The following is a 60948-nucleotide window of genomic DNA, read 5'->3' as shown; positions in this document are numbered from 1 at the left end:
GTTGGTCTGGATCACTCTTAGCTATACCTTATCATTATTGACAGTTCATTCCACTGGTGGCCACCACTGTGCAAAAAGCTTCTTTACATGTCAGTCCATATGAATATAATTCTGAAGTTGTAATATACTGTACACCCAGCGTTCAATTAGGCTAATTGAATTGTTTTTTTTTATGCAAGGATTAAAATTGTCATTACACTAATGGTTGTTAGCTTTTTAATTATATTATCCAAAGGTTCATCAGCTGGCAAACCATTATGGAGTCTATTTAAAGGGAATGATTGTGGAGGGGAGTTTGGTCAAACTATGGCAGCGATACAGCGAATATTTGTGCTAAATCAAAGACGGCACCGTCCGCGGAGCCATTTCTATGTGCACTATTTCATCCGTGAAAACTTTAGTCCCCTGGCTACCCTGTCCAAAGCTGCAATTCAAAATTAATTTTGACTGCCACGACAGCAAATTCAGCAGCTTTTAGATCTTGTTGGTCCGACTTTTTCAAGACAAACTCAACGGAGCAGCCCCGAAATTCAGCTGCCGCCACTCTTCTCTTTCTTTCTTTTTTCTCCGCTATAGCTGTTGATTATGTTTCGCGTGTGGCGCCTTTATTGAGTAGGTCATCCAATAACCGAAATTAGTGATTTACACCAATAATGTTATGCGGGCAATCAACTCTGCTTGTGGAGTAAATGAAGACTATGGTAAAATATATTATGATAATATAAATGGCATACTGCCCGTTAGTGGGTTGATGCATGATACCTTTGGGCATAAGAGGTTGCAGGTTCGCACAATCATTTCAAAATTATATAAATTATCCACGGTTTTGAATTTAGTTTGCAATTTGGATTATATTTATAAGATCTCACGAGTCCTGATAAATGCAATTTCAACAATTTCTGAAGTGCTTCTATTATAAAGAACACCGCTGTCTCACATAACGCAGTTAAACAGCCCCTGCATAGAGTGATTCATCTATTTTTGAGTCATTGATAAACTAATTCAGCACCTGCTGACGCCGCATTTAAGAAGGTAAACCTTAAGCAACCTCCTAAGATATAGTTCGGGGCACGCCTAGAAATGGGATACCTTTAGTTAAGTTATACCTTTAGAGTCTTCGTAGCCCGCTAAGAGACAACGTTATCGGGAAATGCAGCCCTGCGCTCTGTCCCAGTGTTTTTTCCCCTTTGGTCTATTGAGGTACAAACTACGTGTTTTGCTACTCTGGAATAGCAGATCTCTGGCCCATTGGGCTCTGGTTTCAGCTGGCGCTGCGTGTTCAGCTCCTCCAGCGTCTACACAGCTTCACAGAGCGCAGCAGACACTGATCTATATTTATGACAAATACAGTGTGTCTATATTTGTGTAGATCAGTGGGAGCAGAGGATGTAAACTGTAGTTGATGGTCCACTTCTGTAGGTGATCAGGAAGCTCTCTGCAGTTCCGGTGTCACTCCTGCTCACCCTAAACACATAATCAAAACCGTTTATCTACACTATCCTAACAATACAATCCAAGCCATGAATGCTGTGATTCAGATAAGTGTAATGTCACTGGTCACCTGTTCACTGCAACCAGGGATGGACCTCAATGTCGTCTAAAGTGGGACGGTCTGCCGCCGCGTCCCTGAGACACCAGCTGATCAACTGATGGCACTCTGTTACACACAACACAGTCTTCAGAAACACAAACCAACAAACTCATCCTGGGTTTCTACCTCTGAATGTTTGCTATCTCTTGCCTGTAGACAGCTCTCTAGGGAAGATCAGTCTGCTTCTAAAGGAGATCCTGTCTGCGGCTATGAAGGGGAAGCACAGGATGTTATAGAGCGTCACCCCCACAGACCAAACAGTAGCCGGTCCTGCATGATAGCGGCGCTGATTAAACCACTCAGGAGGGGCGTATTCGAGAGTACCTGAGAGACACAAGAAGACCAGAAACATCCACTGAATAAACTCCGGTCCAAACTAATTCTCTCACCAAAAGTTCACAAACATCCACAGAGCGTTTCCTCCTGTAACGCAAACCCACCTGCAAAAGACGTGTAGGCCGAGTCCTTCATCAGCGCTCCACAACCGAAGTCCAGCAGCTTGATGTGGTGTGAAGCTGTGGAGATGAGCAGGTTCTCTGGCTTGACGTCCCGGTGCAGGACTCCGCGGCTCTCGCAGTGCTTCAGAGCGGAGATCAGCTGCACCAGCACTTTCTTGGCCAAGCTCTCATCCAGACAGCCGTTCTCCTCGCAGAAACTCTGCAGATCTTGGCAGGGAACTGGCCGTTCCAGGATCAGGCTGTAGCGGGTGTCACGCTCAAACCACTCCACGAGCTGCAGGACGTTGGGGCAGGCGGGAGCCGAATTGACCCGGGCCATCAATGCCACCTCCAGAGGCAGCAGACCCTGACCTTCCTGCAGGGACAAATGCTCCATTATATCCAGCGCTGAGCGAAACGGAGGAAACAGAACAACAGATTCACGCTGGAACTTACATCTTTCAGCATCTTTAGGGCCCTGTCCTTAGAGACGTACTTGATGGCCACCTGTAGACGATAAGCCACAGTAAATCACACCTGAATTTACTGATATCAACATTTATAAAGGCTGTCTGAACAAAGGAGGGAAGAAAATGTCTTACTGGCAGTCCGTCAGACCTGCGTATCCCAGCATACACGGCGCCGAATCCGCCCTTTCCCAGCAAACGGCCCTTTGCATATGCTGCTGCAAAACATACGATCAAAGAAACGTCTTAAGAGAAAACATGTTGCAGTCTCTAAAGCTGTACAAAGACATAACTTTAATGCAGTCCTTACATCAAACAGCTGAGGAATATTTTTTAATGACAAATCATTTAATAATTGAGCCATAACTTTTTAATATAAGTCTATTCTGACCTTTGCGAGAACGTTTCGCAGGTGTTTTAAATGAAGTGGATGGACTTCCATCGTCTGGTTCCTCCCGGCTCCCGCTCTGCCCCTTCCTCTTCCTGTCAGCCGGACCTGTGGACACAGACACAGCCAAATCAGAAGGCAGGGGGGCAAAATATCCTGGTAGTTCCTGGCCCAGTGTCGGGGTGGGGTCTGGCAGCGGCTCCTCGTGGTCTTCCGAACTGATGATCCAAACCTCCTGACTGGAAGCAGCTCTGCTGGATCTGCAGCGGCCTGGAGCTGGAATATTTCAAACATTAGAAACTGTTTTTTAATATTATGAATAATTAATGTCAGTGGTTACAACAAATTGTTACTTTATTTTTTCAACTTTCTATGTTAATGACAAATAATTGATTAACTGAGCCATACATTTTTTAATATAAGTCTATTCTGACCTTTGCGAGAGCGTTTCGCAGGTGTTTTAAATGAAGTGGATGGACTTCCATCGTCTGGTTCCTCCCGGCTCCCGCTCTGCCCCTTCCTCTTCCTGTCAGCCGGACCTGTGGACACAGACACAGCCAAATCAGAAGGCAGGGGGGCAAAATATCCTACTAGTTCCTGGCTCAGAGTCGGGTGTAGCAGCGGATCCTCGTGGTCATCCGAACTGAGGATCCAAACCTCCTGACCAGCCGACTGACTGGAAGCAGCTCTGCTGGATCTGCAGCGGCCTGGAGCTGGAATATTTCACATCAAATAATTAGTCATATTTTAATAATAATCAATTACAAATTGTTCTTAGAGTAACTCAAGTTTATTTCATTATGCAAGGAATCAAATACATGTGATCACTTAGCCCGGGAAATTTAGGGATCACATGTGGTTACCTCGCACAAGTTTCTTCACATTAATTTAGTCAATTATTGTACAACATCACACCAAAGAGTACAGAAGCCCAAGAGGCAAAACTCAATAGCACGCTCCATAGCAACCGTTGCCCCATGACGGCCGCCATTATGGACTGAAAACTGAAGGAAAACGCCGAAAAATAATGGAAGTCAATGGCACTGAACCAACTTAACATAACAAAAACTTAACATAACTTAATTTTTTCTGGCCGTCATATCTAAATATGAAAACAATTTCAAATACATTAATGAGGATGACCGACGTTAAATGACAGAAAATGTTACGTCTATATGCTGGTTATGAATGGCCTAATTATCCTTCGGAAAATAGTATTTTGGGACAAAATATTACTATAGTACTATAAGACTACTATAGAAATACTATAGCGGCTCTAGGATATTAGAGGCATTACAGAACATAACATACTTCTGTGATGTTCTGTAATACCTCTATAATATTTTAAAGCTGCTATAGTAGTCTTATCGTACTTCTATAGTATGTCCCAAATTACTACAGTATTCCTATAAGATTACTATAATATTTTGTCCCAAAATACTATAAGATTCCTGTAGTACTTTTTCGTAAGGGTATGCCCCACCGATTCGGCTTCATTAGCCTACCACTTACGGTTTGCAAAGATACAATTATAAAATTACTGCAAACCTTTTATCTATCAATATTTATGTTCTATTATGCATTTTCCTTGTTTTATGAATAACAGAAATTCATGAAATCATATATAGGCAGACACACAGTAATAAGATATTTATTCAAATGTTGATTTTGATAATAGTGAACATCACCATATATATGATTTGGAAAAATAAATTAATTCATAAAATAATAAATGAACATTTCTAAAGAAATTTCTTTTACATAGAATATCCCAAAAATATTAACAACTTGTTTTTCAACATCTTCAGTAAAAGTGCACACAGTGAACGTTTCAATGGCAAGAACAAAAACAAAATCAATCTGTGAATGTCCTATTACAGGCGGAAAGGTACAAACAAGATGTGCAATCTAGCAAGTGCACACATGAACTATAAACAGGACTAAAATGGAAGTGGTGTCATAAGATCTCAGTAATTAATTAGACACCACCATCTATTGTGTGTGCATTTGTGTATAATTTTTGCAATTTATTGCAGAACACTGCTTGCGTTTTGAAAAAACTTATATTCATCTTCACAGTTGTGACTGGCGCGCTAACGATTTCAGCAGCTTTCAGTCAATAATGGCGGCCGCGCCTCAGCAGCGCCATCTACAGACTGTTACCCATAACACAACAGAGTTTCGCCTCTTGGGCTTCTCTACTCTTCGATCATACCATAACCCATACCAATCAACAAATACAGAAACAAAAATAAACACTCACCTCTTCTTTCACCCATGAGAGCCATCGACATCGACATCGTCCTCCAACCTGTAATAGAAACAATACAAAATACAATACAAAAAAAGAGAATATAATACAACCTTCTTCAGAAATACCCCTCCCCCAAAAAATAATCAAATCAAATAAAAAAACGAAATAAAACTCCAAACTCCGTCGAAAATTACAATAAAATAAAATTGTAATCAGAAATAATATGAACTCTTTCAAAAAATAAAAGTCGATGGAAAGAAAATATCTTCCGATCTCCTTCTAGAATAAAAGCCTCCTCAAAATTCTTTCAAACAGCCTCAAAATCTCGAGATTTGCACAGGAAACAATCTGCAACCGTGTCGGTGTCTCGCCTCCGCTCAACCAACAAACAGCGACGGATTCCACTGTTTATATTTAAAGTTCATATTCACAGGACGCGTCGCTATAGCAACTCATATGAGCACGCTCATATGCACGCACGCAAAAACACAAATAACGTCGCGTGCGTGAGTGCAGTTACGCTCTCGGTTTTGTACTTGTTTTATAATTCCTGGAATTTATCATTTTCAAAGCCTTAATTGTTCATCATAAGAAAATTGAGTACAATTAATGAATTCACAGTTGCAAATGACACCCCTTCAATTCAAAATATAGACATTTGATTTAAATGTAGCCTATTTCTTTGATTGGGACTCTATTTAATTTACCTAAAATTTAGAAATGTATGTATTTAAAATAGCGGGGCAAACTACATACTTGTTTGCCGTCCATTGAAGTCAAACTTTGAAGTTTTATTTTATTCATAAAGTTTAGGCCTATTTTATTTCGATGTATGATTTTGTTTTATTACCATACATTATTCCTAACCGTAATATTTAAGTCCGAATCGTCACATGACATCGCAGATACATTTAACTCTTAATAAACTTAAATGATATGTGTTCATAAACACTGAGAGATGGTGCTTATGATCATTATACATCATGAACGTCATCACCCGTTCCTTCATTAGTAAAATCATATAATGGGCTTTTTCGTTTTGTTTTGGGCTCGTTTATTAATTTTAATTTCTTCACCCCTCGACCAAAATGTCACTGATGTGTGAGAGCAATTCCAAAATAAATGTAAATCTAGAGTTTATAATAAGATGATGTCCGATTTATTCTCCCTTGAGCATTTTTGGACGCATTTTGGACAGAAGCAGTGACTATGGGTTAGACTGGAAGTGCCTTGCGAGGTTTTGCTCCATTAACGTTTATGAGCTATAATGATGAAGATTTTGGACACGAAGCATTCACGGATTATAATAATAATATTTACGTTAACTGTTGTGTGTATAAATATTGTAACTGTTCAATAAATGTGTTGACATTGGATGTGCTCTCGCTCACGCGACCTCATGTGTGTTTTTGCATATCAGTGACTTTAATCTGATAACCAACAAAATGAGATAAATTACTGTTAAATTAATAGGTTTTATCCAGATAAGTGCTCTCTCAAAAGACTTAAAATGACATTAATACCCTCAGTTCTTTCTGTTTAGAGAAACTTTAATCTACTTTACATTTATTTTGGAATTGCTCTCACACATCAGTGACATTTTGGTTTGATATTTGTGATTTTATCAAAGATTGATCCTAATATTAATTAATTCATAAAAATGTAATTTTTGGTTTTGATTAAGGTGAAAAATTATATTTATTTTGTCAATCTTATTTTCCTGTTAGCCAAATACCACATTAATAAATGTATTTTTTTTTTTTAAAGATTTAAACTTGAGATGTATTTTGTATCCATTGAGTTTTCTAAAAGCGTAAAAGCTACGAGAACAGTGTCTGTGTTTCAGGACTTGGAACTTAATCTTGACTGAAAGACTGAAGGACATTTGTGTATTATTCCTTTAGCGTGGTATGACAATGATGAAAATTGATGTTATTATTCACGGCAGTTCGTGACATAGTCACGAAATTTAATCTATTGATTCGTGTTCATTGACACGAATTTCCCCATTTTTTCGTGTCACTCAGCACGACTTTCAATCTAATGTATTTCAACGGGACGTATTTTTCGTGCCTGCACCATGTCTTTCTTCCGAGAGCACACTATTTTTTTTACAATTGTTATTCATTTTGTAAACTTTAAGGGCTACATTACTCAACATTTAATCAGGAGATTTTAATCCTTGTTGTATTGCTTTATATTCGGTAGGCTACTCAACACGAATTGGTTCGTGTCCTCTGGCACGAATTTTCTTCTTTTTTTCGTGTCACTCGGCACGACTTTCAATCTAATGTATTTCAAAGGGACGTATTTTCCGTGCCTGCACCACGTCTTTCTTTGCAACACGGTCTCAGCCCTATTCGTCACTTGACAACGGAGAGGGTCGTCCGATAGATTTGAGTGCAAATCCCTCATCTTTGAATTTTGAACTTTGATTATTTTTCTAGCACTAACTCTTTTTCCTCTCTTTTTTATTTAATTTTATACATTAAATTTACATAATTTCAGGACGGTATATTTTCTGTATGCTTAAAACATTCATCATTATATTTGATAATTTTCGATCACATATTGTGGTAATTTCCCCCTGACGTCCATAAGCCGACGTTGAGGGTAGGTAGCTGAAACCCTTTTCTCATTCGGTAATATCACGATTTTTCCTCTCTTTTTAATATAATTTCGGAATACATTAAAACGACATAATTGCAGGACTGCACATCTGCTGTAGGCTTAAAACATGCCTTAATTTATTGTGGGATATTTTATAATTGTCGATGGTATTTCAATTTGCAATAGTGAGCCTACTTTGTTTTTTTTTTTGCGCCAAAAAAAGAAAAGAAAAAAATAATAGCCTACTTTTATATAACTTTCATCTCAATACTGATTATGAAGTTGTAATAAATTAATTATATAGCCTACTGCAGAAATGTTTATTACTTTATATGGACATATCCTTTGGCAAAGAGATGGATGCATTCTGGGAAGTGATATGTGTTTAAATGTAATGGCTACATACTCGTTTTTCCTTCACTTGGACATTTATGCTGACCCCTTTAAAATTGAGCACGGATATAAAATATTAAGACTGTACTTTTTAATTATGATTGATATTTTGGCGCAATTTTGTGCAACACGTCACTGTGTGCGACCATCGCAGAAGCCCAGCGCGATTCCACCACGGTAAGTCGCTTACAACAGTCTAATAAGCAAGATGAATTCATGAGCATTATTTACACGTCCAAAATTAATACAATTACGAGTTTATAAAAAAAAATGTTCTAGGCCTAGATATAGGTTCTAGATATATATGTAGGCCTATATATATTAATAAAAATTAATTTAAAAAAATGTTACGTGACTTTTAACAGTAGCACAGGAAATAGGAAGAACGTGATCTGTATTTATTTATCCTAAGCATTTATAAGAAAATGGGAATCACTCACTATTAGGGTACACTTTTTAAATCTTATATCAACATAACACTACATAATTAACATTTTCTTTTGTTCTCCCTGCAGATCCTGTCAAACATGGTCTGTCAAACATATCTGAACCTGCTTTTTAAAACCCAAAGGCACTTTTAAGAGCCATCTCTTCATTATTTTCTATATCTTACATCCTCTCTGTTCTCACTATCTATATTTCTGTCCATCTCTTCAATCTTTATCTATCTCACGGTCTTTATCTATTGCTCTTTCTTTCCTCCCTGTCTGTCTTTTGTCTACTTGTCTGTCTTACCCATCTTTTGTCAGCCTGTCTGTTTGTATCTGACTGTGTCTGTCTGTCTGTATCTGACTGTCTGTCTGTATCTGACTGTCTGTCTGTCTGTCTGTCTGTCTGTCTGTCTTTTGTTATAATGCCAGGGGGGTCTACAAAAAAGATCTGCCCCTTTTGTCAGGGGATAATATTTTGCGCTCAAAAAATCTGCTCGCATTGTAAAAAGGAGCAGCCCCTGAAGCAGCGCCTCAAGAAGAAGCTTCAGAGGTTTGATGAGAAGCGAGAGGAATGGGTGGCTGGTCGTAAGAAAAACACAACACTGCATCCATCAATGATGAAGCCAATATCATGGTACGTACAATTTCATACATGACAGTAAACTGTCCAGATCATCTAGGAAGTACATTCAGTGGTACCATTTGTTATTGAGCATGCCAGTCTGAAGGTCAGAAAAGCATTATTTTTTGCCAATATAGATACATTTGATTTTTTTTTTTCCAATGATACTTTGTCCTCCCTGTGTCATCAGAATCTATTTAAAAGTATAATTTAACTATCAACTTTGAAGGCACACGTAATTGTGATTTGTAGTTTTTATTTTAGTGGTGGTAATACAACCATAAAGTTATCACATCTTCACCGTAATACATCACATACCTAAATTATCTACCAGAGCAAAATTTGAACACACAGCAAATATAATTGAAACTCAGGAATTCTTGAGTTCATAACAAATACAGGCATGCATTATGACGGAATTACAGATGCAATTTAATAATCAAACTTTCTTATCGAGTGGATGAGAAATAACACATGAACTGCATTCATATTGTACTACTCAAAGCACTTTAAAATGTGAATGCGTCAACTGTAAATATGTGCAGCATTCACCCATTTGGTCAAGTAATCACTAAGGTTCTGCCTTTATTTTTAATAAATCTTTAGATTGTCATTGTCCAGTTGCACAATGGTTACATAATCTTATCAATGTATATGCAAAACCCGAGCTACTAATGTTACGAAAATAAATATTTATATAAAGTTATATAAAGGGTACCCTCATGGTGTCAGGTTCATCTTTTTACTGTTTTTCTATATAGAGTTATTTTTTGCTTCTATTGTATGAGCCTTTCCTGTTTGCACATAAAGCTAAACTCACCATTAGGTTAAAAATCCTGAATGGCAGTAACCTGGATGCTGTCATTAATAATGTTATATATTTTTTAATTAATATTCTTAGTTATTTTTTATGTTGTTTTTCTATTACTTTAAACAGCAAACACACAATTTTGTCATTGCAGCTTGAGAAACTCCATGCCATTGGCTACAAACCTGTTCTGCTACTAGGAAAGGAGAACAAAAAAAAAGAAATCAAGTGCGAAATATTAACGCCTCGCTGCACACTATCCACCTTTGCCCAGGACTACCTACAGAAGATAGGTTCATTTTATGAATACCTTTGTGAAGGTGAGATGCATGCACTGTATCTTAAAGTCACTGTTCACAACTTGTGTTGAGAACGCAAAATATTTTATTAATGTTTAAATCTTAAAGGAATGGCTCACCTCTAAAACTTAAATTCAGTCATTCTTTTTTTCTGCTGCTGAATGCTTGTATGATCATAGTCTACTCTATGTGACGTCTCTACCAACACATGTAATGTAGACGCAAATGGGTAGAAAAACAAAAATTCACACTTGGTAATTGATTATGGGAATTGAAGTAAACTGTTTTAAAACAACTGCAACTGCAGATGTAGACATGTAGATTCTAAGTGTATTGAGCCCTGTTTGTATTAATAGCATGCAGCACACTGGTCTACAATGGGATTTGGCACCCAGAGTTAAGTGCATTCAAGCATATGTGTGGTATGTTTTTGTAGGAGCCATATTTCATTTCTGTTTTCAGCCCACATACAATAATATTTTTAATGTTTAGGCACACTGAGTGACCACAGCATTTTTTGTAGTGACATACTAATTGAATACATTACATTTGCAAAGACCCGTTTTGGTCACTGGGTCAATGAATCAAATGATGATGAATCTATATATACTCATTGAAACAATATCGAGGACAGTGCTAAAATGTAGATCATTAACGGAAATTACACAGAGAAAAAGAAAACCATCAAATTTTTGCTGGATACACCACAAACTTAGCCTGGATGCCAGCCGAATTTAGCCCCGCCCACAAAAATGTTTGCTCGGGCAATTCGGTCTGGACTCGCTCCATAGAGGAGTAATTATGCCCGAACAGAAACTGTTCGGACCAATGAAATTGTCAGGGCGGGCTTTAGACGATGATGGACAGATGATCAACAGTAACGTAATCATCCACGTCATCGAAGGCTCTTGGGTTCAATTTGCTCTCATCCTAAACGGAGAACTTGTTCGTATATGCATTCACCTTCACTATTTCTCTCAGAAACGATGATCGAACTTTCCGGGGGGTTCTCCGGACAAAAATGGCGTTTGGTTGGCAAAATATGTTATTTTGGCAAGGTTGCCTGCTAAAATTCGCATTCCTGGGTTTATATAATCAGATAATTGGGGTCGCTTCAACCCGCGGACATGGAGAAAAACACGGACTTGGTAACAGTGCAGTTGAGTTCTGTTGACATTTGACAACTAACGTTACGCGTCGCTCCGTTGCTCTGATTGGTTGTGGGTCTATCCAATTGAGGTCTTTCCTGGCTCGGTTGAAACACGCCCCATAATCAAAACTCAATGGAGCGGTACCAGACTCATATTCTGACTAGAATTGAGTATGGCCACGCCAGGCTACCACAAACTTACACTGCTACTAACTTTGAGGCATAAAGCCCAAAGTTTTTTAGCACACACAGTCTAGTCTTAACTGAATAGTTTGACCCAGACTGTAAACAAACATTATACTTGTCATTTTTTCAAATGATATTATGAGCACTCTGGGTTTTATTTTCCTGACTTAAAAATATATTGTATTGGTTATCGTCATAGAAAATCAATCAAATATATTACAGATATCTAATACATCCAGTTGACTCTCAATAGTTCTCCTGCAATCAAAAGTGCCTTCAAATCTGGTTGGGGAAAATTTGGTATATATTATTCAAACACATTTACCTAACAGTTAAAACAGGTACAGATCAAGCTTATGGTTAACCTCTATGTTTTAAATAAGCAAAACACAACACTTGTTAACTTGCACAGGATGGACCCAGGATTCCAGTGGCAATGAGGATCAGCTGATTACTCTGCAGCTCACACCCTGCGAGGCGAGCCCCACAGAGGGGCAAGTGGAGCAGGCGGAATCCACAGAGGGGCAAGTGGAGCAGCCAGAATCCACGGAGGGACAAGTGGAGCAGGCGGAATCCACAGAGGGGCAAGTGGAGCAGGCGGAATCCACAGAGGGGCAAGTGGAGCAGGCGGAATCCACGGAGGGGCAAGTGGAGCAGGCGGAATCCACGGAGGGGCAAGTGGAGCAGGCGGAATCCACAGAGGGACAAGTGGAGCAGGCGGAATCCACGGAGGGGCAAGTGGAGCAGGCGGAATCCACAGAGGGGCAAGTGGAGCAGGCGGAATCCACAGAGGGGCAAGTGGAGCAGGCGGAATCCACGGAGGGGCAAGTGGAGCAGGCGGAATCCACGGAGGGGCAAGTGGAGCAGCCAGAATCCACGGAGGGGCAAGTGGAGCAGGCGGAATCCACGGAGGGGCAAGTGGAGCAGCCAGAATCCACGGAGGGGCAAGTGGAGCAGGCGGAATCCACGGAGGGGCAAGTGGAGCAGGCGGAATCCACAGAGGGGCAAGTGGAGCAGGCGGAATCCACGGAGGGGCAAGGTAATAAGAACAAATTTAAAGAGTTACAGTTTATATTTGTAAAGGCCAAAAGTGTTTGACCCATGGGTTACCTTAACTTTACTTGACTTCCAGTGTTTTTCCCCCATAGAGCTTGATGCAGCTTAGGGCTCTTTTCAATGAAATGAACTCAAACACACCATGCTATAACTTTTTTGCTGCTAGATAAAGTAAAACTCACTAGGTGATGATACACAGGGCAACTTTTTGAGCAATTTTGCTGGGCAATCTTGCCGAGCGATTGTTCCATGGGCACTTTCACATTGAAAATGGGCAACACATTTCTATCTGGATAATTTAGATGGGTTGTGGGCCCTGTGTCTCATCTGGTTGCCCGTTGACGGCAACATTGCCCAGCAACATTGCTCAAAAAGTTGCCCTGTGTATCATCACCTACAGGGTTCTCATTTTCAATGGATAATCAACAAAGTTGATCTGATATTACATAATTAGATAGATGATAGGTCTATCTGATTCTGTACTAGGGCTGTTGGAAGAAATTTTGTGAGTCTATTATAAATCTAAAAGTAAAATAAGTACTACTAATCAAATGCTGAAATTACTAGGCCAAATTTTATTATTAAAGATATTAGGATTATTCAAATATTCCAAATAATTGGCAATGTCAGTGTCCCATGAACACTTAACTTAACCATTCTCCCACCCCTTGCGTTCCCTGAACAAGTCAGCGCAGGATCGGCGCTTGTTGAAACAAATTAGGATAATCACAAACAGGATGGACATAAATGAGAAAATGAAACACGTAGAGTTAATGGAGCAACCTTAATTCAATCGCAATAAGAATGCATGTACTTTACACCTATTAATACATGTACTGCCACACTTGAGCGATGTTGTGATCTTCAAGAATTTTAAATAATAAGTTAAAGATTTATTTGGTATATGAGTAATTTTCTTTCTCCAAACCCGCAGCTGTCTTCACAGGGTCAGCAAGGGGCACAGTCGCAAGTCGGAAAAAAAAGAAGTCAGGTATGTAAATAATGTTTGTCCGTCCTTCGGATGAGACGTTAAATTGAGGTCCTGACTCTCTGTGGTCATTAAAAATCCCAGGGTGTCCTTCGAAAAAGTAGGGTGCGGTGGGGTGTAGGGGTGTAACCCCAGCATCCTGGCCAAATTTGCCCATTGGCCCCTGTCCATCATGGCCTCCTAATCACCCCCATATACTGATTGGCTTCATCACTGTCTCCTCTTCACCAGTAAGCTGGTGTATGGTGGGCGTTCTGGCGCAATATGTCTGCCGTCACATCATCCAGGTGGATGCTGCACATTGTTGGGGGTTGAGGAGATCCCCCCCTTCAATGTAAAGCGCTTTGAGTACCCAGAAAAGCGCTATATAAATGTAATGAATTATTATTATTATTATTATTAGGGTAATTATTGGTGGTTCTGATAACTGTTACCATAGCTTGGTAACTATGAAACTCATTAGTCAAGCAGATTCTCTAATAAGTAAATTAATTACTTAAATAGAATTTAAAGGGGACCTATTATGCTAATTTCTAGTTCTATATTTTTATTCTGATACTCCACTAGAGTAGCTTTGCATGATCCTAAAAAAGTCCTTATTTATCTTAAACTGGTCCTTTATGCAGACCCTGTCTGAAACAGGTCCTTTTAGATGGAGTATTCTAAAAGCCTACAATGATTACTATTTTCCAATGAGCCTGCATGTGATGTAAAATCTGGAGCCAAATTAAACAGCGTGTTTGCACACACATTAACTGAGAAGATGGTCTTTTCTCATATTTCAGGGGTGTCTAGACACACCAGGGACACATATTTATGTTGAAAAGACATTACAAAGTGCATTTTGTCTAATTATTGTAAATGTGATTTGTTTTGTTTTGTTTTCTGAGTGGATATATGACTGGACTGTAATCTTATATCCCACAGGGGGACCAAGGCATATGCCTGAAAGGAAAAGGCCACAAAAGAGTAAGTGCATGTAAATGCAATGATTCATACTTTGCTAAACATTGCAACTTAACCCCTGTTAATTCGCTTTAGTTCAATTGCTTATTTTTTTTAACTACTACAACAGACAATTTCCGGTAGTCACAATTTTATTTATTTAAAGGGTTAGTTCACCCAAAAATGAAAATTCTGTCATTAATTACTCACCCTTATGTCGTTGGACACCCTTAAGACCTCCGTTCATATTCGGAACACAAATGAAGATATTTTTGTTGAAAGCTGATGGCTGAGAAAGGCTTCAGATAGTCCTCCATTGGCATTCAGTACATTTACACTCCCAAGACCCATAAAAGGCACTTAAAACGTCGTTACAAAGTCCATCTCACAACAGTGACTCTATAATAATTTTACGATGCGACGACAATAGTTTTTGTGCGCAAAAAAAATCAAAATAACACCTTTATCCAACTTGTTCTTGTCTTCCGTGTGTGCCTCCACGACGCATGCGCGAGAATATGACGTAGCGCCAGCGTTCGGGAATCAATGAAATGCACACTTAAGCCCCATTTTGAGAACTACGCCGAGACCTAAAGCACGATCAATGTAGAATTCAACAGCTTAGACACGTGCGTCTTCCTCTGCTTGTCAACAAATCGCTTCTGGGTCATGTGTCCGAACGCCGGATCTGCGTCATATTCTCGCACATGCGTCGTGGAGGCACACACGGAAGACAAGAACAAGTTGGATAAAGGTGTTATTTTGATTTTTTTTGCGCACAAAAACTATTGTCGTCGCATCGTAAAATTATTGTAGAGCCACTGTTGTGAGATGGACTTTGTAACGACGTTTTAAGTGCCTTTTATGCGTCTTGGGAGTGTAAATGTACTGAATGCCAATGGAGGCCAATCAGAAGCCTTTCTCAGCCATCAGCTTTCAACAAAAATATCTTCATTTGTGTTCCGAATATGAACGGAGGTCTTACGGGTGTCGAACGACATGAGGGTGAGTAATTAATGACAGAATTTTCATTTTTGGGTGAACTAACCTTTTAATGAATTATTTAGCAAACGCTTTTATCCAAAGTGACTTACAAATAAATACAATATTTACAATACATGCAGTCAAATCAACAACAGGGCAACAATACTGTATGTAAATGTCGTGACCAGTCCATCTAGTCCAGCGTAGCACACGTAACCATGATTATTCATAATAGATAGCCTATAGAATAGGAATTAGTGTTATTGAGATTATTACAATTGACAAGCTATAAAATCCAACAGGCTTAATTTGTCAAATTTGACCAAAATGCATTGCCAAGTAGTAGAAGTAGCAGCAGTGTTCTTAGTTGTGAGCTGTGGCTTAGCAGTAGTATGGTTATTCAAGCAAGCATACCACATTGGAACCGAGAGTAATTTGGTTCCATGATACATGTTTTGATTAGTGATAAACATCACTGGTCATCCTTGCAAGTCTGGTCACTACTTAAGTATTCATAGTTGTGTTTATTTTGTTTCTAATCTAACTATCTAAAAAATATTTGAAATGTGTTTTTGATGTTCACAGATTGCTCCTACCACACTCGCCTAGAGGCTTTCCCTATCAGGAGGGTATTAAGAGAAAGAGTGAGAAAGGTTAGACAGTCATAAAGAAACTGCAGAGTGTAGGCAGTATGCAGAGTGTAATATAAGATTTAGAAACTTCCGTGTGTTTTGGCAAATACATATATTATACATGCCATAATTGTTAGGTAGATACTTTTTATGTATTTAGTCTTTTTGAATTACAGTTTATGAAGGAGTGTCTTCTGAAAATCAGTGAAACTCAATGCCTATAATCAGACATAATAGCCTTATGCTAAGAATGGATTTTATTTTTTGTCTTTTCTTACATTAGGGCAAAGCAGAAATGCTGGTTGACTGGGAGCCCTGTCCAGTATGGTATGTATTATTCTGTTCTTCTGCTTTATGAATTAATGCATTCATTATTTATTTAATTAAACTTTTTTTTTTTTGCTAACATTTTTTTATTAATCTGTTCTGTTTCAGCTTAAACAAGCCTTTTAAACAAGTGTAAAGCACACATCATTACCGAACATGTCTTTTATAAGTATAAGTTTCATTTTCTATCTATGAAGGACCACCACCATTAATGCATGCATGAAGGTGGTGGTCCTTCATAGACGGAAAATGAAACTTATACTTATAAAAGACATGTTCGGTAATATTTTAAGTTTATTGGAAACCCCAACCAGTAACATAAAAAAAATCCCTTCTGTTTTTAGTGGTGAGCAGTGGGCCCATTCCTGGCAGCCAAAGGATTCACTCCAAAATAATGAAAATAAATAAAATGTATGTTTTGAACCCCATTTTGGTTTCAGCCTATTTATTAAATTGTTTCTGTGCTGCATTTGAAGTCATATCTCATCTTTCTGTAGTAATGAAAAGGGGAACATCTCCAAGAATATGACCTGGAGTTTAATCTCGAAAGGGAATGTACTAGAAATGTACTTAATCCAACTGAATTTTCTTTTTCAGATGTTATTCAAAAGCATGTTTCATATTTCATGATCATAAATTGCTCTGTTATTTTTTTTACAGTTGACGTGTAATTTGATTTCATGTTCTGTTTTCTGTGCTTTTCAAGTTCACTTAACCTCACAGTCCACTGTTAAGAAATACAACCTTATGGCTTGTTTGACATGAAGCTAAAATATGAAGTTCAAAAAAATAAGACTGTCCTTCTTTATACTCTCACATTATATCATATCTTTTACATTGTCTCTCTCACTCTCTTCTACTCCAAACTCATCAGCTGACTGGGTGTTTTATGTCTTAAACCAAATGTATTTTCATCTCAACCCTCTTGAGCCAATCGTGTCATACAGTAGGTCCCTCCACTGTGGTCATCAGGAGAAGAGCTCCACATTCATCTAGATCTCAGCATTGCTACTCACCCCTTCACCACCACCAGTGTCTCCATGTAGGGGATATCCCTTTTCATATCATGCATTTCTCTTAAAAGAATGAAGTCTTGATGTGGTCCAATTGCCTATGAAACTATATAGTTTCAATTTGTTATGCACCTTGTCAATAAATTTGTTTGATCATTCTTTAAGCCTCTAGTGAGTAATTAAGCAATAAATAAGCATTTGGAATATTTTCACTTATATTTTTGTGAAAGAACACAAATACACTACAATAACACTTGCAAAAGATGATAATTTTTGTTTTTACTTTTCCATACATAAATTTAATTCAAAACAATATGAGGATGAAGTGGTTGAGACAAAAGGAACAGACTACATTGAGCATATTTATATGTGAAACTTGTGGATTCTTTTTTAATTAAAATTTAGATTTTCGAATTATCCATATATAATTTAATCAGGGCTCTCAAGTTTTTATAAAAAAATTGGAGTGTGGTTACATTTGTTAAGGTGGATGATTCTGGATATATACTGGATGATTCAACAAGGTGCTGAAAGCATTCTTTAGAAATGTTGGCCCATATTGATAGGATAGCATCTTGCAGTTGATGGAGATTTGTGGGATGCACATCCAGGGCACGAAGCTCCCGTTCCACCACATCCCAAAGATGCTCCATTGGGTTGAGATCTGGTGACTGTGGGGGCCATTTTAGTACAGTGAACTCATTGTCATGTTCAAGAAACCAATTTGAAATGATTCAAGCTTTGTGACATGGTGCATTATCCTGCTGGAAGTAGCCATCAGAGGATGGGTACATGGTGGTCATAAAGGGATGGACATGGTCAGAAACAATGCTCAGGTAGGCCGTGGCATTTAAACGTTGCCCAATTGGCACTAAGGGGCCTAAAGTGTGCCAAGAAAACATCCCCCACACCATTACACCACCAGCCTGCACATTGGTAACAAGGCATGATGGATCCATGTTCTCATTCTGTTTACGCCAAATTCTGACTCTACCATCTGAATGTCTCAACAGAAATCGAGACTCATCAGACCAGGCAACATTTTTCCAGTCTTCAACTGTCCAATTTTGGTGAGCTTGTGCAAATTGTAGCCTCTTTTTCCTATTTGTAGTGGAGATGAGTGGTACCCGGTGGGGTCTTCTGCTGTTGTAGCCCATCCGCCTCAAGGTTACGGTGTAGTGGCTTCACAAATGTTTTGCTGCATACCTCGGTTGTAACGAGTGGTTATTTCAGTCAAAGTTGCTCTTCTATCAGCTTGAATCAGTCGGCCCATTCTCCTCTGACCTCTAGCATCAACAAGGCATTTTCGCCCACAGGACTGCCGCATACTGGATGTTTTTCCCTTTTCACACCATTCTTTGTAAACCCTAGAAATGGTTGTGCGTGAAAATCCCAGTAACTGAGCAGATTGTGAAATACTCAGACCGGCCCGTCTGGCACCAACAACCATGCCACACTCAAAATTGCTTAAATCACCTTTCTTTCCCATTCTGACATTCAGTTTGGAGTTCAGGAGATTGTCTTGACCAGGACCACACCCCTAAATGCATTGAAGCAACTGCCATGTGATTGGTTGATTAGATAATTGCATTAATGAGAAATTGAACAGGTGTTCCTAATAATCCTTTAGGTGAGTGTATAGTAGTGCTGTCAGTTAAACGCGTTATTAACGACGTTAACGCAAACCTATTTTAACGGCGTCAATTTTTTTATTGCGAGATTAACGTTCTTTTTGGTCTAACAAACTTTGTAGTTTTTTCACATGCTGTTGCAGCAACTAGTAACGTTAGAAAAACTACAACACCACTCCGGATGTAGCTAGACCGGAAACAAAACATCAGGCACGCTGCGGCTGCCCGCACTCGTTTGGGCCATTAAAAGAGTAGACGTGGATGGCAAGCGTGAGACGCCGAAATGAGAAACGTATTATGCCATGGTTTAACTCAGGGGTCTTCAACTAAAAGTGCTTGTCTTGAGCGCTGCTTCCTGCTCTGATGGTGCATTCACACCGGACGCGAATGAAGTGTTTTGCGCGAGTGATTTAAGTCAATGCAAAGACGCAAATAGACATTCTGCGGCGCGAATTAAGCGGCGTGCATGTCGCGTCATTCGCGTCCGGTGTGCACCTGCATGCTTGACCGCGCGTCTGGGTCTGAACGCAACAGTGAGCATTGCAACGTTAACTGTTTCATTAGCCTACGTCAAAAGGCTTCGCGGTCCGGATTTGGACCGGAGTCCGCTAGTTGGCGACCCCTGGTTTAACTGCACTATAGGCGGAGTCCTAGTTTACCTTGCATGTGCACTTTGTAATTTTATTTTGTATCACCCTGTTTTGATCCCTTAGAAAGGGCTGTTGAAGGGGCTGTTTGTGCAACAAAGTATTTTTTTTCACCCTTTTATTGATGGACAGTGTTACATTGTGTGAGCGATTATTTGTGAGTGTGAATGACTGCTTCAAGTGAGAATGTTGGTGTGAAATCGAACACTACAGTATGCCAATGTTGTTTTCAATAAAACAAACATTTGAACAAAGCAAGCCGATCCACTTTTCTATGTTGATAAGAGCATTAAAATAAGAAAAAATAATGGGACAAAAAGAAATCAAGGGACATTTAGAATAAATAAAAATGTGCGATTAATTGTGAGTTAACTATGGCATTAATGCGATTAATCGCGATTAAATATTTTAATCGTTTGACAGCACTAGTGTATAGTAAAGCTACAATTTTATAACCCTAAAACCAACCCTACTCTGGAAACTGGAAGAACTTCAAGTATGGACGCTGATTTGTACGCTTGGTAACAAGTTCAATGGCACGTCTCTACAGGGGGGAGCGTGCCTATGTTCCCACAGCCCTGTGTTTCCACAGCCCTAAGTGCCCACAGCTCTTCGTTCCCACAGAGGGTTAGGGTTACCCTGACCCTAACCCTAACTAGCTGTAGCATAACATGTAGCTGTAAAAGCACAAATCTAATCTGAGACTGCTTGTCTCTTTTCCCTTTCCCTTTCTCCTCCCCCTCTCATCTTATCCGTTTCATCGATCTGTTGAAGGTTCTGATTGCTGTGTGATCAGTTTTGACTCTTTGTGTAGTGCTTTCTAAATTACAACATTGTGTAGGCAATGATAAATGGATAATGTGTGTAAAGTTTTTTTTCAGTGAAAGTTTAACAAATCTGACTCATGTGTCAAAACTGGGGCGTTGTGTTTATAGTTTGGGGGAAAGGGTGTGCTTTTTGATAAACAGTGTTGTGTTTTTGAAATTTGAGTTCAAATCCAGTTATAGTGTTTCAGTAATCGAGAAAACTGTAACATATACACCTAACAGATACACATTACTTATTATGATAGATCTTGTTTAATTACAAACAAGGTTGATTGTTTGAAAATAAGTAAAAAGACATGCATTAAAGTAATTAATAATGCAGTTTTATGTTAAACAGAGTTTAAACTGTTAAACAGTTTATCTGTAAACAAGATTCCACAGTGTGATGTTTTTTATCAACTATAAAAACATAAAATATTGTTTTTCAATAAAGTATGAAAAAGTAAAAACAAAATATTCATCTTTGGATATACTTTATTTCTTGTCTTTCACAACAATACCAGTGAAAATACACCAAATGCATATTTGTCAAACAAGCCATAAGGCTATATTTTAAAACATTGGACTGTGAGGTTAAGTTCACTTGCAAAAAGCTCCAGCAGAACAAAGTCATCTGTCAACTGTAATAATATACAATATAAATTATAATCGTAAAATAAAAAACGGTGTATTTTTCTGTTACACACTATAATGCATCTTTGCAGTGATATAAAGTTACACAACAGTTATATAAACTCAATCAAGTAGTGATCCATAGGCAGCCTCCTCTGGGGAAAAACTAAATATCATAGACTGACACAGACACTGCTGCTGCACCACAGAATAAGTGAATATTGAGAAATGCAATAAAGAATGAGTTTTTACATTAAGGCCTAAATGTGATGATAGAGGAATTGTCATGAGGTCACCAAAGTCATCATGTGCTTACAAGATTTCATGGCAATCTGCCCAATTAGACAATATTCAATTTTACATTCTGGTCTAATGATTGTGCTACAGGGAATGTCATAAGGTCAACATGACATGATTCATTGCTGAGCAAATTACAGAAATCGGTTCATAACATTTGTTGTATGCAAGTCAAAAGTTTGGCCTAACGTTGGTGCAAAAGAAAAGGTCACAGGGTCACCACAATTAATGGGAGTCTCTCTTAAAAGAGTATACACTACCCTAATATCATTTGAGCCCAGTAATTACATCTGGTAATATCATACATGCAAAGTTGACATTTTTGGATAAGATTGGTGCACCTATACTGAGAGGTTTGTGCATTTTCAATGAACTGCAATGTGCTTACTAAATTGCTTGGAAAATCTAAAGATACAGTTTGAATTTTCAACAAGATTTTGATGTAGTTAATCAATAAGCATAATAATAATACACAGATTTAGGGCAAGTCCATTTCCTTCAACATAGTCCTTCCTGCAGCTTCCATCTGGGGAAATACAGAAAAACAAAAAAGCAAGAATTAGGATCAGAGGGTGATTTTCAGCTGTTTTAGAATAAGTAAGGTGTGTAAAGCATTAATAAAATACACAAATAAATTAATAAGAATATCAGTAAAGGTCTTTGCACACATGCAAAAAACCTAGAAAATCGAACCTGTTTCAAATTTTTTTTATGACGGACGAAAGCTTCGTAGGCAGTGTGCAAGCGTGATTGACATAACGTGAGGTCGTATTTATTTTTTAACGTGCGAAAATTTCGGACTCAGTGTGCAATGGCCTTAACAGGGGATTATTCCAAAAAACAAACAAACAAACATACATAATAATAAATAAATTACCTAAATTGTGTTTTCCTCTTCATCCTCACTGGTGTCTGGACTACTGAGGCCACTTTGATCTTCCTCTTCAACATGTAGAAGGACAGAGGCCTCAGGACCTAAGGCAGTCTTGTACTGTTGGAGGACCACTTGGAACCTTTCTGACACCTCTGACAGTCTTCTTCTTAAGAGACAGCAAAGTCCCTCATTTCCCTGGTCTACGTCTCAAAATACAAACAAGATTACATTAAAGACAAACTATATTAAAGGTTGTATCAGTGATTTCAGGCCCAAACATAAATGATCACATTCATCTAATCTTTCCTAATGATCCGCTAGCTGCCCGCCCCATAAGCAAGCCGTCAAAAAAACGCGTCTCTGTAGGCAGCCTAGGCTCTGCACACAAAAACAATTGCGCTTACCACCACTCAAAACCAAAATAAATAGTGTTCCAACCAATCACCGACAGGGGTGGGTATTGTGAGGTTTTCGCATGCAGCCGTCATAGGCAGCCGTGCACGAGCGCAAAACCTCACAACACCCGCTGTGATTGGTTGGAACATTATTTATTTTGGTTTTGAGTGGTTGGTGAACCCAATTGTTTTTGTGTGCAGATCTCAGAGCCTAGGCTGCCTACAGAGACACGTTTTTTTGACGGCTTGCTTATGGGGCGGGCAGCTAGCGGATCGTTAGGAAAGATTAGATGAATGTGATCATTTATGTTTGGGCCTGAAATCACTGATACAACCTTTAAGATTGTTTCATAAGGCCAAATAACTTAAATGGAGTAAAAAGATATCACCAATTCAAATCTACATAGCAGGATGATTGGCATTTTTATGTGTATCGCTGACATGGGACCAGGCTAGCTTCTGTATAAAACAACTTAAAGCAACATGGCTCACTGAGGTGACTTTATGGAGGGAGGCCCAAAGCAGCATATATATGTCTGATAGCTGTTTTAAGTTAACAGTTTTCTTCTTCACTACAGTTTTGCTGAAGTAACACATTTTGTTACTTGCTGACCAGCAAGGTTTTCTATGTTGACTGGGGGAGATAATAATAAGATTAATCTTGATGTTATGCTAACCCCATGTAACACATCAGGACAAAAATTATTTTGTTCATTTCCGCTTTCCAGTAACAGACATAGTACAACAAATCTGCACATCTTTCAAGCAAATGTGAATCTTTATAGCCTTACTGACTTGTTACCATAGCTACAGTAACAACTTTAATCCCCATTTTATGTATATCCCAAAGGACTACGGCAAAGAGAGCCATAACCGTTCTACTCCATCCAAGTTCTGTGACTGACGTGTTTTGTTGTATGTTTTTTTAAAACACATTATATGGACAGGGTTTTAATTAAACTTACCCTCCTCAGCCAACTTGTTCTTGAGAACCATTGCCAGGCTCTGCAACCACGTGCAGTGTTGTTCCATCTCCAAAACCAAAACTCTTGTTTCCTCATGTAGTCGCCTTGTTAACATCACTTGTTCGTGCACTCGTTTCTTGATTGAAATGTTTGCTAAGAATCAATAACAGTTATATGTATACATGAGACAATCTTGGATAATCACTACAAACATTGACTTTTTTTATCAAATTGATACATAAGAAAACTGAAAATACACCATTAAACTAAATTAATATTACAACACTCAATATGTAACATGCATGCCTTAGTTCAGTATACTCTATAAAGCAGAACTGTAAATAAATTCCTGTGAAGCATCTAAAAACAGACATACCACTGCCATGAACCTCCCACGGCCATATTTGAGACACAGTGCTATCTCCAGTAAGGGAATGCTCCACCACAGCTACATCAATGGTTGTTGCAGAGTCTAGTACAAGATCATTGTATTTCTGTATCTCCTGAAGAAGGAGTTTTTTGTCTTCTGCCAGCTTCCTTCGAAGGCGATGGCGAAACTTGCTGCTGTCTAGAAAGACATTAAGTACAGAGGTAGAGGTTTTTGACAGAACTCTTCAACAAGAAAAAAATTATAGCACCAAAAATTTTAAAAGCAAAGCTGCAGTTATTGAAGTATGTGAAAATTATAATGTAGACTGACATGGGAAACAAATTGTCCAGTGTTTAACATTTTGGGGGGAATCTATTTGCAGGAATAACCAACACACACACACACTTTTCATGATTGCCTGAAAATAATAATTGTGCATTAATTAATTTAGAATGGGCAGTTTTTTATCTAAATATGTTCCCTTTCCACGGAGGCCGCTATGTTGCACCTCCATGTTCCTACAGTAGCCCACAACGGACACACAAACACTGGGTTTAGATTGTACCTCTCACATTTTCTCGTCGGCTACCGTAGCTTGGAAAGATAGAGGCGAGGGAAGCTGGTTGCAATCGTCAAACCTCACTGATAGATACGACTAAATCCTACAGACTGGTCATTTAAAGAACAGAATTCAATGATTGAGCTGAACTGTGCTACTACATTATTAGCTAATTCCATGTTGGTGGAGTAGGATGCATACAGTAGCCTGAATTTATCAACCTATTATATTATATAGTTATACCATTCTGACGGTAGAGGGTTCGCTTCCGGTGCCTCACACTAAGGTAGAGCCCCTCAATTGATTGCTGCATTCCTCTGTGTGTTGTGCCTTGACTGGCACGAGATGTATCAGGTGTCTCTGTAGAAGATATAGTGAAAGCAAATTCACTGTTAAAACAACACAGAACCGTTTCTCTGTTTGAATTTTATGTAAAACCTTTTAATCCAACTTATTTAAACTTTGTATGTGCACTTCCTGCAGGGAACTGGAATATACTAATAAACCTGAGAAAAATGTGGCATCACATTAGATGATGATCCGCCTACTATTTTCTGCTGCTCTTTAATATCAAACATAAAATTTAGACTGTAGAAAGGGATGTTTGTTGTTTCTTTTATCTGGTCATGCTTACCACCAGCTGCCCATTCCTTTACATCAGATAGCCACTGTGTCACCACTTCATCTGTGCAATCTAGCTCTGTTTTTAGGTCAGCTAGCCTTGCAGTCTCATCATTGAGTCTCTGACAAGTCTGATGAACAGTGTTATACAATAATCAGGATTAAAACTTTGTATGATTAACAACAGGCCAAGTAAACACAACAAAAGGACACACAAAACAATTAATATGAGACTTACCTTCACATATCTCGTGGAAAGTGCCTGATGTAAAGAGAGATTTTTTTTCTCATTCCACCCTATTGCATGCAATGTAAGCATGTCCACCCGTGCTGTTGAAAGCAAATAATGAGGTTATGATGATCAATCTAAAAAAAAGTATACACGAATATTGCAAACTCTGATCACCTGCTTTGGACATATATTTGGTCGTCAGGGCACAACGTGAGAGGTAGCTGTTCACTTGCTCCACCTCCTCACCAGCGGTTGTCCCTGCTCCTTCCTGGTTCCTGCCACTCCAATTAATCTGTTAGTAAAGGGTGGAAGAAATTCAATTTAATTTTATTTATATAGCCCAATATCACAAACCAAAATTTGCATCAAAGGGCATTACATTCCATGCAAGAAATGGTTATGCAAAAAGACAAGATAATATAGTGTAGCTTAACTTATATTTCATATTATTAATGTGCTTGTAAATATTACAAATGTACATATGATGCCAAAATATTATACACACCTCACACTTAGTAGCATGGGCTCGAGCATGCATTACACTGAGAAAGGGTTTCATAGTGGTCAGTTCCTGAAGAGCAGGAAGGACACTAGCAACTTTCTCCAGTATTTGCATGCCACGTCCATTGCGAAGAATTGTGCCTTGGCTGACATGAGCTCCCTTTGAAGGTACAGAGGGTAGGCAAATATCTCCCCCCTGTACATATTAAGGGCTTTCAAAAGGAACCCATGGCGACACACAGCAACCTCCATCCCCTCTTCATCCAATTTTGAAGCCCTCCTTGAAGTTTCCCTTGCTGCTGTCCACTGGGAGTCCCCACATGTGCCTCTTCCCTGTGTCTATGACACACAAAACAAACACGACAAATCAAATTTCAATACAATGGCGTCATTCAATATATGGCATTTATTCTCTCAATTTGATTTTGTAATTGGTAGTCAACAGTAATTGAAGTGGGGGTTTCGTTTATTATTGTAACAACTATTTTGTCAACTTGCATTTTTCACTGCTTTCTGTATGGTGTCGACAAATCTAGACACACGCACTGTCTTCAGCCACAAAGAGCCCCTCAGAAAAGCCAGGATCATCAGAGCTGAGGAAGAAAGAAAAATAGAAACTCCATTCATGAAATATATGAAGTAAGAAAATAAATCAATAAAAAGACTGGAAGAAAGATCACCTTCCGTTTCGGCGAAAGCGATATAGCTTTCTGTTTCCATCTGCTGAAACAGCCAACATTTCCGGCGTGCAGGCTGGGCAAGTGAAAGGAGCACTACAGCAGAGCTGGTCTTCCTCAAATGATGCATACGAAAGCTCTAAGAAGCTTTGCTGCAGTGCATCGCCGTTGATAGGTCCAGACTGGACAATATATAGAATGAAATTATATTTTGATATTGTCTGCTTATGGATTTTTTTTTAATATAAAATGGTAATAACATTTACACTTACTCTTCCTCCACACTTAGTGCGATGTTCCAGCAGCTTTGCGAAGGCTTGTCTGGAGAATCCCGGAGAGATGATCTTGAGTTCCTGAAGGGAGCTCAAGAGGTCCAATGTATAAAGTGTGGAATTGGTGACGGAGGCTGGCCAATATCCACTTCTTAGGAGGTCTTTAAAGTCAGGGGTCCACTGCTGCTGGCATGTTTGACATTCATACAGTGGCTGATGCAAGTCAAAACGCCCTTGGAACAAAAAAAAATTATTAAAAATATAATACACATTTACCAAATACTTAATTTTACAACACTTAGTTCATTATGCACATTGTGAATGGTTGAGAGACATTGCACAAGTTCCTATAATCCCACATTTATATTTTCTAATTCACTAAATTCCACACTGCTGTGTTGATTGGACATCATGCTGGAAAGATGCTAATAATTTTTTTTCTTTGCGGAGGACAAAAACAAACAAACATCTGTCTTTGTTTCAGTTAATAACAATACCATGTGCTATTCCATATGTTCTGTCACTTCTGCAATTATAAGCACAATGCCACAGCACACTATATATATATATATATATATATATATATATATATATATATATATATATATATATATATATATATATATATATATATATATATATATATATATATATATATATATATATATATATTTTTTTTTTTTTTTACCATTGATGGTAATTAAAATCACTGGTTTGCCTGGTAACACAGTAAAGTTTGTGCCTCCACAGGAGCAGTCTGGCACCTTCACAGTTGGCAAAATGCAAGCTAGCAAAAAGAAGGAAAACCAATTATTTAGATTATCTATAACTGTCTGCTAACACACATTGAACAGCAAAATTAAAGCTTTCGTGAGAACGTACCTTGCTCATGGGTGCAATATCCATCTTCCCCTTTAATGATGCATGTGTGGTGGTCGGAGGAATGGCTTCAAAAAAACCACGAATCACGCATTCCCTGTTGTGGAGTGGCTGTTTTTTGTGATGCAATACATCACAGTCCCAACAGAACCACTCCTCAGGAAGACACTCTCTGCACCTAAGGAGAAAATAAAACAATATTATAATATAATACATTATTACAGGTTAATAACTCATATAAAGTACTGTACACTCTATTTAAGCTATTTCACTTTTACTAGGTTTGATTTTATTGTATAGGATTGCATAGTGGCTCAGTGTTTAGCACTGTCACCTCACAGCAAGATTTACTTTTCTCATTAATGTGTTTTTCATCTGGGTATCTAAGTCTTCTCCCATCCCAAAAGACATGCATCTTAGCCTATAAAGCAGGGCACTCAGCAAACCTACCCTGGGTAATTGAAGTTTGGTATTAATGAAAACCAACCTAATAACAGCAGGCTCGTTGCAAAGGCAACACAGGGGATGACCAACAGCCTCTTTTGAAATAAGGCATTTTAGGTGGTATGGTCTTGCTTCTTTCCAGCGCTCGGAGGCTTTCTGCTGCCGAAAAGACCATGATGATGCAGAGCTACTTTGAGGCTGAGCAGCAGAAGAACATGACGCCAAAATATCAGAGAGCCTCTCCATATTTTTTTCTGTAAAGAAAATCCAAAAATAAAGCGGTAAGGGATAATTTACTGTAGATAAGGAACAATTAAAAGTCAACTGATCAGTATTAGAATGAACACTTTTTTTATACTGTACATGCATAAATTCATCACTGTGAATTACCAAATTCCTCTTGAGGATTTAGTTTTGTTGAGGTTGCAGCAAGTGGAGCAATCAACCGTGGGGTATGTGGCTGTAAAACAGTAATAGAAGAATAAGAACAAGTTAGGCTATCACACTCTATTCTTGTTCTTCTTTTCAAACTATATACTAAACAATTTATGAAATCAGACATATGTTTGTTAAGTACTTGGTAGTGTCTTCTACAATAATGTCACTGAAAGGTTTATCTACTTTTTAATGTCTTTTTATATATTTGAATATTTTAAACTCTCAATAAACAATTACATTGTTCTAATTTGAGTTGGTCCAACATTGTCATAGTAAATTCCTACAAATATCAAATAATCCAGATATAACCTGTAGCGGAGGCTTGGCGTCCCCCTCGGCTTACCACGTCCTACAGAGTCCCTTTTAGAGGTGTGTGGAGGGTCTCGTACACGTTTCCTCTCATCAGCTGCTCTCTGTGTATTGGAGTGAATATTTCTTGTAAGACTGATGTTGATAAAAATATGGTAACCAAAAGGCAGGTAACTTGTGAAAGGAAAACACAACATAGTGTGTTAGTAAGGTGTTGAACAGCTTAAATGAGCCTTGGAATAGATTCTCCAAGTCTCTGTAACTCAGAGGAATGGAACTGCATATACTATTATTATTATTATATTCCCTTATTAACACGTCACAGAGCATGGCAGGATGCATCATGCAATATACCTGAATTAAATCTTCTGCACTCATCATTCTTACATATTCCTCATCATGTTTTACTTTAATTTGTTATGTTTGTTATAAAATGATTGAGGTGTACAAAAACTCTAACCTTGGCTTCAGCTAGAATGTGTTCATGTTTCAGCTCCAGAGCCATGCGTCTCCCCTCTTGGTAGTGGGGATCCTTTGAATCAAGTTTATGCTTGGTGGCCATTGCAATGCAGTCAGATACAGACAGACAGACAGACAGATACAGACAGACAGTCAGAGTGAGATACAGACAGACAGTCAGATACAGACAGACAGTCAGATACAGACAGACAGTCAGATACAGACAGACAGTCAGAGTGAGATACAAACAGACAGGCTGACAAAAGATGGGTAAGACAGACAAGTAGACAAAGACAGACAGGGAGGAAAGAAAGAGCAATAGATAAAGACCGTGAGATAGATAAAGATTGAAGAGATGGACAGAAATATAGATAGTGAGAACAGAGAGGATGTAAGATATAGAAAATAATGAAGAGATGGCTCTTAAAAGTGCCTTTGGGTTTTAAAAAGCAGGTTCAGATATGTTCGACAGGTGATATGTTTGACAGGATCTGCAGGGAGAACAAAATAAAATGTTAATTATGTAGTGTTATGTTGATATAAGATTTAAAAAGTGTACCCTAATAGTGAGTGATTCCCATTTTCTTATAAATGCTTAGGATAAATAAATACAGATCACGTTCTTATTTCCTGTGCTACTGTTAAAAGTCACGTAACATTTTTTTATTATTAATTTTTATTAATATATATAGGCCTACATATATATCTAGAACCTATATAGGCCCAGAACATTTTCTTTTATAAACTCGTAATTGTATTAATTTTGGACGTGTAAATAATGCTTATGAATTCATCTTGCTTATTAGACTGTTGTAAGCGACTTACCGTGGTGGAATCGCGCTGGGCAATGGTTTCTGCGATGGTCGCACACAGTGACGTGTTGCACAAAATTGCGCCAAAATATCAATCATAATTAAAAAGTACAGTCTTAATATTTTATATCCGTGCTCAATTTTAAAGGGGTCAGCATAAATGTCCAAGTGAAGGAAACACGAGTATGTAGCCATTACATTTAAACACATATCACTTCCCAGAATGCATCCATCTCTTTGCCAAAGGATATGTCCATAGAAAGTAATATAAACATTTCTGCAGTAGGTTATATAATTATTTTTTTACAACTTAATAATCAGTATTGAGATGAAAGTTATATAAAAGTAGGCTATTCTTTTTGTCTTTTCTTTTTTTGGCGCAAAAAAAGCAAAGTAGGCTCACTATTGCAAATTTAAATACCATCGACAATTATAAAATATCCCACAATAAATTAAGGCATGTTTTAAGCCTACAGCAGATGTTATATTAAATTATATTAAAAAGAGAGGAAAAATCGTGATATTACCGAATGAGAAAAGGGTTTCAGCTAGCTACCCTCAAAGTCGGCTTATGGACGTGAGGGGGAAATTACCACAATATGTGATCGAAAATTATCAAATATAATGATGAATGTTTTAAGCATATAGAAAATATACCGTCCTGAAATTATGTAATTTTAATGTATAAAATTAAATAAAAAAGAGAGGAAAAAGAGTTAGTGTTAGAAAAATAATCAAAGTTCAAAATTCAAAGATGAGGGATTTGCACTCAAATCTATCGGACGACCCTCTCCGTTGTCAAGTGACGAATAGGGCTGAGACCGTGTTGCAAAGAAAGACGTGGTGCAGGCACGGAAAATACGTCCCTTTGAAATACATTAGATTGAAAGTCGTGCTGAGTGACACGAAAAAAAGAAGAAAATTCGTGCCAGAGGACACGAACCAATTCGTGTTGAGTAGCCTACCGAATACCTATAAAGCAATACAACAAGGGTTAAAATCTCCTGATTAAATGTTGAGTAATGTAGCCCTTAAAGTTTACAAAATGAATAACAATTGTAAAAAAAATAGTGTGCTCTCGGAAGAAAGACATGGTGCAGGCACGAAAAATACGTCCCATTGAAATACATTGAAAGTCGTGAGTGACACGAAAAAAAAAAGAAGGATATCTGTGCCCTTGGACACGAATAAATAGATTAATGTTGAGTATAGCCTACCGAATATAAAGCAATAAAAACGAGGATTAAAATCTCTTGATTAAATGTTGAGTAATGTAGCTCTTAAAGTTTGCAAAATGAATAACAATTGAGAAAAAAACAATACTGTGCTCTCGAAAGAAAAACGTGGTGCAGGCACGAAAAATACGTCCCATTGAAATACATTAGATTGAAAGTCGTGCTGCATTTAATAATTATTAAAAAAAAAAAAAAATGAGTGATTTTAAATTTAGTCCTGTGAATTAAACCGGTTAGTAGTCGAGGGGTGAAGAAATTAAAATTAATAAACGAGCCCAAAACAAAACGAAAAAGCCCATTATATGATTTTACTAATGAAGGAACGGGTGATGACGTTCATGATGTATAATGATCATTAGCACCATCTCTCAGTGTTTATGAACACATATCATTTAAGTTTATTAAGAGTTAAATGTATCTGCGATGTCATGTGACGATTCGGACTTAAATATTACGGTTAGGAATAATGTATGGTAATAAAACAAAATCATACATCGAAATAAAATAGGCCTAAACTTTATGAATAAAATAAAACTTCAAAGCTTGACTTCAATGGACGGCAAACAAGTATGTAGTTTGCCCCGCTATTTTAAATACATACATTTCTAAATTTTAGGTAAATTAAATAGAGTCCCAATCAAAGAAATAGGCTACATTTAAATCAAATGTCTATATTTTGAATTGAAGGGGTGTCATTTGCAACTGTGAATTCATTAATTGTACTCAATTTTCTTATGATGAACAATTAAGGCTTTGAAAATGATAAATTCCAGGAATTATAAAACAAGTACAAAACCGAGAGCGTAACTGCACTCACGCACGCGACGTTATTTGTGTTTTTGCGTGCGTGCATATGAGCGTGCTCATGTGAGTTGCTATAGCGACGCGTCCTGTGAATATGAACTTTAAATATAAACAGTGGAATCCGTCGCTGTTTGTTGGTTGAGCGGAGGCGAGACACCGACACGGTTGCAGATTGTTTCCTGTGCAAATCTCGAGATTTTGAGGCTGTTTGAAAGAGTTTTGAGGAGGCTTTTATTCTAGAAGGAGATCGGAAGATATTTTCTTTCCATCGACTTTTATTTTTTGAAAGAGTTCATATTATTTCTGATTACAATTTTATTTTATTGTAATTTTCGACGGAGTTTGGAGTTTTATTTCGTTTTTTTATTTGATTTGATTATTTTTTGGGGGAGGGGTATTTCTGAAGAAGGTTGTATTATATTCTCTTTTTTTGTATTGTATTTTGTATTGTTTCTATTACAGGTTGGAGGACGATGTCGATGTCGATGGCTCTCATGGGTGAAAGAAGAGGTGAGTGTTTATTTTTGTTTCTGTATTTGTTGATTGGTATGGGTTATGGTATGATCGAAGAGTAGAGAAGCCCAAGAGGCGAAACTCTGTTGTGTTATGGGTAACAGTCTGTAGATGGCGCTGCTGAGGCGCGGCCGCCATTATTGACTGAAAGCTGCTGAAATCGTTAGCGCGCCAGTCACAACTGTGAAGATGAATATAAGTTTTGTCAAAACGCAAGCAGTGTTCTGCAATAAATTGCAAAAATTATACACAAATGCACACACAATAGATGGTGGTGTCTAATAAATTACTGAGATCTTATGACACCACTTCCATTTTAGTCCTGTTTATAGTTCATGTGTGCACTTGCTAGATTGCACATCTTTTTTTGTACCTTTCCGCCTGTAATAGGACATTCACAGATTGATTTTGTTTTTGTTCTTGCCATTGAAACGTTCACTGTGTGCACTTTTACTGAAGATGTTGAAAAACAAGTTGTTAATATTTTTGGGATATTCTATGTAAAAGATTAACTGTCTTTAGAAATGTTCATTTATTATTTTATTTATTTATTTATTTATTTTTCCAAATCATATATATGGTGATGTTCACTAATTTCAAAATCAACATTTGAATAAATATCTTATTACTGTGTGTCTGCCTATATATGATTTCATGAATTTCTGTTATTCATAAAACAAGGAAAATGCATAATAGAACATAAATATTGATAGATAAAAGGTTTGCAGTAATTTTATAATTGTATCTTTGCAAACCGTAAGTGGTAGGCTAATGAAGCCGAATCGGTGGGGCATACCCTTACGAAAAAGTATACTATAGGAATCTTATAGTATTTTGGGACAAAATATTATAGTAATCTTATAGGAATACTGTAGTAATTTGGGACATACTATAGAAGTACTTCTATAGCAGCTTTAAAATATTATAGAGGTATTACAGAACATCACAGAAGTATGTTATGTTCTGTAATGCCTCTAATATCCTAGAGCCGCTATAGTATTTCTATAGTAGTCTTATAGTACTATAGTAATATTTTGTCCCAAAATACTATTTTCCGAAGGATAATTAGGCCATTCATAACCAGCACATAGACGTAACATTTTCTGTCATTTAACGTCGGTCATCCTCATTAATGTATTTGAAATTGTTTTCATATTTAGATATGACGGCCAGAAAAAATTAAGTTATGTTAAGTTTTTGTTATGTTAAGTTGGTTCAGTGCCATTGACTTCCATTATTTTTCGGCGTTTTCCTTCAGTTTTCAGTCCATAATGGCAGCCGTCATGGGGCAACGGTTGCAATGGAGCGTTCTATTGAGTTTCGCCTCTTGGGCTTCTGTACTCTTTGGTGTGATGTTGTACAATAATTGACTAAATTAATGTGAAGAAACTTGTGCGAGGTAACCACATGTGATCCCTAAATTTCCCGGGCTAAGTGATCACATGTATTTGATTCCTTGCATATGAAATAAACTTGAGTTACTCTAAGAACAATTTGTAATTGATTATTATTAAAATATGACTAATTATTTGATGTGAAATATTCCAGCTCCAGGCCGCTGCAGATCCAGCAGAGCTGCTTCCAGTCAGTCGGCTGGTCAGGAGGTTTGGATCCTCAGTTCGGATGACCACGAGGATCCACTGCTACACCCGATACTGAGCCAGGAACTACCAGGATATTTTGCCCCCCTGCCTTCTGATTTGGCTGTGTCTGTGTCCACAGGTCCGGCTGACAGGAAGAGGAAGGGGCAGAGCGGGAGCCGGGAGGAACCAGACGATGGAAGTCCATCCACTTCATTTAAAACACCTGCGAAACGCTCTCGCAAAGGTCAGAATAGACTTATATTAAAAAATGTATGGCTCAGTTAATCAATTATTTGTCATTAACATAGAAAGTTGAAAAAATAAAGTAACAATTTGTTGTAACCACTGACATTAATTATTCATAATATTAAAAAACAGTTTCTGGGTCATTCCACGAAATCGGTGCCTTTTGTGTCCCTAAGAAATAATCAGACATAGAATTATTATAACAAAACATAAATTTGTGATTTAAAAACATAATAATACTATGTATTGTTTCCTCAATATTACATTAAATTAAAGTCAATTAAATATTATTTTAAGTAATTAAAATTGCTTCTAAGATGATAAGGGTAAGGTTTTTGCCATGTCCCTCGATATGATTGTTCTTTTTCAGCAGGACTTTTAATTTGCAAACTGAAGGCAAAATTATTCTAAAATCACATTTGCATATAGCTATAAGTATATTCTTATTGTTAAGCAGTGTTTGGGCATAAGTATACTTTTTTTTTTTTACATATAAATCATTTTATCGTTGTCCCTTGATTCCATGTCATTCCTGTTACCCTCACCAAAAACCCCTAAAAAACAATTGTACATTCCAGTGACATCACTTCCAGGAAGTTACATCATCTCTCATCATTATTCCAACAGTTAAAACACAAGTAATTTTCTCTCTCTCTTTTATAATGTTCTATTTTTGATGATTTATGAGGGTTGACTGAGGTGGGGACATCATGCAATGTCAAACCTGTTACCATTTTTAAAGTATAAAGTAAAATTATTATTTATTTAACATAATGAAATCAATATCTACAAGTAATATCGCTTCAAAGTTTACACCATGTGCTTTTGTGGTATTGTCTGTTAGCTAGCAGTTAGCAAATTAGCTTGAATTTGTCAAACCTGTTACCGTCAGCCCTGTTACTTTTCTAGTAACAGGTTGTGACATGTGGGTAACAGGGATGACATTACATGTGTCACCTAAGCCACTCTGTTTTTAAAGTTTATCTGTGTAAAATGCAAACATTTTTAAATGTCATCCTGCGTGTATTATTGAGCTAATGCCTATATTATTCAGAGTGGGTGGTATATGAGGATCAGTTACATTTTTAGTTAGAATTGTTGGTATTAGTATTATTGGTAATTAAAGTATTAACTGTTTAAATAGTTTTAACATTTGTGTGATTTAAATTTTATTTTATATTTGCACTTTAATGCACTTTTTCAGATGATAGTAGTATGCCATTAAGTGCAGCAGAAAAACAAATGATATTGGAAGAATGTTTGTAACCAAGCAGATCTCGCCCTCCATATTTTTTTCCTACTATGGTAGTCAAAATTTTAGATATCTTTGAAATGTAATGTGCTTCACTAATACAACTATGCCAAGTAAGTGCAAAAAATATAATGCAATTTAAAAAGTTTACAATATTATGTAAACAAATTTGTGCAGTGTATGCTGAAGAATGTGTGTCCTGTCATCCCTGTTACTCTGGTCAGTCCTGTTACCATGATGTCAATCCTGTTACCGTCATTAATTTCATAAAAAATATTAAAATTATATTTGAAATGGCCTTCCCAGTTTTTCCATTGTATACCTATCAACATTGTATTTTGAACAAAGCCCTTCTTTTAATATCTCTCTTGTAAAAATATATATTTTTCTTAATTGGCATGTGATCATCCTCTAAAATTAGTAAATTATTGGTCATCTGAATGACAAATATAAGATTGAAAAAAATTATCCAAAATTTGAAACAATCCAACTGAAAAGAGGGACTAAAATACTGCTCAAATATGTTAAAACTATAACATATTTCTAATTAAAACTATTGTATATAGTAACGCTTGTGTCTGTAACAGGGATGACAAAAATATCAAAACATGAGGTAGATAAATAGTCATAAAATAAAAAATTTCATAGCCTGAGATGGCACAATAGAATTTATTGTCATTTTAAGCTGTCTTCATTTCATGGATATTTTTAAAACATAGATTAAACTTATTTTATATTTTAATTTTTCTAAGTTGAAAAGGCACCGATTTCGTGGAATGACCCTTCTAATGTTTGAAATATTCCAGCTCCAGGCCGCTGCAGATCCAGCAGAGCTGCTTCCAGTCAGGAGGTTTGGATCATCAGTTCGGAAGACCACGAGGAGCCGCTGCCAGACCCCACCCCGACACTGGGCCAGGAACTACCAGGATATTTTGCCCCCCTGCCTTCTGATTTGGCTGTGTCTGTGTCCACAGGTCCGGCTGACAGGAAGAGGAAGGGGCAGAGCGGGAGCCGGGAGGAACCAGACGATGGAAGTCCATCCACTTCATTTAAAACACCTGCGAAACGTTCTCGCAAAGGTCAGAATAGACTTATATTAAAAAGTTATGGCTCAATTATTAAATGATTTGTCATTAAAAAATATTCCTCAGCTGTTTGATGTAAGGACTGCATTAAAGTTATGTCTTTGTACAGCTTTAGAGACTGCAACATGTTTTCTCTTAAGACGTTTCTTTGATCGTATGTTTTGCAGCAGCATATGCGAAGGGCCGTTTGCTGGGAAAGGGCGGATTCGGCGCCGTGTATGCTGGGATACGCAGGTCTGACGGACTGCCAGTAAGACATTTTCTTCCCTCCTTTGTTCAGACAGCCTTTATAAATGTTGATATCAGTAAATTCAGGTGTGATTTACTGTGGCTTATCGTCTACAGGTGGCCATCAAGTACGTCTCTAAGGACAGGGCCCTAAAGATGCTGAAAGATGTAAGTTCCAGCGTGAATCTGTTGTTCTGTTTCCTCCGTTTCGCTCAGCGCTGGATATAATGGAGCATTTGTCCCTGCAGGAAGGTCAGGGTCTGCTGCCTCTGGAGGTGGCATTGATGGCCCGGGTCAATTCGGCTCCCGCCTGCCCCAACGTCCTGCAGCTCGTGGAGTGGTTTGAGCGTGACACCCGCTACAGCCTGATCCTGGAACGGCCAGTTCCCTGCCAAGATCTGCAGAGTTTCTGCGAGGAGAACGGCTGTCTGGATGAGAGCTTGGCCAAGAAAGTGCTGGTGCAGCTGATCTCCGCTCTGAAGCACTGCGAGAGCCGCGGAGTCCTGCACCGGGACGTCAAGCCAGAGAACCTGCTCATCTCCACAGCTTCACACCACATCAAGCTGCTGGACTTCGGTTGTGGAGCGCTGATGAAGGACTCGGCCTACACGTCTTTTGCAGGTGGGTTTGCGTTATAGGAGGAAACGCTCTGTGGATGTTTGTGAACTTTTGGTGAGAGAATTAGTTTGGACCGGAGTTTATTCAGTGGATGTTTCTGGTCTTCTTGTGTCTCTCAGGTACTCTCGAATACGCCCCTCCTGAGTGGTTTAATCAGCGCCGCTATCATGCAGGACCGGCTACTGTTTGGTCTGTGGGGGTGACGCTCTATAACATCCTGTGCTTCCCCTTCATAGCCGCAGACAGGATCTCCTTTAGAAGCAGACTGATCTTCCCTAGAGAGCTGTCTACAGGCAAGAGATAGCAAACATTCAGAGGTAGAAACCCAGGATGAGTTTGTTGGTTTGTGTTTCTGAAGACTGTATTGTGTGTAACAGAGTGCCATCAGTTGATCAGCTGGTGTCTCAGGGACGCGGCGGCAGACCGTCCCACTTTAGACGACATTGAGGTCCATCCCTGGTTGCAGTGAACAGGTGACCAGTGACATTACACTTATCTGAATCACAGCATTCATGGCTTGGATTGTATTGTTAGGATAGTGTAGATAAACGGTTTTGATTATGTGTTTAGGGTGAGCAGGAGTGACACCGGAACTGCAGAGAGCTTCCTGATCACCTACAGAAGTGGACCATCAACTACAGTTTACATCCTCTGCTCCCACTGATCTACACAAATATAGACACACTGTATTTGTCATAAATATAGATCAGTGTCTGCTGCGCTCTGTGAAGCTGTGTAGACGCTGGAGGAGCTGAACACGCAGCGCCAGCTGAAACCAGAGCCCAATGGGCCAGAGATCTGCTATTCCAGAGTAGCAAAACACGTAGTTTGTACCTCAATAGACCAAAGGGGAAAAAACATTGGGACAGAGCGCAGGGCTGCATTTCCCGATAACGTTGTCTCTTAGCGCGCTACGAAGACTCTAAAGGTATAACTTAACTAAAGGTATCCCATTTCTAGGCGTGCCCCGAACTATATCTTAGGAGGTTGCTTAAGGTTTACGTTCTTAAATGCGGCGTCAGTAGGTGCTGAATTAGTTTATCAATGACTCAAAAATAGATGAATCACTCTATGCAGCGGCTGTTTAACTGCGTTATGTGAGACAGCGGTGTTCTTTATAATAGAAGCACTTCAGAAATTGTTGAAATTGCATTTATCAGGACTCGTGAGATCTTATAAATATAATCCAAATTGCAAACTAAATTCAAAACCGTGGATAATTTATATAATTTTGAAATGATTGTGCGAACCTGCAACCTCTTATGCCCAAAGGTATCATGCATCAACCCACTAACGGGCAGTATGCCATTTATATTATCATAATATATTTTACCATAGTCTTCATTTACTCCACAAGCAGAGTTGATTGCCCGCATAACATTATTGGTGTAAATCACTAATTTCGGTTATTGGATGACCTACTCAATAAAGGCGCCACACGCGAAACATAATCAACAGCTATAGCGGAGAAAAAAGAAAGAAAGAGAAGAGTGGCGGCAGCTGAATTTCGGGGCTGCTCCGTTGAGTTTGTCTTGAAAAAGTCGGACCAACAAGATCTAAAAGCTGCTGAATTTGCTGTCGTGGCAGTCAAAATTAATTTTGAATTGCAGCTTTGGACAGGGTAGCCAGGGGACTAAAGTTTTCACGGATGAAATAGTGCACATAGAAATGGCTCCGCGGACGGTGCCGTCTTTGATTTAGCACAAATATTCGCTGTATCGCTGCCATAGTTTGACCAAACTCCCCTCCACAATCATTCCCTTTAAATAGACTCCATAATGGTTTGCCAGCTGATGAACCTTTGGATAATATAATTAAAAAGCTAACAACCATTAGTGTAATGACAATTTTAATCCTTACATAAAAAAAAAATTAAATTAGCCTAATTGAACACTGGGTGTACAGTATATTACAACTTCAGAATTATATTCATATGGACTGACATGTAAAGAAGCTTTTTGCACAGTGGTGGCCACCAGTGGAATGAACTGTCAATAATGATAAGGTATAGCTAAGAGTGATTCAGACCAACCTTACGAAAGTAGGACTTACAGAAGGTATTCTTAACTAAGATCGTTTCAGGAAACACGTATTAACGTTAAGGTGCACCTTAAGGTATAACTTAAGAACGACGAGAAATCCAGCCCAGAACAGTCTGAGGCAGTGTTAACTTGCATAATGTGCTTGTTTTTCTCTTTTTGAAACTAGGACAGTAAAAATACAAACAGTCCAGTAGGCGGAGACAGACACACAGAAGCATCTATAAACTAAATACATTTATTATGCTCAGAACAATAACTAACATATTGTACGATGAGGTAGAGGGTGTGTGTGAAAGTCATTGAACTGCAGAGTGTAAACTAGCATAATGAGGTTTATTTATTATTACAAGGACAAGGAACAGAAATAAAATTAAGAAATAGAAAATACAAGAAATTAAACCCAGAGCTTAAATTAAATTAAACCCTTCCTGCAAAACAAGAGACCCAGGATCAACTAATTAATATTTATATTTATATATCTATTGTATTTTTTAAATTATTTATAAAAACCATGACAAGGATTAAAACAATGTGTAAATAAAAGCCTAACACATATAGTGAATGTGTCTATAGTCAGTGCTGAACATTAAATGCAAAACGGTTCAAATATAAACACTTTCTAAAACTTGCCCACCGTAACACAGAAAAACAAAAGCACGGACTAAACACACACACATCAACTGATCTAAAAATATTCATTCTATTAATCTTATTTTTATATTACCATTACAACAGTCCCTTTACATTAACTGCTCTCATAAATATACAAATTTTGTATTTTATACCTTACAGTCAATAAAAGGCATATTTAATGTAGCAGAATGTGTCACGTGTGTTTGGTTTTGTTTCCTGTTCATGTTTCATGTCTTTTATTCTGAAGTTGATCACAGTCATGGTTCCTGTTAGTCATGTGATCCTCTTGCCCTCATGTGATCTTATCATGTGCTTCTCTTGTGTCATGTTGTCATTGGTTCATTGTCTTGATTGTTCACAGGTGTGTCTTGTTTAGTCATTAGTCATTGTGTATTTAAAGGGTCACTTCAGTGATTTAGCATTAAGCTTTGTATCAGTAGAAACCCCGTAGTAGATTTGAATATATGGTACTCCCCCCCCTCCCCCTCCTCATATCCCCCTGAGACGAGAATTATGCATTTTATTTCTGGAAAAAATCCTCCAATGACGTGTAATCTGAGGATTTTTTGGCCAGAGGCTGGAGACTACAGCCAGTAGATGTTTTCAACCCGCCCACAGTGGGGAGATCTCACTCACTCACTTCCAGCCCCGGATTGGCTAATCGGTAGCACCGTGAAAATTCCCGGTGGGCCGGTCTGTTTTTTTGGCCACGAGGGCCGTTGTTGTCATGGCACTGGGTTGAAATATGGATGCTGTCCCTATAGCTGCCTGCACTCACAGCAGCCCCACTTTTTTATTTATTATTTTACCGCAGTCCCACTCTTTTTTATTTAATATTATCACGCAGAGTGCAGCCTGCAGGTTAATGATGACGTGATTATCTTTTCACTCCCTGGCCCCGCCCCCGACACAGCACCTTGCAAATTGCTCAAAATAAAAAAAGTCCGATTTTGGATAATAGGAAGCGCAAAGGCGGCGCTGAAAAGGCCAGGATAAAAAAGAAGAAAGCTTTGGAAACTGACGCGGCCAAATGTTCTAAGCTGAGCACATTTTAAATAAATGAAGACGACGAGGCCGGTAATAAGCTAACGTTAAGGTAGTTAGGAGCAGTGCGAGATGCTAGCGACCGTGCAAAACAACGTTGTCTGCAAACCACGTTCATGTATCAAACTTTTTCTTGTAGCTCTTCAGCAGCAGCCGCCTCTAGTCCGGTTTGCTGCTAACAGTGAAGAGCAAGGCCCAGTAACGTTACTAAGCACCAGTCATGAGCCCAACACACCAGATTGTCATTCAGAAGAACTAGTAATAGTAACGAAGCGCCCTAGTCAATGAAAAATGCCCTGAGATAATTAATGATACCTGATGATTCAGCAATACATTCATGAAACTGACTTGACTTGATTTAAAAGCTTTGTAAAAAGGGGATATTTGTGGTGAGAAATAAATGTAACAAATTTAATTTAGTGTCAGAAAGAGAGCCAGGACCCAGTTGTGAAGAGACTTATGCTCTCACTGTGAAATACACAGGTAAGCTGCTATTGTACCATAGTGTGTGAATAAGCAAACATTATCACTGAAAAAATGCTTTTCTTACTTAGTATCTTACTTGTTTCCAGTTCAAATATATAAATTATTCTTAATTCAAGATACATTTACTAGACAAGTGAAATGGCATAAGAAATGATGTCTTGTTTTCTGGAGAGAAAAAAAACACCCTAAAATTATTATTTTGCTTAAAACAAGCTAAATCTAAAACAATTATTTTTTAGATAAGTGCAATACTTGTTTAATTCTTTAACTAATGTTCTCATATTTGTGAAAAATATTTGAAGTTGTAAAGCAGCTGTTTCCTTGAAAAAGATGCTACTGTCATTAGAAAGTGCAATACATTTTATTTTAATCTTTATTTTTTATATAATTATTTTTGTTACATTTTTTTTTCTTTTTTTCAATGTTTGGATATGAATACTAATTCTTAAAGAAAATAGATTCTGATACTGTCCTGTTATTTACTGTTCTAATAAATCTTCAACTGTGAAGCAAAACTTAGGCTACTGTTTTTGCACTGAATTGGAAATGATGTTGTTTTTCAAAAATACAAAGAATTACAAGGCTGTAGAGAACAGTGCGCCTATTGCAGACTTATATTCTGAGGTTTTAATTACATTATTTTAATATAGTCAGTCGTGAACTAAAGTGGGCCGGTCTAAGGCATGAAACTCCAGGGCTGAAAATGAGTCCCAATCCGGCCCTGCTCACTTCAGACGCTTGTAAGTCAGCGTTTGGGCATGAAGGCACCTCACGAAACTGATTTCGGACAGACTTCTTAGGCAGTGTAACCGTTTAATGATCTACAGCAAAATAGAGAGAGCTTTTGTGAGAACTAAACACATATTTAATTACTACATTAGTCATTTCTCGCTAGAAATGACATCAGAAGTAGAAAATGTTGGTAAAAAACTTACATTTACACACAAACTGACCAGCAAACGCAACTTTGGGACGGCGTCTTTTTTCCCAGCTCAACCGTCACAGAATGGAACGCACAGGATTGTGGGAAATCAAAGGCAGCGAAGGATACACATATGCTGCCTTCAAAAATCGATCAGATGAAGGGATCTCAGGAGACAGGAAGTGAAGCGAACATTAGATTCGGACGTGCCTTGGTGCCTTCCTGCCTTGAAATGTGTCCTCCGAAGGCAGCATTTTCCAGGTTTCGGACGCAGCCCTCATGTTTGCCATGTTCCCAATTGTCTAGCTTTGTTATATGTACCCATGGTGGTGAGGTCATGTGTCAAGTCTGTGTTCGTGTCAATTCCTTGTTTGTTTTGTTCACTTATAATTAAACTGCACTTGGGTTCTCACTTCAACTTGCCTCCAGTGGATCCTTCATTACACAGAATGTCCATCAGTTTCACATCGGCCCTCATTCAGTGAAGTCTAAAACATATTGTCATGTTCAAAAAAGCCTAACAGCTAAAACCGCACCAAACTAGCACTTCTAGTCTGGACCAGACTGGACATGTGTTGATCTAGAAGCTGATCAGAAGGGATCCTCACATGATTCATTTATAATGATTTACAAGAAGAATATAATGATTGACAAAAGGCATGCGATTTTCTCTTAGACCGTTTGATAATAAATACATTAAAATTGCTATTAGATTGTGTAGCAACTCATAATGTTGCACAAGCCCCCATGACTTCAATGTTTGAATCGACCATTCAAACTGAACTAGGAAACACATAATGGTTTAATATTAGTAGGGGCCTGTTTCAGAAAGGAGGTTAAGTGAAAACTCTGAGTAGGTTAACCCTGAAATAAGGGAAACTCTGGGTTTTCTGTTTCAGAATGGGAGGTATGTCAAACCCGAGAAAGCAGGGTAAGCCAAGCCCGTTTCTGAAAGAGAGGTAACTTATACTCAGAGTCAGTTACCAGGGTAACTTACTCTGGGAACCTAACCTGGTCTGGAGCAGGTTTTCTTTGGTAAACCCAGAGTTTCTTTCGTTCTCCTCCCCCTTTTTAAAGCACCAGCAGTGTTTAAATACTTTATTCATTCATTCAAACGCCACAAATTCTTTTCTGCTTTTTTTTCTACTTACTGAGTATTTTGGTCGTATTTCAAGTAGAAATATAAACAAATTTATAAATTGTATCTAAATGTAAAGTAAGCGAAGTTGACTTAAAACAAATTAAATTTTCTGCCACTTGACAAAAATACATAGTAAGAAAAGCATTCTTTGCAGGAACATTCATTGCTTATATTTCATCATGAGGACACTGTCAAAGAGACAAAAATGGCATGTCCTTTTGATACAGGATCCTGACCTTCACTTGATAATCCTCTAGAAGTATCCTAATAATTTGAATTTCCTTTAGGATTTACAGTGGTTGGATGCATAGATGACACTCATATTCCCATCATCACACTTTCTGAAAACGGATTACTGTATGGGATGGAAGGATGCTGCCAGATGGTAGTACGAGATATATGCCATAACCACCACCACAGCTGTTAAATACATTTATTTACAATTAATGTATTTAACGTTATTTCCTACAAATACTTTATTCTTTCCTGTTGGATGTTAATATTCTTCCTCCATCTCCTCTTCATTTGTCAGTGGTGCTGGTGTTTGGGCTGCCCTGAGTAGAAGTAAACTGTTTAATATCATTACCCTCATTAATAAATGTAACTGGTGGGATCAGAGAACATTTCATTATGTGAAAGAGCATAGGCCCTTTTCACATTTCTGGGTTTCCGAAGCTGAAGTCGTCATAGTTGGGTTAACTCTTATAGCGGTGAATGAGAGAATACATTAAATATATATTTGTGTGTCTCCATTTGCTCAAATAGCAAAAGAGAAACTCCACAATAGTTATTTCACAACTTTCAAAAAGATGGACAAATTAGAGTGAGATTGATAACGGAAAGAGAGAAAGATGTTAATTTTAACTATCACTCCCATAGACACTGTATTAGAAACACTAATACACTTTTTGATGCAAAAGTAATATAATACTGTTGGGGTAACAGCTTTGGACCCAGGACCAGTAGTGAAAAATGAAGACCAGGAGTCAGGAGTCAGATTAATTAAAGAAAATTTACTGAAGAATAGTTTGCAGTTTCATCAGCAGAAGCCAGCTTCAAGAGGAGTTCGTAGGCCGCGCTCCCTCTAACAGTCTCCCCGCCTCCGTCTAACGTACATACAATTTTCTGAACAGTTATACTGTTTTCAAGGTCTAGACACGTCATTATTGCCATGTGGAATGATTCTGATTGGTTCTAACAACATGCATTGTAAGCAACTTTCCACACGTAGACAGATAGGAGCATATATCTCTAAAAATGCGTAGACTTGATGTCGCCCAGGCCCAGATTAATCCTCAATGACCTCGGAGGTCACAGAAAAGACGCCTCAAAGTCTGGAATCGTCTGCAGAACGGACCATCTCCAATACTGGATCTGCACAGAATCATGAGACGCACACACAAAGTTTCCCAGAAAAACAGTCTCCATCAAGGTCGGGACATCTTAACTAACTATCAACAAAGCACTTCTCCAAAGCATACTGATACTACATTTAGTACAGAAGTGACTTTATTCTATTCTATAAAGAAAGAAAAAGTATATCAGAGAGGTACATTTCTGTTACATTTTGAGTCCCCAAAAGAGTCACATAGCTGTAACATAGATGACCCCGGGGGTCGCTTTAGGAAGACATACAGTTAACACATGCTGAGCTCTTCTCACTTCAAACACCAAGGACATTTGCCTGTCAGCACATCTTGACACAGACATCAGAGCTGGATTCAAAAGCACAGAGCAACTAAAACACTACAATATCCAAAATCACTCCTTGAATATAGAGAACTGATTTATCAAATGTAGGACACTGTTATAACATTGATTATCATTCATTCTTATTTTAATATTGATTAAATATTTAATATTTAATATCATTCTTGAAGGATATGTGTCTGATGAAGAGACAAGTGATGTTTGGCTTGACCCTTGACCCTTCATTCCCCCCTTTTAGACCATATGTGGGGGTCCCATACCGCCACGTCTGGTCTACAAGTGAGGTCACTACGGAAGGTCAAGTGGTGACGCATGTTTCCCTTTTAGGGTCACAATTGTCTCTTCACCTCATCACGGACATGCTGGCCACTAAAAAGACCAGTCCCCGTTTTGAGGCTCTTTACCCCTTCCACTCACAAACAGGGCCCCAATGTTCTTCTTTTCTCAAAACTCCTGATCAACAAACTGATAACGTGCTTTCTCTCATTGAGAGGGGAACAGACAATATAGTACAATAGTTTTCATACAATTCTTGAGGGTTTCAGTAAAAGGAAATATAAAATAAAATAAAATAAAATGAAAGACAAATCCATATTTAATCTCTGGAAGCCGGGCTAAATGAGCAATCTCTGTTGCTGCATTCCCATCAAGTTAGAGGTGTGTGATGCCTCTAAAATCTGAACACATGACTGAAATTTGCAAGGTTAAAGTGACCAGAATGATCTCAGCTGACCCTTGAATGCCAATCTTCAAGGTGTTTCCTGGCTCTCAATTATGCGGTATTTGGTGAGCGGTATAGAGGGGCCAATATCAGGGCAGGGGCTGCTGTGTCCAGTCTTGACCTTGGCCCCTACGAAACACAGCTTCCCCCCCCCAACAGAGATGCTGCTGGCCTCACAGACATCTGCCTCACCTCTCATACACACCTCACATAAAACACCCCCCTTTCTGGGAGGTGCCCCAATGGTGGTGACCCCCATTGGCTTAGGTTGTCCTCTGCTGGCCAACAGAAGAGCTTACCCGTCATCGGCGAATCACCTCATGCTCATTGGTCATCGCTTAAGATCGTTGACCCTCAACAGGATCCGATATTCTCTGGAACCTTTTGGAAAGTGCATTCAAGAGTCAGCAGAGCCCCGGGTCTGCTTTCAAATGAGTAAAAACATGGAGACAGGTTAATAATAGTTCCTGATCACACAGTTTTCCTGATACGAGTGTTCTCGTCAGACATCACACACGCCTAGGACAGACCCTCAGTCACCACTCAGAGAGCAAATACACACTTTAGAAAATATAAAGGAAGAAACAAAATCATACCTAGGGAGGATAATTCAATTCATGATAATAATATAGAAAGATAAATATTGACTAAGTCTTTGATTATAAATTTAATTAAGATATATATATACAATTATATTGGAGAGGCAGTGGATTCTAGAACCCACCCTTTAAGTTTCTCCTGAGGCCAAAGTGGGGGTATTAATGGTCTACCAATTTAGGCTGGTTCCTAATTTCTAATTAAAAATAGGATTGTAATTACTTTTTCAAAACAGATCTTTTCAGGTATAAAACTCAATAGTGGCCTGAAATAAAAAATAAAAAGTAAATAAATAAAAATAAACCACATAATAGTCCATCCAATTGCATTCAGTCTCATATAGCATGCCCCACCTCAAAAGAATAGAAAATAAAATAAAACATTCACATCATCCATCTCATTATTTCCACTTAAAACATAAACTTGTTCCTAATTTTTACTCAAGAACCCTTTTGCTAAATTTACTTTTCCCAACAGACTCATTTTCTCCCCTCATAGCCCACACAACTGTTGATGAACTTATCCATAAAAAGAAAATAGTTAATGTTAAAACCTTTTCATCAAAATTACTTAATTATCAATTCGTATTCCATTCAATAAGTTTGTTCACTCATCTTTATCATACCAAATACCAAATTATTAATCACCATGTTATTAGTAAAACATTCAAGATCATTCATCAGGGTTTTCTCTAAAGTACCCTTTTTTAATTTTCTTTTATTCTCAATGTCTTGTTCATTAAAACTCTTCAGGTGTAAGCTCCAAATGACCAAAATCTTAAACCTCTTAATTCATGTCACTTGGCAGTGATACTTCATCAAATCCTCACTAGCCTTATCTTGCCACTTACACCCAAACGTGTCATAACTTTACAAAGAACTTACAGATTTCATAATTTCCCATATTACTTTAAATTTGGACTATAAGTCATCATCAATTTTCTTAAAACTGTTTTTCTATTTAACTTTACGGGTGTTCCTAAATTCTATTTCACAACATTAATCTTTGGGCTATTTCTCATTATTGTTCTATCAATCTGCAGATGCCACACAATATGATCATTATTGTTACTTATCTCTACTCCTCTGCAGAAACCAAAATATTATATTCCTCTTATCTCAATCCCAGTCACACAGAAAGACTTAAAGTCACTTGCTTCTTTAACATTAATTGTGGTTCTCTATATAAATCAAAGTATCATAAAAAATAAAAAATAAAAAAAAAAATTAAAATAAAGTAAAAATAAAACTTTTCATTTTTAGAAGTTATCTCTTTGGTCGCCCTCCGGCCTTTCAGAATTTTGAGGGGGTCTCTGGATAATTTAGATAGTGACTTCAGCCAATTTGTCACTTTGTCTCTGCCGTCAAGTCTATAACATTTACGCCTACCATTTTTAATCAATTGACATTATTTAAATTTAAGCCCAGTTGAATTTAGACAAAGGTTTTAACCCATGATGGACGGCAATCTTTAACTTTACAATTCCACTTTAACTAATCCAGAGAGTAATTCAAATCAACATCATAAATGACAAAAGTCGTTATAACAGACAGAGCTGGATAACAATCCATTTAAAGCTCGTCCCGTGTTCTGGATCATCTTTTCACCAGATTCCTTCAAAATTATCAGTTTCTCTAAAGGTTGTCGTTTACCTTAACCCATCTGTAATGGTCAAATACTCATTCCAGAGGTTAATGACACCCAATTAGGACAGAACAGTTCTAGGAACACATACAACATAAAGTGCAGTCACACCCACACACACATTAAACATTAATTGCTCATCCGCAAATTTTACTTTTAGTGTTTACTCAAATTATTATTCAAACTCATTTTTTGCATCTGCTCATTATTAATTTGTCTCTACAAAAGTCAGCTGGATTGTTTTGGTTCGGATATCATTTTCTTTGTTTTGTTTCAGCTTTAGCAGGGCGATAACAAATTGCACCATCCCTGCTTCCACAAGCAGTCTCTCTCTCTCTCTCTCTCTCTCTCTCTCTCTCTCTCTAACCTTTTTAACAGTCTTCTAAGACTTTAACTTCAATGTGAAATTCATCTCATACCTTTTTAAACACTGTTTTCCCTAAAACATGTCTTATTATTTTCAAGTGATGCCATGTGCTTTTACTTATCAATATCTTCTATCATCTGTGGCACAGGCTCAGATATCAGCCTTGAGCTGGTTTTGAAATAGAGAGAGACTTCTATGCATTCAGGACTGGTACTGCATTTTCATAAACTTTTAACTTGTCACTCTAGCACAGCATAAGACTTGGCTAGAGATCACATTTATCTTCCAATAAACGTCAGACTTCACACTATCTCAGCGTAAGACCTGGCTAGAAATTAAAATTGTTTTCAAATAAGCGACAGATATTTTCCTTTTAACTCTATCTTTTGCCAGAATTGACGGTTCCAAATAACCATAATTTTATATTTGTCTTTTGCCCAAACAATAAATTTAACTTCAAACATCTAAATTGAGTCTGAGTTACTCTTCCAATTTTAGCCACAGCACCAGAAATGACATGGTGGGCCAGATTCAGATAAGCGAATTGTTTTATTACAGCTCAGCATGAGCTTATCTTTTGAAACCAAAACATCAGCTTCTAGGGTTTTTAGCTTTTAACACCCATTCTCCTACGGTGTTTTTACCAACATCCAGTCAAATAAACTTTATCAGAATTTTTCACGAATCATTTTAACATTTTTATCATTTAAACCCTCTATGTCTCTAATTATATAGTTACTGCCATTAATTTTTAACCTCATAAAAATGATCATGGATCTTTCCTTTAAAAGGAATTCCTTAAGACTTCAATTTATTGAACTTATTACTTATTTCCTTATTTTCAATCTGTGTACCTCTGTTTAAAATCCCTCCGTGTCCGTGACTATATCTGCTTTTTCCTTTTTCTTTTCAAAAACAACTTCAAGTCCTTTTACTCAGACTACACAAACAAAATCCTACATCATTTTCAGTGATTTCTGCCAATTTATCTCACAAACAGTTAGGAATCAAACATTTTTTCCAGTCTTTTAGCTTTTAGCAAGTCAAGTTTCTGATTAACTTTTCAAATTAGAATTAAAACCTTTGCTGCCCATTTACTTGATAATTCTTTCAAATTTCTTTGACGTCAGGGCTTCAGAGCAGCGCTGCTTACAGCGTTTGCTGTCTTTCGTCTCAAAATCTTTTTCTGGACTGATCATATCACTCAAATTTTTAGCCATCCTTTTAGTCAAAGTTCATACTCACCTGAAATTATACCAGCAGAGATGGAGGCGGCGATCTTTAACCAACACAGCTGTGGCTTCTGCGTGATGAAACTGCAAAGTACACTTATACGAAAAAGTCACTTACTGGTCCATTCCAATTTGGGTCATACCTTACATTTTACTCGGGATCGTTCCTGATGCATCCCTGGCAAACAACCCTGAATCTATTTTTATTTTGTTTAACTAATAACTTAATCCCTAACTGTCTATTGTCCTAAATTCGGGGATCCCCTATCTGAGTTGGAAGAGACGGAGAAGGTTTGCGGTGATGCACTGGCCCCCTTTGTCCAGTGCCGCATGCCCCTTTTAGGAGTGGTCTCCTTACCTTAGCCCTTAATCAGCTCTCTCCCCTTTAAGCATGCCTACGTTGCACCCCGTTTCCAAATTACTGGCCTACTGGAGCGACTTCTTATACCCCTTGTGTGTTTCTCAAAAAGCTCTCGACTTACTCAGAGTAGCCGAAACACAATCCTTAGTATAATTATTCCCTATTTCCCATTGAAATAAAGCTCTCCCGTTCCCCTAACCCAGTCTCTTCCAGTCAGACAAGTCTAATAATAAAAATATACTACCTTATCTACTTGTTTGCCAGAGGTGTACCAAGGAATGATTGCTCGCCAAATCTCCACCATAAACTGTTGGGGTAACAGCTTTGGACCCAGGACCAGTAGTGAAAAATGAAGACCAGGAGTCAGGAGTCAGATTAATTAAAGAAAATTTACTGAAGAATAGTTTGCAGTTTCATCAGCAGAAGCCAGCTTCAAGAGGAGTTCGTAGGCCGCGCTCCCTCTAACAGTCTCCCCGCCTCCGTCTAACGTACATACAATTTTCTGAACAGTTATACTGTTTTCAAGGTCTAGACACGTCATTATTGCCATGTGGAATGATTCTGATTGGTTCTAACAACATGCATTGTAAGCAACTTTCCACACGTAGACAGATAGGAGCATATATCTCTAAAAATGCGTAGACTTGATGTCGCCCAGGCCCAGATTAATCCTCAATGACCTCGGAGGTCACAGAAAAGACGCCTCAAAGTCTGGAATCGTCTGCAGAACGGACCATCTCCAATACTGGATCTGCACAGAATCATGAGACGCACACACAAAGTTTCCCAGAAAAACAGTCTCCATCAAGGTCGGGACATCTTAACTAACTATCAACAAAGCACTTCTCCAAAGCATACTGATACTACATTTAGTACAGAAGTGACTTTATTCTATTCTATAAAGAAAGAAAAAGTATATCAGAGAGGTACATTTCTGTTACATTTTGAGTCCCCAAAAGAGTCACATAGCTGTAACATAGATGACCCCGGGGGTCGCTTTAGGAAGACATACAGTTAACACATGCTGAGCTCTTCTCACTTCAAACACCAAGGACATTTGCCTGTCAGCACATCTTGACACAGACATCAGAGCTGGATTCAAAAGCACAGAGCAACTAAAACACTACAATATCCAAAATCACTCCTTGAATATAGAGAACTGATTTATCAAATGTAGGACACTGTTATAACATTGATTATCATTCATTCTTATTTTAATATTGATTAAATATTTAATATTTAATATCATTCTTGAAGGATATGTGTCTGATGAAGAGACAAGTGATGTTTGGCTTGACCCTTGACCCTTCAATACAAAGTATCAGTGTTATAAATGTACATACATAAAAAAAAAATACAAAACACGTTTCAGGATTTATGATATTGATGACCATTAAAACACGTCGTCACAGTCTGTGAAAAGGGTCTATGTGGGAAAAGCTGCTGCACATTGGACTCTGAATGATATTTATTTAATATGTCAAATGTTTGTAAAGTCATTAAACCTACACCCATGAACATTTTATGCTTAAAGCTTTTCCTGATTGAATTATGTTTTTTTTTTTTTTTTTTTTTTCATTTTTAGCTGCTGCCACATTCTTTGTTTGCCTTTTGGATACCATGAAAATTAAACTTAATTAAAATAATTAAGAATTAAACTTGTGTATTGACCCGGAAGTATGCAAACATCTTTTTGTTGGGTGCTGTTGCCATGGTGAATCGTAATTTCGGAGCTCCATTGATCGTGGCTTTTCATAGTTGGAGTGCATGAGCTTAACTCAGAGTCAGTCTACTCAGAGTTGATTAAACTACCTCAATTCAGCTGTTCTGAAACCCAAAACTCAGAGTTTCCCATCTCAGAGTTCAGGTTTAAACTCAGAGTTGGTTGAACCTCCTTTCTGAAACAGGCCCCAGGTGTATGACAAGGCTGCATTACATTTACATTTATGCATTTGGCAGACGCTTTTATCCAAAGCGACTACATTGCATTCAATGTACACATTTCACATTTAGTCAATTCTTGCTTTCCCTGGGAATCGAACCCATGACCTTGCATTACTTCTTCAACACCGTTGTAGCGGAGCTCAGCCAATCACAGGGTTCTTGCAGGTTTCAGAAAGTCAAATTTAAGACCTTTTTAAGACATTTTAAGACCATAAAGATTGAAATTTAAGACCTATACGTCGAATTACCAAAATTATTTAAATCAAAGAAATAATTAAAAAAAGCAATGACATTAGTAACCCTCCACAGCCAACAACGTGCCAAATGCCCAAAACCTTAGGCCCAAAATGAAAATAGGCTAAAACAAACTCGCCCTCAAATAGAATAGATTACAAAACAGCATATTAATAGACTAATAGAGATTGAACAGGGGATGCTCTAGGGAGATAGGATAAACTAGGGATGCACGATTTGGGGAAGATATCTAATTGCGATTATTCTGGTTAAAATGCAATTTTTTTTTTAAAAGTGTAAAGTGTATGCATATAACATTTTATATATTAATGTTTATATATTAACGAGACTAATAATAATGATTATATTCAATAAATACAAATATTTAACAAAATTAGAAATATTACTATTACAATAATATTTTAATTATTAAAAAAATAAAAATAGAGTATTTAAGAATAAATATAACAATATAACAATAATACTAATAAAATAACATTTATATTTTTAAGAAAAATTTTTACAAAAAAAAACCTGCTGGGTTACCTGTTAATATGCAGACAGCCTATGACTAAAAATCATTAGAAAGGTCTAAAGATTTATTGTAAAAAAATAAAATAAAAAAATCAAGAAATTCTGTGCTTTTTATCTGTGATATAAATTTCTTAAAGTCTATGTATTTAATATGCAATATGAGCCTCTTATGCATCCACTGTGGGGGGAAAATTGTACATTAGAGAAAAACATATGGGTTGTCATATACATTTATTTAGAGAGAAGTATTATTTTTCATATTTGTTACCCAAACTTTCATTCATACTGGAAGCCAGAGGGCGCCCTCGAGCAGAAACTCCACATTTCCCTCAGAGAAGTAATCCTTAGCCCTAATGTGAAGCTAGCGATGTAGGATAAACTGAAGATAGAAACGCTTTGACTGATGAAACGAAGACGAACTCGACTGCATCAAGCTATGGTGTATTTGAGTTCTTCAAGCCTTCACTATTGTCATAATAATAAGGTATGCCGTGCGGATTGAGTGCAGACTTTATCACTGTTTAGAATAATATAAAACAATGCATGTCTGCCTCTTTCTGTCCAGAAAAATACAACGTTATTAAATGTAGACGTATTTTGCGGGCAGGTAATTGCACTTATCACGGGATTTGTAGTTTTATCACCGAGTACGTGTACCAACACCCCCAGAGAGAACTACTAGTTACAACACACCGAACGATAGAGCTCCGCTTTCGCCATTCGATTGAGAATGAGGAGATGTCGTCACGAGACAGCGCCCCGCCCCCTTCCGCCATTTTGGGGGTCTGCCCGCCAGGTAATGGATTCGGACAGAGACTGGAGAAGAGATATTCTGATGATTACTATGTACATAGTTTTCCAAACTCAACTGAACATGAAGTTTTAATCCACCCAAGCCGATCTGAGAAAGCAGTGGCTGGTAAACGTACGCCATTATTTCACCACAGGGTGTCAGACATGGTCTAGTGAGCGCGATGCTGAAGTGTGAGACACTTGATCAATACGAACCTTTATTTATTTGTATTAAACATGTTGATCTCTATTCTGTCATTTTTCATTGTCAGTCATTTTACTGTATGCTATAAACATGTTTATGCCCAAAACGCTTAATTAATATTCAAGGTAGGCCTAGTTCACTGTCATTTTCCTCTATGTGTGCATACTGTTTAAGATTAATTCAATCTTTAACATTGTTAACGTTACATCCATTTAAGGCACGTACCGAGCATTCATTCTACTTAAGAAGGCTGGAATAAAAGTACCAGCGCACACAAACGATCATTTAAATTTTTAGTCAAATTAATTTAAAAATATAAACTCAACAGGTATAAAATATGATCAGTAAGAGAAAAACACTGCTAATGATGACGAGCACTCGACTGCTGCAGGATAGTGGAGAGATATATTTATTATTCAGAATGCACAGGAAATATATTTATAGAAACATTTCAGTGCAAGGTTGTAAAGAGTTCGGTGTTCTGCCGTGGCAGCTCGTATGGGTCAACGTTTTTGATATCAGCTTCTCTAAATACCTCAGCTTGGCGCTGGTAGTAAGTTTCTCCCTGTAAGAGACCTCTTCTTCTCCATTTCTTCTAAGTTTTTTCGTAATTTCTCCGCTTAAACGCCGCGATGATAATTCCTCGAGCTGTCTTTCCTGCTCTGATCTCTGTATCGCTCTTACAATGTTACCACTGGCAACCGATAGCGTGGGATCCCAGAATGGTGTAGGGCTCAGACTCCGCCCACGACCGTGACGTATCTCCTCATTCTCAATACTTTTTTGCTACAGTGTAACGTTAATAACTTTCTGCAGCCAGCATTTCTGGAAATGAACGAGGATAACACTTTTTTTAAGACCTAACTAAATTAAATTTAAGACCTCGGGTGAAAATCTGGCCGTTTTTAAGACGTTTTAAGGCCTTAAATTAAAAAAAATTAATTTTAGACATTTTAAGACTTTTTAAGACCCCGCGGGAACCCTGCATGGACCAGGGTTTGTTTGTGACCCTGTTTTGTTTTCAGACAGTTTAATATAACTTTCCAAAAAATCCAGTGCAAACGTTACAGGCACTCATCAACGGCAGCTGTCACACAAGCCTACTAGGCAACAAGAACAATCCTTTGTAGGCTAGACTGTACCATTTACACCAGACTGTGTGACCTTTCGAAGGATGCAGTCTCTGAATTGGGACACACCTATAGATATTCATACATGCATCTAACTACGTTTGAAGAGTTCACAGATTGGCTTTTTTCAATATGGCAGACGTCTTACTTAAAGAGGACCTTTTAAACAGACTATTGAACCTTGCAACAACCAATATATTTACAGTTACTTTTATATATTAAAATGTATGTGTTTAAAATGTACAATACTGTATAGTTTATATTATATTTAACATATCCAGAAATGTATTCACTCACACTCAATAGTTTTAACAAATATATCAGAACAGTGGTCCTACCTCAGAAGAAGCACACTGTCACTTTTCATCTGTGTTGTTTAAAGAGAATGCAGTTGAACTCCCACACAAACTGGCTACAGGCAGAAAAATACACCTGTCAGTACATCTTTTTTTTTGAATACCTCAGGGATACCTAATTGTATTGGTGGCCCAAGTGTGTTTTTCCTCCTACTGTGTGTCTGTGCTTTCCCCCCCCACAAGCTCCTGTTGCTAAGATACCCAGGAGAGACACTGACCTCTTGGCAGGTAGCAATTCACAGATGCCCAGGGGTTCCAGTGTTTCTGTTTAATTCTTTCTCTAGGATTGTTTGTGACTTAGAAAGTTAATTTAAATTCATGCTTTAAAATTCTTAAGTATTTGTATATTGTTACTGTGTCACAGACATGTTCTATATCGGGCGGCACCTGGCGTTTACCTGGTGTATTTCGTTTCCCGTTATACCACGAAGGAGAAAAATTACAATAAACGCACTTTGACTTTTGAGGTTGACTTTAATGCTTTTAATGACCTTCAATCTGCTAAAAGATTTTTGAGTAATATTAACATATCTGGCGCTCTGATAAATAAAAAGCCAACAGTTCACCCACCGTACTTCCTCTTTCTTTCTCCTTGGAAACTCGCACGCGCCGCGTATATGTGCGCGCGTTCGCCCGGGAGGGAGCACGTGGTCTGGTCAGTTCTCCAGCATCTGCTGTGGTAGAAAGGTGTGACCTCAGATTTTCCTCACACTCATACTCTTTTTTTTTTCTTTTTTTTTTACAGAGTAGGAGATAAACTGTACTGCGTGGCTCTCGTCCACAGTGGCCGACAAACCTCTTGGCAAACACCTCTTCACACTATTATCCATGGGATTATTGTGTTCTCTGTGACACCTGCAGCCTTTTTAGGTTCGTACAACTTTGGACCCTGCCAATGGGGGTTTGTGTCTGACAGCTGAACAGCATTTGTGAAGAACATAAGTAACTTCTACCTGCAAGTAACGCCTCAAAGGTAAGGTTTGTTGTGTTGTGCACTTGTTGTGTTTAGACCATCTGTTTGGTACCCTTTATGTTTTTTGGTTGGGAATAAAACAGTTGTTTTTTTAACAAAATCAATATGACATTGTGAAATTCATGGTTTTCCATATATTTTAAAGAAGATGTTCAGGATTACATTAGATAACACGACATTAAACCACGTGAGACCAAACAAATGATGCTAGAAATTTTCTCTAAACTTCACTTTCTTTTCTGAGAGAAACCATCCGTTTCTAACCATCTGCTCTCAAGGTGATTTTAGTCTATTTTGGTAACTTAGTCATTTCACGTTCACACAGATAGTTCACCGCAATAACTGCGATGGTCACTAGAAAGTTGTGCTCGTTTTTATTTTTTATTTATCTGGCAGTGACATTCATACATTTACTAGAGTGGCTGAGTGTGCAAATAGACAATTTTATTAGCTTAATTTTATTGACCTAGTAAAACCAAAGTTATAGAGTTCATCTGAGAGACAGGTATTTTTATGTGATCTTTACACACTGCAGAGGCAGCACAGAAGCGTGTCATTTAGGTGTCTTTACACAGACTGTTTAATGCTGCTCAGAGGTGGCATAAATGCATTTACAAACAAATTTTAACTGCATGTTGTTATTAGAGCGGTGGTCATAATTTAGTCTGGCTTTTATGCTTTATTGTGTATTTCTTTACACAGAATTTTGAGCAGGCCCAGAGCAGCCTTAAAGGGATAGTTCACCCTAAATTGAAAATTCTGTCATTAATTACTCGCCCTCATGTCGTTCCTTACCCGTAAGACTTTAGTTCATCTTCAGAACACAAATTAGGATATTTTTGATGAAATCAGAGAGCTTTCTGGCCCCTTCAATTTATTGACCAGAAAGGTAGGCAAGACATTGTTCAAATAGTCCATGTGACTACAGTGGTTCAACCTTAATTTTATGAAGCGTTGAGAATACTTTTTGTGCAAAATAACGACTTTATTCAACAATTTCTTCTCGTCTGTGCCAGTCTACACTGTGGACATAGTAAATACAGTGCAGTGCTTTCACGTCAGAACGCAGGCTTACCATTGACAGATGCTGTTCACGTGAGCAACATGACGCATGCGCAGGAGCTAGCCAATGGTGAGCCGCCATTCTGCTGGAGAACTCGGAAGCGCTGCACTTTATCAATAGCGTAAGTTGACAGGCACAGATGAGAAGAAATCGTTGAATAAAGTCATTATTTGGGGTTTTTTTGCACACAAAAAGTATTCTCGTCACTTTATAAAATTTAAGGTTGAACCACTGGAGTCACATGGACTATTTGAACGATACATACTACCGGCACATCCGGGAATTCTGTCAATTTCGTCACAGCCCCTTTTTAGGGGAAAATAAACTAGACTTCCCATAGACTTCAATACAAAATAGTGGCACAAAACAACGTCCGTACACAGCCGGCAGGCGTGAATAACTTAAGAAAGATTAAAAAGCGATTAAACTAAGATTAAACATGTCAAGTAATTATATGTCCAGCCTGCCTGCCAAGAGCGTGAAAGATAAATCCACAAACTTAATTTGGTCAATTTAAAAACGTCCCTTCATTCTCCTGGTGTCAAATTGGTGTAACAAGTGAATGATTTACTTTGTTTTTGAAAGTAAACATCTTTAAATGTATATATTATGTCTTTAGAGTACTGAGAGCACTTTTCTGTCCAGCCATACTGACTTAGCTTTCGATAGCATCATCCGTAATTTCATGATTCAAAAACAAAGTAAAATCATTCACTGGCTTAGCTGGTGACTCGATGAGGAGTAAATGTCCGGGTAAGACACCTCTGGCCACTGGGTGGGGTTGTTACACCAATTTGACGCTGGGAGAATGAAGGGACATGTTTTTAAATTGACCAAATTAAGTTTGTGGATGTATCTTTCATGCTCTTGGCAGGCAGGCTGGACATATAATTACTTGACATGTTTAATCTTAGTGATTTCTTAAGTTATTCACACCTGCCGGCTATGATTTATTCATGAAATAGAGTGGCCTTCGTTAAATAGTCTTCATTAACCACTGAGACAAAAGCACACACAAGATGTAAATTGTAAATGTAAATTAATAGCCTGAATTTGTAAAAATATGTAAAATAAAAATAATATATTATATTATATGTGCTGGTGTGTGCGCGAAAGTCGTTAGTTTATTGTTTGATGACGACAACTGTAATCTGACAGTAAAAATATGGGAAATAAACAAACATGAACAAATAAATATTACTGATCAATACCGATAAATAAAAATGTGTTTGTTTGTCTTTGTTTATGCTGTTCCATCTTCAGATCTCTCTGTCGTGATCTGATCTGCTCTCTCAGCAAAAAATATAAAGACTGGGATATAAACCATAGCCTAGTCTATATTTCGTTTTGCCAGCACTTTTTATTCAGATATCATTTCATTTCTGTTCTAGTTGTTCCTGTCCTAAACGTGAAAAAATAAATGTAAAATAAACATGTTCCTTATTATGTTCAATTGCCTGCGCTGGCGTGTGCGGCTGTGCACGAAAGTCGAGCGGGAGCCGTTTAAAGCGGTTTACTGCTGAACCGCGGAATTTCTTGCTTTTCAACCACGGTAAGAAAAAATCCATACCGTCCCAGCCCTAATACCAGTTATCTAAAAATACTTTCTGAATGTTTATTGTAATGAAATCCTACTGATATGTCACTTGCATAATAATTTGGAACACAGTGTATATAGTAGGGAGGTATGCGATATCGGATGCAGCCAAAGTCTGCCTTTTATACGTCTTTACTCAGAATTTTGAGTAGGCCTTAACTCGGCTCTGTAGTTAGGCCCTGTCCCAAATAGCACCCTAAACCCCTGCGGTCTTCCTACGAGTCCGCACTTTCATGACGTAACGCCGCTTTGACTGTCGGGAAGAAGTCTGCTGCAGAGTTCACATCAGTGCGTGCCCGGCAAAAGTGCACATTGAGGGCGCACAGACCGCAAAGGGGGGCGCTCGCGAGCACCCCTCTGAGATCTAAAATGACAAATGGGACACCCTACGGTCTCGTGGACTTAACGGACATACGCACGCGGCAGCCATTGTAAGTCCACAAGACAGAAAGGGCATATGAAGTGTGCCATTTGGGATCGGGCCTTACTACTTTACTTTTCGTAAAGATTGTAAATGTTGATCTACCATGTGGCCTAATTGCATGATCACCACTGACAAGTTTTATAATGTAGTCGTCCTTTAATATGCTATTCTAAATGATTGAATGCTGCAGCAGACCAAGCGAATGAGATTACTGTGATTTATATTGACTGATTTTAAAGGCCAGGTCAATAGTAAAGCCTTTAGCCTCTAGCACCTTGGTGGCCTGTCTCCGTTTGGCTTTATCACTGTCACTCTTTTGTTTCTTTATTCAATCACTGTAATCAGTGGAGGAGCAGGATGTTTTGGATGAAATGTGCTTGGGTCATGTGACTTGATCCATTGTAGAGAGGCAGCGAACCTGATCTGAGATCGGTGTAATCAGTAGTTTCCTCCTCTGCTGCCTTGTTTCCTCTACTCCCACTTTCTTATGCTGAGACACGGCCCGCAGTAACGCCACTTTGTCTGTCCTCTTGTAAGGTAAACACTCTTTCTTGGCTGTCTGTTCCTGTTTTCTATCAGCATTTGAGTGGATTGGACTTGAATTGATGCCTGAATGTTGACGTCTTAAAAAAGACGCCTTGTCCGGAGTCAGAGACCTGTAGTTAATGTAATAGTTTGAGGTGTATGTTTATTTTTCTTTGATATCCTACTGGATATCAGTCTGCGATTTCTACTACGTGTTACTCGAGGTTTGTAATAAGAAAAGGGAATGTTTGATATCTGTACTCTTCAAGGAAATACCAGGGTTTGCAGCTATCAAGTTTTCTTTT

At 38.0% G+C, this 60948-nt stretch overlaps 4 protein-coding genes across 7 annotated transcripts in view; 2 read left to right on the top strand and 2 right to left on the bottom strand.

Annotated features, from left to right (window-relative positions):
• Positions 1–1565: 1565 nt before the first annotated feature.
• On the bottom strand, positions 1566–5183 carry LOC307124741 (serine/threonine-protein kinase pim-3-like; the record flags this gene model as incomplete). The annotated part of the gene is made up of 7 exons (XM_079814181.1): positions 1566–1657; positions 1742–1915; positions 2032–2404; positions 2485–2535; positions 2631–2713; positions 3318–3596; positions 5147–5183. 7 exons carry the CDS (start codon positions 5181–5183, stop codon positions 1566–1568), a joined length of 1089 nt encoding a protein of 362 aa, XP_079670307.1.
• Positions 5184–21144: 15961 nt separating this feature from the next.
• LOC307124624 (uncharacterized protein) lies at positions 21145–29874 on the bottom strand. 2 transcript variants are annotated; one of them, XM_079813976.1, is made up of 17 exons: positions 29592–29874; positions 29132–29235; positions 28775–28844; positions 27944–28118; positions 27750–27848; positions 27062–27294; positions 26793–26971; positions 26611–26705; positions 26117–26451; positions 25858–25903; positions 25618–25745; positions 25393–25510; positions 25002–25118; positions 24206–24397; positions 23830–23982; positions 22473–22669; positions 21145–22121 (listed from the first exon to the last, which is right to left on the bottom strand). In XM_079813976.1, exons 11-16 carry the CDS (start codon positions 25696–25698, stop codon positions 22473–22475), a joined length of 858 nt encoding a protein of 285 aa, XP_079670102.1. In that variant the 5' UTR covers positions 25699–25745; positions 25858–25903; positions 26117–26451; positions 26611–26705; positions 26793–26971; positions 27062–27294; positions 27750–27848; positions 27944–28118; positions 28775–28844; positions 29132–29235; positions 29592–29874; the 3' UTR covers positions 21145–22121. The 2 variants fall into 2 exon arrangements, with proteins under 2 accessions (XP_079670102.1, XP_079670101.1); XM_079813975.1 differs by lacking the exons at positions 26611–26705; positions 26793–26971; positions 27062–27294; ... (3 more) ...; positions 29132–29235; positions 29592–29874 and adding an exon at positions 25786–25814 and having other exon boundaries at positions 25618–25709; positions 25865–25903; positions 26117–26241.
• LOC307124740 (serine/threonine-protein kinase pim-3-like) lies at positions 29857–38435 on the top strand (the record flags this gene model as incomplete). The annotated part of the gene is made up of 8 exons (XM_079814180.1): positions 29857–29860; positions 32904–32951; positions 34503–34781; positions 37288–37370; positions 37466–37516; positions 37597–37969; positions 38086–38259; positions 38344–38435. The coding sequence occupies 8 exons, from the start codon at positions 29857–29859 to the stop codon at positions 38433–38435; spliced, it is 1104 nt and encodes a 367-aa protein (XP_079670306.1).
• Positions 38436–60601: 22166 nt separating this feature from the next.
• The window catches only part of doc2b (double C2-like domains, beta), a 394892-nt gene continuing 394545 nt past the window's right edge, over positions 60602–60948 (top strand). For 2 of the 3 annotated variants that reach the window (XM_079815985.1, XM_079815984.1), the window contains exon 1: positions 60613–60655. The gene's annotated coding sequence lies outside the window, so the exon portion shown is untranslated. Of the gene's footprint in view, positions 60656–60948 lie in introns of all 3 variants that reach the window. The other variant, XM_079815983.1, reaches the window with a different exon arrangement.

This window comes from Gobio gobio (genome assembly GCF_949357685.1).
Source record: "Gobio gobio genome assembly, chromosome: 4".
NCBI classification, from domain to species: Eukaryota; Metazoa; Chordata; class Actinopteri; order Cypriniformes; family Gobionidae; genus Gobio; species Gobio gobio.
Note: the sequence above shows the minus strand (reverse complement) of the source record. Positions and strands in the feature narration are given on the sequence as shown.

Coding starts and splice junctions, on each gene's coding strand:
- LOC307124624 (XM_079813975.1), bottom strand. CDS start 26,145: ATGCTCGAGCCCATGCTACTAAGTGTGAG. Junction 25,710..25,785: donor CAAATATATGTCCAAAGCAG/GTGATCAGAGTT, acceptor TGCTTTCAACAG/CACGGGTGGACATGCTTACA. Junction 25,119..25,392: donor AAAGGAATGGGCAGCTGGTG/GTAAGCATGACC, acceptor TATCTTCTACAG/AGACACCTGATACATCTCGT.